The following is a 69,807-nucleotide window of genomic DNA, read 5'->3' on the forward strand; positions in this document are numbered from 1 at the left end:
AGCACGTGGCATTTCGGGAGGTGACGTAACTGTTTTTCCGAAGTGATTTAGTTAGGGGTGTAACAATATCCACACATATTTACTTCTCCACTAATTCCATACTATTTTTATCACTCAAAAGGCTAGATTTTGGAATTAATATTATTCTTGTCCTCTATAGAAGAATAAGAATTCCTGGCTGTAAAAAGCCAGTTTAGGTTTGAACGTGGAATCACATTTGTACCGAGTTTAGAACTAAGAAATGGACAGAAATTTTTCGAGTTCATTTTTGTTTCTTCTACTCTTGGGTTTTCGTAAGTCTTCGAAATCATGCATCCGTTTATATATATACACACATACACACAATTTTCTGTTAGCTTTAGTTTAATTTTACTTTTTGTGCAAATGCAGAAGAGATGGTGATGCAAGGTGAAGCAACATATTGCCACTCAAAAAGTAGCTTGTTTAAAGATTGCAATTGTGGAACACTTTGCAGGAGAGAAGGATTCTTAGAGGGAGAATGCAGATGGTTAAGGTGCATTTGCACCAAGATTTGCAATGCAGAAGGCGGCGGAGGTGGGATTTTCGGACAACCGCCAGTTCAAGGACCTCCCGATAGCGGCGGACCTCCTGAGGGATATTCTCCAGGTCAAGCTCCAGCAGGTGCACCAAATCGCGATGGACCTTCTGAAAGTGCAAGTCCTCCAACTCCAAGTGGTGATGGGATTTTCCGGTGGCGATGGACCTTCAACTATTAAACGTATCTCTCGAAAATTCTAGTTTCTTTCATTGTCACAACAGCAAAGGGAAAAGAAAAAAATATGGAAAGTAGAGAAAAAGAACAAATTTCAACTCTTAGGCAGGTGCTGCCTTGTATTTTCTCTTTTCACAGTTTCAAATACAATTTTCCTAATTTCTAAAGATGGTATTATAATATAAAGAATTGACCTCCTACCAATGAGATTATAATGCCCATCGCTGATGAAGATGTGCACCATCATGTCAACGGATGAGATAAAATAGTAAAAAAAGGAAGGGGGGGGGGGGGGGGGGGGAGGGGTCTAATAAGAGTGTAAAATATAATATTGTATCCTTTTAATTATGGCATTGGTGTGATTATTTGATATCAAAATGCACTCATTGTACTTATGCTTTGATTCAAGTTGTATTTCGGTAGAAAATGTGAAATTTAGAAGAAAAGAACGAAAAAGAATCAAAATACAGAAAAAGAGAAGGAAAAAAAAAAAAAAAAAGGGGGGGGGGGGGGGGGGGGGGGGAAAGGGAAAAAAAACCATTGATGTGGCAGCATCACCTATTGCCACATCAGCGGTGGACATTATATCTCATGCTCACTATGAACTGTAGATCTACTCTGTTCAAATATATTGTTTATGATTTCGAAGCAACCTTTTGCATTTTGATATCGCCATACAAAATGATTAGTGCTCTGGTTCTTGTTAATCAAATTAAGCATATATTTGATCCACGATCATTTGATTGGTGAGCTCATTGAAGCCTAAATTATATATGAACAATGACAATATTGAATTCTTCGCTGATACCCTTTATGTGAAATCCACTCTCAGATAAAATAGCAAGTCACTTTCAAATCCATGGCAAAATTGGGAAACGTGAATTGGAGTTCTCGGGGTGTGTCATGAAATTTATTAGGATTGCCTTTTAGCAAAATATGCAATAAAATTTTCCCAAATTAAAAATCTCAGAGCGTGCGAAATATTTGATTTTAATATGGATCAAATTGGCTCTAAATTCTTTGCAAAATCCAATTCTTTTAGATTGATTCTTCCCCCACCTCATGAAGAGATCTCAACGAAAATGTGTATAATTACCACTATTTTACATGACTCCGAGACTATCATCACTTTATATGTCGACAACAGGGTGCATTGCTGTCAAACCAACTTGTGAAAACAAGTTTTGACAGTCTAAAAACCATAATACTTGCACAAAACGACAACATTTTAACTTCTTTTCGTTCCTTCACTGTGTTCACTATTGTATGCTCAATCCTAAAACAAGCAAATTCATTCTTTACTCAAAATGTCTCAACAATCGCTTCTATAGAATGGTACGTATAATAGTCAACAACAAGAAATACGAATGAATAGTTCAAAATGATCTATAGTATTTTACATGTGATTGCTTCTTGTCCTGTTTTCTATTCTGAACTTCAAGAAATGATCGACTTATAGGCAACGACCAGCATTTGTTACACAACCCCAGCAATCCATTAATGCTTGTAGCTACTATCACTTGATTTTCCCTTTTGAATTATACCATTTTCAGTCAAGTAGTCAACAAATTCGTCGATAAGATATGGCCAAGCACGTTCAGGATCATAGTTTGATAATGTAGGATCAATATTCTGCATATACACAAAAGAAAACCTGTCATGAACTGCTATTTAAATAATCGTGTATAGTAGGTATACTATATTAAAATCATATTCTTGTGCAAGCTCAAGGGTCCCCAAGGGTGAGAAGGCTGGAATGCTGAAATGTTCACATTTCGATCAAACAAATTACAGAAATGCAAATAGAACAGAGATGCTAAAATTTTAGGTGTAAATTTAGAAAAACTGTGGGAAAAGGCAAGAGAAAGGAGGTTCCGTCCCAAACAAATCTCTTAAATCATTCATTTCAGGCATCGTAATTTACTCTTGCAAACTCCAGTAGCTGGGACCAGGTGTCCCGAGAGATTGCTTTGTTGTGGCGCTCCTGAATCCAAAAATCCAATAAGGAAAAAAAATGTCACAAGTGGAAACAGAAAAAAAACCTCTCTCCGGTTCTTCATAAATAATTCATGCTATGGGAATGATCAAGCATACGGAATTACAACAAACCACGTGTGAGAGATTAAGCTAAAAACACAATCCCACACCCTTACCAGGAAAAATAATAAGCGTGCTAAAAGACAACGTTGAAAAAAGGTAGCAAAATTTTAGTTTATTTATTTTTTGATAGTGGGGGAGCAAATTAACTACATTGACCGCAAATTCCCACGGTCAATAGTTTTAAAGAAAGCGTTGAATGATACAAGGTCCCTCAGAATCCTCTTGGTATACTTCTTCCATTCGTTATCCAATTTCCTGCCATAAACCAAGCAGTTGGACTTTTGCGAAATAATAAGACCATCCGCAATGGAGTTCTTGATTGGTATACAAGTACCTGAGACCTCAAATTACCTAAATAACACGCCAGTTGAATTAATGTTCCGTTACTTCTTACAGTTCAATTTTTTAACTGGACAGTAGCAGGTTGAGCGGTACAAAATTATGAGATGGAATTTTTGCATGGTAGAGACAAAATACAATGTGTGTATTGATTGGTTTTAAAGATGAAAATAAAAAAAAATAGGACAAAGGGCGAGGATCCAAATGCTGTTTGTTATACCTGTAAGAACTGGCACCAGTAATCAACTAATGGCCACTGCTTTTCTGCAAATAGCAACTGCCACATCCCAATTGCTGTATCTAATGCTAAAGACTTCTGACCCTGAAATCAAGATAGAAAATCAGCAACCTGAATTCCATACTAATATATCAGCTGGTAGAATGCAAGTTAAAAGACAATCTGATTCATCCACAAGATGAAATTTTTCAGACGCCTGGTTGAAGATAAAAGACGGAAAGAGAAGGCTTTAAGTGTTTAACTCTCCATTGTTTCTCCCATTTGGATAATGGACATCTTACTTAGACCCTGTTTGGTAGCCATTTTCTTCAAAATGCATTTCTCTCTCTCTCTTCTTTTCAATCACACATTATTTATTAAAATAATATTACACGTAAATCAAAAACTTTTCCTTATTTTTCAACCACACATTTCACATCAATTTACTATTCTAAAATATATTTTTACATAAAAATGCCTATTAAATACCCCCTTATTAGTGGCTGCTTATAAGGTACATGTAGCAACTATGGGTTTCTAATTCATATCAACAATTTTTAATACAAAGTTAATAAACAAGGCAGCATAAACTGAAGATTGGATAAAAAATATCTTTTGAAAGTTCAAAATTAAGTTATAAATATTTAGCCCCTATTTGTCTTCCATTTTTTCAAAACTTTATTTTTCTACACACTCATTTTCAATCACATTCACATGATAAAGTGCTTGTTTGGTTTGGATTAAAATAATATTTTCATCTAAGTTAAAATTAAACAATCAATATTAACCAAATCTTTCATGGGTCCCACAAATTTTCAACCACACACAATTCAAAAACTTCTATCACAATCTACCAAAAAATCTAATTTTAATCTCCACTAAACATCCTCAATATATTCTACACGTAATCCAAAATTTTTCCCACTTTTTAACCTCACATTCTCCAAAAATTCACTATTCAAAACAATGTTTTTCCAACAAATTGACCACCAAACAGGGCTTCAGTAAGAAACCTGCTCAAATGCAATTATTTAATACAGAAATGTATTCTATTACTTTCAGCCCCCGTTTGAACCCCATTAGTTGAAAATGAAAATGGGGGGAATAGAATTTTTTAGAAAAATGAGTGGTTGAAAAAGAAGGAAAAGTTTTCTATTTACGTGTAATGTTATTTTATGAAAGATTGTGTAGTTGAAAATAGGAGAGAGAAAAATGGAATGTAATGTAATTGAATTTAATGCGGATCAAACGGGGTCTTAGTTAATGACGCAATTTAATTAGTTTCTTGAGCTTCCATGCTTTCAAAAAGTACATTATCAATAAATTATTACTTGAAGGCAGCATTTTACTAGAAGGTAACTCCATACTATCATCGAGCCATAAATTCTGTTTTGTTGCTTTTCAGGGATATCAGTTTTAGAGGGCTTGATGCATTCCAAAGTTTTCCTACTCAGTTAAAAAATATTAAAAATAAAAAATTGCAAAATAATTTCAGAAAGAACATTTATGGTCCAATCCAAGCTGACGAATTTCAACTACAAAGGGGGAAGTTCAAATAATCAAACCAAAAACGTTACCTTCTCTTTTGCCCAGTCAAAAGCAAAGTCATAGATATCTCCGAACTTTTCTGGACAGAAAAAATCAAAGAGATAGTTTAATAATTGGAAAAAAAAGGGTCTTCTATAAATCTTCAGATGGTTAATGCCAACTAGGGCAACTAATATTATTCACAACCACAAATTTTGAAGCATGAAACGGATCTCCACTAAAACAACCCATTTTACCCATAATTTTGACTTCAAATAACAACAATGAGAAAGCCCAAGGCAATGGCAGTGATCATTAAGCATACGACATCATCAGTGCAAAAATGCAACATACAAAAAATAAATATAGCACTGCAATCGAGATAAGCGTAATTTCTTAGACCAAGAACAGAGAATTCCATATCATCACATACGTTTGTCTTTAAGTTCAGAACGCATAAATGGTATTCTTTCCCTGAACTTCTCCAGTGAAGCTATCCTGCCATTAAAGACATAAATGCCAATAAAATAATGGACAAAACCTGCAATTCAGGATCACCCAACAAAAGAAACATGATAGACTTGATTCATATTACCTGAGAGACAGTAATCCACCAACGAATTCCTGCCTTGAGAATTCACACATGGTAGCAGCCTCCATATGCCATGAGACTACCAACTGCAGATTAAACAAATCAAATCTCAACTAAGATCACATAACAACAATTAACATATTCATAAATGTAAAAACTTTAATTGATTGCCTCATGAATATACATATAAATATTCATATATTAAAACTTGTATTGATTGCCTCATGAATAGACTAATAATATTCAGTACCGTATTTTAATGGAATAACGTAGTTTACTAAATTTTTCTCTACTTTTTAACCACACATTCTCTAAAAAATAACTATTGGAAAACACATATTCCCCAAAAAAGGGATTCAACCAGAAGCTTAATTTCACCATAACCCCATAAGAGACCCGAACCCAGATTTTAATTCTAATTATGATATCATTGGCCAAAATTCCTAAACTTATTTTCAATTTTGATAAATAAAGGTTACTTATTTTAAAACTTATTTTGTAACGTTTAACACTTCATTAATGGTGGAGGACTCATTCAAAACCATCTTAAAACTTGTATCATTTTTTTCATTGTGACGTTCCAACACCATTGATAGAGCAGTAAATGGTCTAATTTATCAAAAATCTATACTCCAAATGGATCAAAGAATTATATTTCGGTGAGGCCATGACAGTCCTAATCCCTAAACGATATGCTATGTGAATTCATCTTCTTTTTTTTCGACCATTTGCAAGTAATCACGTAGTGTCATGAACTTCCAAAGGTGTGTAGGAGGAATATTCACGATGTTTGGCAACAGAAAATTAGAGAAATGATGGAACTGCCATGTGGCATAATCAACATGTGTCAAAGGCATGTTGGCCACGTTTCGATGCTCCATAGTGTTGTAAACTTCAAAAAATTGCCTCACAATCAGCATCTTAAAGTATTTTGCAAGCCTTAATCTGAGGCGAACCTTAAGATGAGTTTCAATTGGCTTCGTTAAACCATGGGAATAAGGAATATGAGTATTGTACTTTATTTATGTAGTTGGAAATAGACATCTCAGTCTCTTAATTCATCATTTGAAAGCGAGAAGTTTCGCATAGAGGAATATAGGCATTACGATAGCTCTTACACATATTAAAAAATATTCTATGCAAAGGATAGGTAACAAATTATATTAAAAAATATTCTATGCAAAGGATAGGTAACAAATTGAGAAAAGATTCTGGTAGTTGAAAGAGCTAGGGTGCATTGACAAATTCTCGGGAGAATGTGCATAAACTATCCTCACGAATAGACCAATAACATTCAGTACCGTAATTTAATGGAATATCGTAGTTCCTTCAGGATACTTGTTGCTCAAAATTGGGTTTTGCATCTTGTGATACAAAAAGGACAAAATATGAAACAGTTTATCATTGGCAAACACATCAAAATAAAAAAGAGCTATACAAGAAATCGAACTAGATTTGAATTTCTCGATTTCGAGATATTTTACCCCTTGATGACACAATTCCATCAATTCCTGCATAATCAAGAAATTTAGGTGTACTACTAAATTTGAGTGCACAATTTAAATGCCATACCATGACTATATCCTGAGGGTCCACCTGCCAAGAAACAAAGGTATTATGTTATTCAAACAATGGTATTCAGTTAGAGACGTTAATTTTTTTCCTCTCAGGCAAGATGAAAGAGTTTCACCCCTCCCCCAAAGGAGGCTCGAACCCAGGCCATCGGCTCGGTCAAGCTTCGCACTAGCCACTTGAGCTAGGCCATAGCCTTTCAGTTAGGGATATGGTTAAGAGACTACAAGCATTATTTGAATAACTGTGTTCGTGTCTCATGGGGAACATATGATAACAGATACCCCATGAGACACTTCAAAGTTATTCGATTAATGCTTGTGTGATATTCTTAAAATATGAATTAGCGATACAATGAATGATAAAGTATTTATCAAATCTACCCGTAGATCATTGCACAGGTAACTGATCCCATCAGCCAAAATCATATCAATGTGTGAATCTGTAATTCATGAATGCCTATGTAAGATTTAATAATTAAAATAGAATCTGTGTTTCACCAATATGATAAAAGAGGCTGAAATTCTAGGGAATGAGCAGTTGATGAAGAGAATATAGAGGATTACTAGCACAGACTATATTTGATAGGTAGTCAATGCATGTACTAATCATCATTCAACATCAAGAATAGTTTGAAAATGAGAAACAAATGAACATGGTAGGCAGATAGACAAACTATCTGCAAGCATAAATGAGTTGCATGTATATCAAGACAAAGTAAATTGCCTTTGTATTGATGGTACAGTTCATCCAAACGCTTTATGTTAGCCAGAGCTTCGATACGCGGCTGTCTGTGCAATACATTAAATGCTCCTTCAAGATGCCAATCAGTGGCCTTCAAAGCCTGAATAGCGAATTTTTCACTGCATCCAAAATAAAGAATAAGTAAACCTATGTAGTAAGTCATCATCCACCACTCCACTCCAGGCTACACAAATTTGGTACTTGAACAATCAATAAGATTATGAAACTCACCAAAAAAAAAAAAAATGAAGAAGGAGGACAAAATAGGCTGACATACTCAAAGGAAATATTTTTTGAAAAAAATTAACCCAACTGTTTAATTAATCGTATGGATATGCAAATGCACCAAAAGTGCATGCAAAACTACTACTTGTTACACCAGCATGCAGCCAAAAGCATCACAGATATATAGTTGAAACTAAAAAGTTCTACAACTTGGTCCAAGTAATTATATTTTAAAATATAAATAGGAAACTGTTAGGAATATAACTCAAATAAGAGTCTTTTGAAGAGGCGTATTCGACTTGGACTAGGAGAATATTAACCTAGGGCTTAAGGAAACTAAGTTGAATAAGGAAACAAAATTCTGTTGAAATTGGGTCTCCTAACTGTAATATATTTACTTACCTTTTAGGACTCTTTTAGGGTTGGCCTATAAATACGAGGCTCCTCTAGTCAGTTCGTAGAGAGTAACATAAAAGCAGTATTGCTAGTCTGTCTTGTATTTACCATACTCTTGAATTAATAAACATCGTTTCTCCGCGTTTACCCTTTATGTTCTTTTTTTACAAATTTAATCTTGTGTTTTCGTGGTGTGATCTAGTATACTTCAATATTATCATTAAATCTCGTTCTTTATAATTTGGTTTGGAATCAACGTGTGTTATTAGAGTTTTCGCGCCCAACAAATGGTATCAGAGTGAGGTTGTTCATTTTTTGTGGATTGGTTGAGATTTTTTCGAGATGGCTGAGTTGAAGTATAATGTTCCGCTATTAGATCGCAATACAAGGTTCTCGTTGAGGCAAATAAAGATGAGTGCTATTTTAGCGCAGTTGTATTTTGATGATGCGTTGCTGGGTATTGAGAGGATGCCAGCTGTAGCTGATTGGACAATGGAAGGATCGACAGGCTGTTTCTTTGATTCATCTTCATCTGTCCAACAATATTCTGCAGAATGTCTTGAAGGAGAAAACGACGGCTGCTTTGTGGTTGAAGTTGGAGCAGTTATGTATGACTAAGAGTCTTAGAAGTAAACTAACTCTCAAGCAGAAGCTATATTCACATCGCATGACGGAAGGAGAGTCGTTGGAAGACCATGTTGCCGTGTTTAAGGAAATAGTTGCGGATCTGGAGACGTTGGATATTAAGTACGATGAAGAGGATCTTGCCTTGATCCTGTTGTGTTCGCTGCCTGGATCTTATTCGTCGTTTTGGGACCCTATCTTGTATAGTCAAGATATTTTGACTATAGAAGATGTTTATGATACTTTGCACTCAAAAGAGAAAATGAAGTATTTGGTTGGAGCTACATCAAGGGATGGGGAAGCTCTTATATCTCAAGGTGGTCAACGAAGAGGCAGATCGAGAGTTAGATTTAGCAATGTGACCTGTTACTACTACAAAAGGAAGGGACATATTCGGAAGGATTACGATATGTCACAGGCTAAAGGTGATTTAGCTGTAAATCGTGGGGTGCAACCTTTAAATTTAGACAAAACCAATGTAGTTGAGAATTGTTCAAATGGCGAAGAGGTGATGTTGACCGTAGTATCTGATGTGGAATCTAGGCCTGAAGAAAAGTGAATTCTTGATTCAGCATGTTCGCACCATATATATTCCAATAGGAATTTATTTCAAACATATGAGGCTGTTCAGCAATATGGAGTTGTAATGGGAAACAACCAATCTTGCCGTATTGCTGGGATTGATCGAGTCAGAATGAGGCTGGGGAATGGAACATTTAGAACAATTGGTCAGGTTCGACATGTTTCTAACCTGAAAAGGAATCTCATTTCTCTAAGTACCCTGGATGCAAAAGGTATAAATTCTTTGGAAGAGGTGGAGTCTTGAAGATCTGAAAGGAAGTCCGAGTTGTACTGGAGGGACGGAAAATATTCCAGTTGTACATTTTGTAGGGAGTGCAGAACTAGTTAAGAGGAGACATTTGAACAAGTTTAGTACCATGGTAGAAGTTCAGTTTGGTACAGTATCTCTTGCATTGGACTCTGAGTCGATTCAGAACACTGCTAGGGAGAGCGTTGGTGATTCCGCTTTGCCACCAATTTCAGCGAGTACACTGTGTTCAGTTGCTGGGGTAGGACTCATCAAGCATAGGTACTGTGGTATCAGCAATGTTTGGGACTATGATGCTCGGACTCGGGTGTGGGTATCGGATACAGGTACATATCTAGGAGTCGGATTCTTCTCATTTTAAAAATTTAGATATGGGGATAAGGTTAAAAAAGATCTGAACTTTGGATACTGGTACAGGGATACTTCTTATAATTTTTTTCCTAAAAAAATGATTCAATTAAAGCAAATAACAAATCATGCCACTTACAATAAATAATAAAACCTTTAGATATAACCCCTAATTTATGACAGTACGAATATTGACTTTTAAACCACTTAATTCTTTCATTTCTTTCTTTCTTCTTCTTCTTCTTCTTATTTTTTTATCGGAAAAATACACTTACTAAAGGGCAGCCCAACTAGTTACGGAAATTCCCTCGTATCATTAACTTCTTTTTTGGGCTCTACCCTTTCTGCAACATTTTGCAAATGTTGCTGCAATCCTCCATAAATTTCTACATATTTCTATCAAAAGACTCAAAACAAATGGTTGTTGCCACTACAAACGCAAGCCAGAAGCAATACTTAACCGTTCATTGTTTTCTCCCTTTTCTAGCCAGGTCCGAGTTCAAAATCGAGAATCCGACACATATCCCATGTCGGTATCCATGTCATGTCGTGTCGACACGGGTACTCCGCCATTTTTTAAAAGTCCGAGCATCATTGGTCTGAGATGTTTCTAGGGACGTTGAAAGCGACAGTTCCAGCAAGAGACCTTCTGATCAAGTATCTGATTTGATTCTTGCTACAAGGTGTGCTTCGGCCCTGCGTGATCCACATTAATTCCTTAGTGGAATTGGGAATTCTAGGGATTGGGTTCGGGTGTCGGTTGTGGACGTCGGGCAGAGGACAAGTGTTTGGTTTATATGGAATGGTTACTGTGTTGAGGAGATTCCGCCAATGAATTTCGATGTAGATAAATATGAAATCTAGGAGTTTCGTTCGTAACACCGAAATTTGAGTCAAGGTGGAGATTGTTAGAAGTATGACTCAAATAGAAGTCTTTTGAAGAGGCGTATTCGACTTGAACTAGGAGAACATTAACCTAGGGTTTAAGGAAACTAAGTTGAATAAGGAAACAAAATCTTGTTAAAATTGGATTTTCTAATTATTATATATTTTCTTGACTTTTAGGACTCTTCTAGGGTTGGCCTATAAATACGAGACTCCTCTGGTCAGTTTGTAGAGAATAACATAGAAGCAGCATTGCTAGTCTGTCTTGTATTCTCCATACTGTTGAATTAATAAACATCGTTCCTCTGCGCCTACCCTTTGTCTTCTTTTTTTACAAATTCAATCTTGTGTTTTCGTTGTGAGATCTAGTATACTTCAATATTGTTATTAAATCTCGTTCTTTATAATCCGATTTGGAATCAACGTGTGTTATTGGAGCTTCCGCACCCAACGGAAACAGCCTCATGAACATCAGCCGAGAAATTTTATCAAAATTTCAGATGTTCTGACAACTGAGAACAACAGCATACATGTTAGGTTTATCATGCCATGACACTTCCAATAGTTGAGGTTCCACAGCATAAATGTAAGATTTAAGATATGTATAAACAAAGACTCTTGAACTGGCATCAGAGGCAAACAAACATGATAAAATGGGAAGGAAAAGGTAGAATTCTCAAAACACTTAGGCTGCGGTCGGTTTAGTTTTCCATTTTCCATTTTCGGTTTCGAAACGACTTTTAGCCCCCATTTGGCCCCCATTTTTTGAAAATAAAAATGGGAGGAATAGTATTTTTTTGAAAAATGAGTGGTTGAAAAAGAATAAAAAAATTTTGATTTATTATGGAAGATTGTGTGGTTAAAAATAGGAGAGAGAAAAATGGAATGTAATTGAATTTAATAGGGGCCAAACGGGGGCTTAGTTTTCCCCGAAAACGACGCGTTTTGGGAGTTTTCCGTTTTTTGAGAATTTATAACTGAAAACGCTCAAAATGATAAAAAGTCGTTTTACATTTTCAGTTATAAATTTTAACTCGTTTTCGAAAGACGAACCAAACACGTTTTCCGCGTTTTCGAAAACGAAAAACGAAAAATGGCCCGAAAACGCCAAACCAATTGCAGCCTTCTTTGTCTGATTGAACGAGCCCAAAAGGATGAAGTGGAGACCACATATTTACTTAATATAAATACTTCTTCACAAATGTTTTTCTATAAGCAGGTGAATTATGTGAGCCAATGATAAGAAAAAGAGTACTCCCAAGGATCTGTAGGATAGCTAACGAAGTGAGCATCAAAAACACTTACAAATACTTCTTGTATATAGTAGGCCAGCACTTACAAGAAGGCAAGCAATTTCTTTGCAGAAGATGTATACAATTGTATTCACCTCAAAAGCGCACAAAATATTTCAACCCAATGCAATTTTACAGCATACACAAGAATAGAACATTAAAAGCCACGTAACAAGTTCACAGACCAAACCCTGATGTAAAAGGAATTACCGGCTAAAAATGATGTCTCTATTTGAAAACAGTCAGTATAAAAATTAAGCATCAAATACAATTTCAATCATTAGTATACCCTGCCCCCGTAACCGTCATGAATTGCTGCACTTTGTCACGACGACCTCTACCCAAATTGTTCTGTCGAACAAAGAACAACTCATCATAATCGATTAATTACCGTAAAAATTACATAATATCTGCTATTCTTTCAGCTAATTTTTTGCCAAGAAACATCCAATAATAGTATAACTTAGTTTCTTAGAGGATTTTTTGGAACTTTATATAAGTTCTTTAATCAATTAAAAACATAAAGAAAATAAAAAATCGCGATGCGACGGTAGCGAAAAATACTTGTACTTACCATTTTGAGAAGCGACAAGAAACGCTAATAACCAAGATTTTGATCGGATTGTTGAAAGGAAGTCCAGAGAGAGAAAATTAGAGTGGAGAATCGTTGCAATTTCTCTCTCTCTCTCTCTAGCACGTCGTTGGATTATTATAATTTTTTCACTTCAATGGTTGCGCAACCACTGCACACTCTCCCCCGACTTCTCAAATTTAAGGCGAGTTTGAGAAAATTACAGATGAGTACCCATATTATATACCAAAAAGAGCATTTGGGTCCCCCCAGCGTTTTGAGAGAAGGACCATTCAAGTAAAAGTTTAATCAGACTTGGGTTTTGGGCTAGTTACGGCCCACCCAGGCCCAATATACAGTCCTATCTACAGGCCCAATTACAATACTTGAAGATAAGCAGTTCCGTCCCAAATTGCATTTCCAGCTTTCCGCATGAACATTGAACGTTAAATCTAACGCTAAATCAAAGTAGTAAAGTAGCGTTAAATTAAATTTCCATTAATTTTCCGAATAATTTGTTGTAAACCCAGAAAAAATCTAGCAGGATGGTCCTTGGTAGCCGCCTCTTGATGTCAAGGACTCTTTCTCTTGCTTCAGCGCCGGCCACCACCACAACCACTACCCTTCACGAAATAGCTTCGAACCACCCTAAAGGTAATATTTCATAGCTTGTGCGTGTGTGTGACAGTTAAATATGTTATTTTTGTTTGGTTATTTGGGAATTTAGTACTTGAATTTGTTCAAGCATAGTAAATCCAGATTTACAGCACTCGGTTTCTTTCTATTTCCTATCTGGGCACAGTCTTTATTGTGTCTGGTATCTATTGTCTTATTTAGTGCAAGACTTGAACGAGCTTATTAATTAAGGTGTTTAAAAGGGGACACATTTATTCATTTACATTTAAATAATAATCATTCATACTAGCAGTTGATGAAATTGATTTGTAGGCATTGCCAAGGTTGTACTGAAGAAGGGAAAAACTCAACTTTTTAGGGATGGAAGTCCAATGGTGTACAGTGGTGCGGTTGATAGGATAATTGGTAAACCGCCCCCCAAAACGGGAGATATTGTCCTGGTAGCGGATGGGACTGAAAAGCCAATTGGTTGGGGCTTGTATAATTCAGTTTCTATGTTTTGCGTTCGGCTCATGCAGTTGGAGGACGAAGCGGCCCGGTATCTATCCCAATAAATCCTTCGTAGAGCATGTTTGGCTATACTTAAAACTTACTTCTAAATTATTTACTACGCCAACTTTTTGGGCAAGTAACTTTTAAACACAGCCAAACATGCTCTAGTAGTTAACTTGTTAAATACACTCGCCTAATTATATCAATTGTCAAAATGGTACAGAGATCCTTCTTGCACACTGAATGTTGACAAACTGATAGAAACAAGAATAGATGCTGCTGTTACATTACGAGAGCGGTTAGGCCTTCCTTCAGCAAATACAAATGCTTATCGTCTTGTTAATAGTGAAGGAGATCGGTATAAACCCTTAATACTTCTGCTGCTTAAAGGCTCTCTTAGACTAATCTTGCAACATAAATTTTCTCCTTTATGCATCATACGTTAGAAATTTTCTTTTGTACTTGCATTTGCTCAGTCTTCCCAAAATGTTTTTATATACCAAGTTTTGCAAGCGCTAAACCACCCGATATTTTATAAAATTATGAATATGGTTTACTGTCATAATGAGCTGGATATGAGGGCAAATGGCTTAGAATTTTTGGCTGACCAACTATCTCAGCAAAGTTTTTAAATGTGTTTAAACTTTGGTGCTTTATTTATTTTTATTACTCTAGCCGTGTCAAACAATTGTCCAAATAAATGAATAATTTACAAAGCCTCCTCTGCATGGATGCGGTTAATATCTCACATTCACCATTAATTTTATCTCGGCCATATCACGGTGGTGTTATGGTTAGAAATGCTACTTCTGTTGCTATGCTGGATGCAACTTCGTGCTTGCACCTATTGATGCAGATTGCATTCTTTGATCTGCAGTTTCATTACATACCAAAACTAAGCCTGGTTGGCATATCCTTTTTATCGAAATCTATTGATTATTTCCATGCTTTGCCGTTCTTATGTTTTTTTATTTTCTGCTGCAGGTTGTCAGGTCTTATTGTTGATATTTTTGGAGATGAAGCTGTGGTAGCTTCATCTGCTGCTTGGGTTGAAAAGTACAAGCAAAAAATAAAAGATTGCATCGGCAGAATAAACAATATCAACAATGTAACCTGGAGACCCTCCACTGAAATCTTGAAGGAGGAAGGTTTAGACTTCTCTGATTCTGCATTTGTAGAATCATCAAATTCTTCCAGAATGGTTAAGGTAAAATTCCAGGTTTACTTAGACCGTACAAGCTTACACTGCTTGAGGGTAAAATCTGTTGAGATGGAAACTGATTGTTTATGGTTTATAATGGATAATATTTACCATGTCATCATATCACATACGGAATACACGGGTATCTATATAATTTTGGCTGATATTGGAAGTTTAATGTTCTTATAGATTATTCTCTCTTCAAATTTTGCTGTATCATTTCGTTATCTACTATGTTTCATTGAAGTAGGAATTTGATTTTTATCGCGTATCAAGTGTGCAAGAATCATCACACATATTTCTCACATATACTTCTGTTCTAAATTTTATATTTAGAGTCGTATGTGTCAATATTTATTTTTTCCCTTGAACAGGTTGTGGAGAATGGCATTTCCTATTTGATCTCTTTGGAAGGGCAGAAAACTGGTTTCTACGCAGATCAGCGGGAGAACCGTAAGTTGATATCTTCAATTTCAGAGGGCCAGAAAACACTTGATATTTTCTGCTATACTGGAGGTTTCGCGCTGAATGCAGCATGTGGCGGTGCTCTGAGCGCAACTGGTAAAATATATATGTTAAAATTTTGTCATTTTTTACTGACGTCCTTTAAATGAAGCAAATGATCTAAGTATCAGCAAAACTTCATCTATGGTTTTATTGAAGTTCTCTATTGATGAAAGTATTAAGTTTTTGAGTAGAGATAGTCATCGTACTTTATTTTCTTGAAGAAAATATATTATATATTTCTGTGTTCATCTGAAAATATAGCTGCAAGAACTAGAGCTACCGGAGTGATCAAAATGACTTATTATCATATTTAAACATTTATCTAGACTTCTCACTAGCATTAATTTAGGGAATATGATTTTCTCCTCTCTTTTTTTAACACGTAATGATTAATGAAGGCAGGGTATGTGGTATGGTATGAGGATGTTCACGATCGCTGTCTTTCTTGTCGTTTTAGATTATTTTGAAATTTCCCTAAATTCGAATGTTGGAGCTACCTGAATCTTTCTAAATGACAAAGAGAGAGCTCCTTGAATTGAATTGGACAGTGTGTTAAAAATAGAAAGAAAGAAGGTTTATATAGTTGCGTTCAAATTCATTTGGAATAGGCTTAGCTTCTTATTGTCGTCATAATTATTTTCTTGAAGGTGTTGATTCGTCTTTGCCTGCATTGGAAGTTGCCAACGAGAACATTGTTCTCAATGGCCTTGATCCGGGAAGAATATCATTTCTTAGACAGGATGCTACTGAATTTATGAAGAATGCTATTACTAAAGGTGAATCATGGGATATAGTCATCTTGGATCCACCAAAACTAGCTCCACGTAGAAAGGTACTCTATGTGCCTATTTTTCGTGCCTTTCTGCGCTTTTTTATTCTTAGTAGTACAAATGACTTTGTCGTTTGTCGTCTTTCCATGACTGTGTCGTTTCTCTTTTTGTCTTTTGGAAAGAGGACGAGGATGTACTTACTAGAATTCAAACTGATTTTCTTGGGACACCGCGACATTTTCAGGTGTTACAAAGCGCATCTGGCATGTACAGAAATTTGAATTCTTTGGCGATGCAAATAACAAGACGGGGTGGATTGCTAATGACCTGCTCTTGTTCTGGTGCTATGACCCAAAGTGGAACATTTTTACGAGTTCTCCAGGCACGTTATCTCCCTTTTTTTCTCGATTAGATGTAAAATTATTTGAGATAATATGAACATTTGCTTAATTATTTGAAACTTCAGTGACCATTGGATTTATCCTTCATTTTCACAACACCTACAACCTTTTCTGGACATTTCTATTTATACAGGGTGCTGCACAGATGGCTGAGAAAAAAATTACAGTTATACGTCAAGCTGGAGCAGCCTGTGATCATCCTATTGATCCTTCGTACCCAGAAGGAGCCTACCTCTCAAACATTTTGCTTAGGGTGCTGTAAACAAAATTTTAACTCATTTTTCTTCATTAGTAGCATGCTACTCAATCTTCCCCCACCATAATTGTTAATAATACTAAGAAAAGAAATTCATCAGTTGAACTAGAATGGAAGAAAGGGCATTGCGCAATCAATTCATAAATAAAATTTAAATGAGGAATTCAGGTCAATAACAACAAAAACCAGTGCAACAAGGGTTATAGCATTCGAATATTTGAAAAGATAAGAGAGCAAGATAATATCAACCGTTATGTAGTGCCTAAAAATGCATTCACCAGAATGTCAGTCAACAGCTTGTTTAGTGACCTGGATTCCGATTCCATGACAAATATGATGGATCTCCAAGTTGCCTGGGACAGAATAATCAGTGAGATCACATATCAACAGCATATAAGAGCACCAAATGTGACTGGACTAACCAATGAACCATAGGGAGAGGAACGGATGCTTCAACACAATTAATACAGCAGGGGTAGACAGAATTATAGTATTATACCTTGGCTTTACTAGATAAATAATAACGAACACCATGGCAAGGAAGAAGCACAATCCACCCACAGTGAGATACGCTTTACCAAGAAAGTCATTCTTCCCTCCAAGCCAACTGGTGGTAGAAAGAACAAGTTTCTTCTTGCCATCGAAACTATATGTGTTATAATTGTTTTTGAGCGTCACATTGATCAAATCACCAGCCTGAAGATCCGTCTCTATTTTCCCATACAATTTCCTGAAAGTTGGAAGAGCTGCAGTTCGCATCCAAACGATAAGGTCTTCCTGCTCACTTAACTGTAACGCAAAAAATATTCGTTCATGACTTGTGGAAATTAGTTTCATCAAATAAAAGTTTTTGAAGTGAATGAATGGGTTTCTAACTCTCAGTTCTCACTCGTGGTCATAAGTGTAAGCATGGTCTTGCAACGTGTTAGATGTTAATGACAAGAGTGTTGTTTTAGACAATTAGTTTCAAATAGAATTCCCAAATTCATCTTTGTTCTTTGTATAGAACAAGCTAGCACATATGATAGTTGCACGTGGGTTATTCCACAGTGCTGAGTATAAGGCCCCATTCGATTTTTATTTTTCTCAAAATGCATTTTTCTCTCTTCTTTTCAACCGCACATTCTTCATTTAAATAATATTACACGTAAATAAAAAAATTTTCATCCATACATTCTTCATCAATCCACTATTCTAAAATTCATTTTTCTTTAAAAATGGGTATCAAACACTCTCTAAATCATTCATTCTTCCAATGCTCCTTCACGGCTCCCATAGAGAACATTATGATTCGGGTTTACAAAATTAATGGACGTCCCCAACCTTGGGATCATGAACTGCATTGGGTGGTGAATACCATAATAGAAATCATAATTTTGATCAGATGCATACCCACCACCAAACAACAGTGTTTCTTTCATCCCACAAAGTTTCTTCCAACTTTAATAACATTTTAGCTTCATATATTCAATTAAATTACAAGTCGTCATGCAGAGAAGTAGTATCTCAACAAATTGTGAGCAACTAAATGCAAGGAAGTGTTGGTATTTAAGTGTTCATACTTTAAACATCTAGTCAGTAAACATGGCTAGAGGCTTACCGGTTTCAATGGGTCAAGATGCGCACCGCCAATACGAGTGCTGTTCTGAAAGTTCTTAGGGTAGACATCTTTGCCAAATTTATGATCCCTATCACTCTTCCATGAGATACCTCTCTTGTTTATGGCCAACAACTGGTTGTTGCGGGTGAAGTCATAAGTATCGTTAAACAGACTCCAGGCAACTAGACCACAAGGAACAATTGTCATCCCATTATTATCTTCAGGTTTACACGCACTTGTATCATTCTCGCTTCCTGGGCTTCTTAACTGCTGATCACTTCGGCTCTTCACATACCTGAAAGCACCAAATGTCGGTCACAGAATTTCAAAATGAAAAGAATGAAGTATAACCAACTAATGATGCTCAAGATAATCCTCAAGTACTCACGAAAGATATTAAATAGGCAACAACTATGAGAAAATAATAATAATAATAATAATAATAATAATAATAATAATAATAATAATAGATAAATAAAATAAAATAAGATAAATTTAGTGCACAGGATGGTAGAGTACATTATAAGTACCTGCGATGATTCTGGTAGAAATTGTCAAGCTGATAATATATATAAATCGGTTTCTTCATATATTTCGGAACCTGGCATTAACACAAGGTTCAGCCCCAATTATTAAATTTTGTTCTTCATTGATATCAGTAATTACTAATGGCTAACTCACCGTCAGCGTTCTGTTGCAGGTTTTAACTCGAGGGCTTTGTATAAATCCAACTTTGTCGTTTCTTGCATCAGCAGGAATGCAATCAGTATCATACCTATGAACAATTTCAACCACCTGATAACGAAAAAGAGACTTCTCAGTCAGAAAGATGCTAAAACGGTAGATACACAATAGTTGAATCTGATCGTACATCCCGGGAAGCATAGAGGGAGACAACTCCAATGGGAATAAAGACAATGCTAACAAGCAAGAATGCTGAAATCACCTGCACCAAATAAAATGCATTACAGGCAAGTTATGCCATCTGTAGAATAAATTCAGCAACATTGATAAATGACCAGAAGAGACATCAGCGGTCTGCAGGAACTTCTTAAAGTCTCACCCATTTAGGCGTAAGAATAGGCTTGCATGCAGGAAGTTCCTGTTGCGTGAACCTTGAGTCTGAAGGACATGATTGGAAAAAAAATTGTTAGATGATTCACGATCACATTGATCAAGTAAATAGGAACTTTTCCAGCATTAAGATAATGACAGAACAAACACTCCATATTCTGAAGACTAACAAAGCATTGACTTGACATATTTAATATTCTAGAAGAAAACAATCATAAAACAACATCGTTTGACACCACAAAACATATATTTCCATCAGCTTACATTGTGTTTCACATTTTCTATTATACCTAGAATATTCAAAACAGTCTGGTAGAAAACTAGCAGTGAGTTCTCACGGAAATTAGTATTCAAGTAATTCAGATAAACCTGAATTTGTTCAGTAAGCAAATTTCTCTGCAGGAGAACTATTAGCTTTCATGATCTTTATCTTCAAAATTGCCTGATCCTTCAACGAACGATCAATTTACTCCATGACGCATTAATAGACCAAAATGCTTGATATTTTTAAGAACTTTAATTTTTTACCGCGCAAGAGGATATCCACACCTAAAAACTTCGTACTTATAAATTCATGACAGAACTAGTTCGGTAGATCAGCAAAATGTGAACTAAGGTGGTCAAATTCTTCTTCAAAATTTGAATTAAATATCAAACTTTGAGCAGACAACACATATAGGCAAGCCCTCACAATCCCAGAAAAATTTCTACAAGATAACAAAAAAAAAGTGTATATATATATTTTAACAAAAAGCATAAAGAGAAAAATACATTTAGGTCGCTTCGAATTCCTTCTGGCCCCAGTTGTATCCGCCGATCCAATTCCTCCGGCACTCGATGACGGAGTATTCGAGTCCATCACTTCACTAAAATACTTCTTTTCCCCCTTTTTCCTCTCAAAATAAGAAAAAATCGTGCGAAAAACCCCGGAAAAAAAAAAAAAAAAAACCTCAAAAACAAAAGGAAGGATCAAACAGAAACGGAGATGAAAAAAATTATAAATAATAGGCGATCAAAATCTGGAATTTACGAAATGAAATGAGAGGGAGAGATACGTAAGATTTACGAGGAATTCTGTAAATGATTCTATGTTCTGGCTCTAACTCTTTAACTTTTTCTTCTTTGACTTCGAAATTTCTTCACCTATTTCTTTTAAACATCAGCACAAAAATCACAAAAAAAACAACGAAAAATGAACAAACTTTCTTCGTGTTTATCCCTCTAATATAACATTTCAAGGAAGGGTTTCATCTTTTCTCTCTCTAAAGGGGTGGCAACAGTCTGTCCACCCCGATTCTTGTCTCACTAGATTCTAGAACAGCGGAGGAGTTGGGAAGGTAGAGTTTATACAGAGAGCGAGAAAGGGACAACAGAAATAGTCAAATCGATACTCCTGAGGAAAATTTGCAGTTATGTCCCCAAACTATGTAGCTTCTTGGATTTGATGAAAACTGTCAAAAGTTAATCTCCCAGTCGCCATTACTAAATATTCATAGTTTCAAATTGAAATCCAACCTGATATGAACAAGTCTAAACCATTCATGTAGCCAACATGTCTCAATATATTTTTTTCAAAAATAAATCAATAAATGAAAATCGAGAGTTTTTACTTTGAGAGACAATACACATCAACATAATATATTTACATGTAAAAATTACACGCTTAGCACCATTGCTGCTGCTTTCTCCTTGAAGGAAGGATGTTTGTATAGCTTTATAATGTAGTTAAATTTTGGGGTCGAGACTTCTTGCTCGAGCAACGATCATCAAGTGTAAAGCCTGAGGCGATTGGTTATGCGCTGTCGACATATGGGACAATCCGACAATCTCGAGCTACAGTCTCTGCAAGTCTGCATTCAATAATATATCGGTAACAAGTTTTTGCTTCCAATTTAACTGAAGAAATACAAAATATGTTGTACTAGAGTATCTCACCATGTGTCCGCAGTTGAAGGCTAAGTCTTTAGCGTTGGTTAGACAAACAGGGCAGACCTTCATTCAAGTGAAAGACGAAAGAAGGAAAATGAATCAATTCAAAGTTAAGAATTTGGAAATTTGATCACAACATGCAGGAATTTCCAGTAACTTTCACTTTTTTTAAGCTTAGCCAAACATGATATTAGCAGTTTATGGTCCTCTACCTGATTTCGGTCATCTTGCACAGCCATCGAAGTATTACTGGGTTCTTGGGATGGAAATGATACACGTCTAGTGTCGGGAACTGGTGGAGGCCTAGGAACGATTTTCTTTGCCTTACCCGTTACCCCTCTTTTGTCCAACACGAGAAAAAGAGAGAGAATTATCAGGAGACGAGCAAATTTTTATAAACATAGTGCATGCTTGATAATTATATTTTTGTTAATATTTTCTAGAACTTGGAAATGATAGAAAAGCTTATCAACTGGTTAAAAATATTTTTATGAAATGTCAGGAATTTGAAATTCATACTCGTTAGCAAAACAGAAGGGAAAAGGTCCAAGTGCTTTATGGAAAGAAAAAGTTAATTTTTTGTTCTTAAGAGACTCCAGTTTTTCAATTAAAAGCCTTCACACATAACTCAAAGTGTTCATACCCGAGTAGACGAAGTTCTTTAGCTGCTTGGTATTGGATAGGGATCTCCATAAGAGCAGCAAGAGCGAAGGCAGTTTCTTTTTCAGACGGTGTTGCTTGTTTGGACATAACAGCAGTGAAATTAACAAACTGCAACACGGAAAATTACCTTTTGAGACGTCCCAGGTATGTTAAAATTTCACCAATTTTCAGTAAATGCAGTACCTGAAAATTATCAAATTCACGAGCAGGGATCTTGTCATCAAAGTTTCTCATATCTTCCCAGGGTCCATCACCGACGCCAACAAGAATAATTGAGAGAGGATACAAACTGATAAAAGAAATGACCGACTCAAATGTACTGAGACGATTTCCAAGTTACATGTTGCATCATGCTTTTGCGAACGTGATACAAGAAAAAGTCCGATTGAATAACTCTCGAAGATAATTCTACGAAGAAAAATTATAACTGGTTTTGCTGAAATAACTCATTCAAAAAGCCAGAAAGATCTCACTTCAGCACTTAAGTCTTCCTTAGTGTTAAATCATATGTTGCACATGAAGAATTACATGGAGACTGACCTATTTTGGCTGGTATGACATAAGAATACCGACTCTGAATCTTCAATAATAACTGAGAAGAGGGAAATTCTATTTCTAAGCCAACCCTATGATAATTATAAAACTATAATTTCAAAACATACTAGAAAAATCAATGCCAATATCAAGTTACTAGCTGTGAAAGTTGACATCTGGAGAGTTTCTACAGCCGAGCTTCTGATAGCTACAATGACATTAAAATTTTGCATCGTTGCTAATTCAAAAATAAATATTACTGCATGGGCTTGATGAAGTGGCATGAAACTCACACCAAAATCAACCAGATAGTTTGTATTTTTCACTGTACCTTGCATTGACAATAGAGTTTATAGTTTCCGATTCTTGTGGGCTGAGTTCCTTATTTCTCGTACTTTTTGTTACCTTCATAACAAAACGTAATTATGTTAAAGTGAGCGACTGGGTGTAGCAATGTCTACTTGTCAGAGAGAGAGAGAGACCTGGCCATCTGCTATGATTACCAAAGCATGGTATTGTCCACCACTTCTCTCGACTATGTCTACTGCAGCATCCACAACTGGCCCATAAGATGTTGGCCCTTAAACAGACAAATGCATAAATATTTATCAATCTGCTTTGTGAATGAAAATTTTATGTTACATGCATATGGAGGTAGTCCATGGTCTTAAGAAAACATATTCATAAATGGAAGATTAATAAAGTAGGATAGAAGCCTACCAGACAATCGCAAATTTGGAACTATTCTTTTGTAGCGGGCTAAAACTTCTTCAAAACCATGAGAAGGAGTATGATCACTGTGAAAGCTAAATACTTCCCGATCGCATGTAGTCGCTACAGATAGAGGGAGAAATGACCTAAGTTCGTCAGATACTGAACTAGCCACCGGAAAGGAAAAATAATACCACAAATGAAATGAACTAACCATCTCCAAATCCAAAACAAGGAATCAAGTTGTCTTCATCAAAAGGGGCCAAAGTTTTTCCGATAATGGATATAGCTTTTTCATATGGATTAGGTATATCACCAACCGCATGCAGGCTTCTATTGTTGAATGACACTTTACCTTTAATAACAAGATTGATGCATTAGCGTTAAGATATAAAAATTCCAGCCAAAAATACCCATGACAATTCAGTGGTGATGAATATGTGATTGTTTATCCAACAAAAATGGTAACAAATGAAAGATATGGAACCCTTCTTCCATAATTATTTCTTCCCAATGAAAATTTTCAAAATTGATCTTCAACCGTACAAAACAGTTTGGTATGTTGCCGTTCACATGCGTAACGATCTGACAAACATCTGATAGTGACAACAGATACACCGATGTTGAACATGCTGCAAAAATATTCTTTTGGGGTATCTATGGGATAAGCAAGCTATTCTACAAAATCTATGTCAAGAACATCAAAGATAATAATAAAAGTAAAATAATGCACGAAAATATGAGGTGAAGGAGGGATCAAACAATTGTTCAGCTGCCAATTAATGTAATTCCAAAAATCCAATATTCTAGGTAATTAGGAATTCCCTAGTAAGTTCATTCCAAAAAATTAGAAATAAATGCAGCTTTTTATCGGACAATTTAGTTTGCACTTTCACTAACCTGTCCATTCATTACTTTTTGTGAAATCAATTCCCAGAATCAGATTTGATGACTCAAGACCAGATTCCCTCAAGGCAACTGTGACCTGCAACAGTCAATCAACGTTACGAGCTTAAATAATTTATGTTGAGATATGAATCCCACTAAATTTACCGAGGTAACATACTGTAATCAAGAACTTGCAGCAATTTTCTAGTAATTGATATTAGTCCACGGTGACAATCTTGAGCAGCCATTCCAGTTTACAGGATATTTGATACTCACACTGACACACATACACACAGAAACAGAGTGGAAGACAAAAACATCTAGATCATTAGTAACTGTATATCCCCTTGAGCGGACATGTGCTTTCATTCTGTAAATATGCCAAATTTAAATGAAATTCCATAGAACTGCTATTAGACTAGCCATACTATACAGTATTGAGCATTAAAGTATAAAACGATAACAATGAGAGATAAGTTAAAATATACCTAAAGAATTATGAAACCCCAATAAAACTGAATAGAAAAGGGAAAGACGACCCAAATTAACACAAGTTCTTGTAAAATGTTTGATTTTTTGATTTTTTTTGATTTTTTAAAAAATTATTTAATTTTTTTTTTCGGATATATATAATCTAAAAAGTTGTTCGTATAACCAATCCCAAAATTTATTTAAAACTTGTGGTGGTGTCTTGTCGTATGACTCAGTGGGAATATAATCACAATACATAATGGAGAAAAAACTTGTTACGAATGAAGGGACCTTTCCTGCTTAATCCTTTTCTGTTGTTATCAACAGCATTTATGGTGCTTTCGTTCTCATCAACCTTGTCACCATGCAACGCTGATCTTCATCTTTATCCCTTTTCTTGATTAATTCCAAAGAGAAAAAGAGAACTACCATTGCCAGTCGTGTGTGTGCAGTAGTGTGAATAAATGACTAGAGCAAGCTTGGCTCAGCTTAAAACGTTTCCATACAGTTAAACAAGCAAGTTCCAAAATAAGTAAAGTAGCATGTTCAAGGAAAGATATAGTAACTTTATACTTTTTTTAAGCTTGGCCAAACAGGTTCTGTTGTAGATACCTTTCAGTTTATTTCTCTCCTCTCAGAGTGGCGGGTAGTAGTTACTTTAGCTTTTGCAATTTGCAACCACTGATAAGATGTTTAGTTACATCATTCATGCCTTACAAGATTAAATAATACGGCAGGAACAGGAAGATAAAGATGATTTGTACTACATTCTATGGATAAAGGCTGATGACCTCAACTTGGGGAATTAAACCCAAAAGAAACACACATGGAGACACCAGCATCGGATTCACCAAACTTAGCCCCAGTTTGACCCCCATTACCTAAAAATGAAAATAGGGGGAATAGTATTTTTTAGAAAAATGAGTGGTTGAAAAAGAAGGAAAATTTTTCGATTTACGTGTGGCAACTCAACAAAAAAATGAAAAGAATGTGAAAATTATTAAAAATTAATTGATGTGACCTGTCTAAAATGTTAAGAGGGGAGTCACTTGTATTCATCTGAATCTTGTCATAAACACAGCTCTAATTTCCATTTTTCTCAGCTAGATAACTTTACTATAAGTTACTAATTGCTCATTGAACTTTGTTATAAGTTACTGCTTGCTCATCGAAATTTAAAAAGTTACTCGTTGAACTTTGCTATAGGTAACACTTATGAAAGTGTATGAGTAATTGATGAGTAACTTTATTCAAATTTGAATTTGCAATGAGTAACCTTTTAATATTGGTGAAGAAGCAGTAAACCTATAATAGAGTTTAGTAAGCAAATAGTAACTTTTTAAATTTTGATAAACAAGTAATAGTTTATAGCAAAGTTTAGTGACCATTGATTAAATTAACTCTTTTCCCCGCCGTAACAAGTACAGAAGTTTTGCGGATTAGCATATTAACTATCTAATCTAATCAGGATTGCATGTATTCATTTGAATAGCGCCTTAATCACACGTCCTAAAAGACTAACTAGCAGTAAAATTGTGAGGAAAGTAGCAAGGAAGAAGGAATAACCTGGTCGATGGATGTAAAATTATCAGGTATGTATTCATACTTTTTCTTCTTGTCCATCACCCTGCTAGAAGCTCTGCCGCTTGTACCCTTCAAATTTACAATGGAAGTAGAAGAAGAGGTCGAACCACTTCTTGCTAAATTTCTGCCCTTGTGCTTGCGAAATCCAAACATATTGCACATACTCATCTTCTCCACTTTCTTCTTGAATAATGAATATATATATATATATCTCGATTGTGAAATATACAAAACCAGTGGTTTAAGCAAAGTGCAGTAACAAGGAAATTGCGAGAGGAATCGTGCAAGTGTCATAAATTTGCCCAAAATTATATATGAAATCGAATATAGTGAAGGAAAATCAGGAAAAGGGGGATTCTTGCTTGTAGAATTGAGTTTAGTATCGTATTCTTTCTTTTGCTAGTGCTGAGCATGAAAAACAATTCACGCGGTGAAGTATCTGCAAGAGCTGGCCATTGGTGGTTCATTTTTTTCTGTAACTCAGAGCACTTTATTGTTCATATACAAGAAACAACATAAAATCACTGTTCTAAATGCATGAAAAAACCTTCTTGAGGCGTTTTCAAAGAGTCTCCTTTACAGGGGAATAACTTCCAGGGACCATACGGATGCTGGTGCTGTTTTTTTTTTTAGCTGATTGTCAATAAAAGAAAGTCATCTGCTCCCTGTAAATAGCCTGACAATTGTCCTCTATCCACATGAAGCAGCACTCGTTTTCAAAAGGTTCCTTGAGACATTTTCAAGAAAGAAGCGGTTAACTACTCTTTAACTACTCTTTTTGATCGTTTAATGCTCACTTAGGTGAACATTAAGTCAGGCTAGGCTTTATATATATATATATATATATATATATATATATTTAGTCATTTCTTGAACCTAATGATTAACATGGACCAAAACACTAAATTAATGTGACCTATTCTTGGAACTATTTACCTTAAAAAGGTTCTTGTGCTCGTCTAATTTCTGAAAAATTGAAAATTGTTTAATCACAAGAATTCTTAAGTAATTGGAGTATTTATGATTTTAATTGTTTAGTAAATACTATTTTATTTTATTTATTGTCATAAATTAAATGTAATAATAATCAAGTAAATACTTTTCACGTCTAGGCTAGATTTGTAAGCTTTGAAGCTTAGATGTCATCGTCTTGTCATGTCTTGCGCCTCCTAGAAGGCTGTAGAAGGCTAATAGTAATATGAAATAGGACACCTTTGCATAAAATCTTTCGAAGTACAACTGTGCGGACTAGATCTTCGGATAATCGAAGAAAAACTGCAAGTTCAAATACAACATGCAAACTTATTTATTATAAGCTAGACATCCGAGCATCAAATCTTCTTAAGAGAAGCTTCCAAATGTGGTTGAAGATCATTCAGATTGGTAGCCATTTCGACCACATAAGATAATTCTTCATTACCCACTTTGAAAACTCGCGTTATCTGCTTTACCTGTCCACCAGAAAGAGTTTAAACATCACATCATGCTGTCATTTAAGCACCTCAAGTTTCATGTTCAATAAACTATGAAGCAACGCGAAGCATCATGAAGCAAAACGATTCTTGAAGAGGAAATGGAATTTACATGAGAGTGTGCTCAAGGAGTACAAGTGCCATAGCAAAAAATGTGCAGAAACAAAGATAGATTAGCCCCTGTTTGATTTAGCTAGAAAAGTTGATTAAAATTGGAGTTAAAATCAACAATTAATTTTAACCACAAATATTATGGGACCACAGCTTTTCAACCACACATTCCATCAACTATGATCAAAATCTACTACTGATTTTTATCTAAACCAAAGAGGAGCTAGATGATTGGAAACTGTGCTATCTATCATAGGGTAACAGAAGCTTAGATAGAAGCAGCAGAAGAACAGGAGGATGAGAGAACTTAGGAGGAAATTCAATGCAATCGTCTCTCCATAATATAAATTCTCCTGCTGCTTATCACTGAAAGGGCTAATAAATTAGGCAGCAAGAATCAGAAAGTTGACAAAAAGAGAACTGGGAATGACGAGTACCCAAATCATTTTCAAGTCCGAAAATAGACCAGAATCTCCACTGAAGCATAATAATGTGAAGAATGCAGGATCAAATTCACTGCTATTGCATTAAAGGAATATAAATGTGTTGAAAGATCAAGTTGTGGTTAGATTTTATCACTTAGGGGTTATATGCATTACAATCTCTCTTTTATTTATTTACCTTTGAAGCATTCCCGACAAGTGCACTCTTTAGCTTCACAATTCTCTGTTCTGCATCAAATGTTCCTTTCTGCGAAGCACAGTAGTGAAGCAATATAAGAGGAGAAATTCAGTCAGAAACTACAAAAATTGTCTCTTCAGAAGCCTGTCTACCTCTATAATATAAGAGGTCTGTTCTGCTTCAAATTATTTTGCTACCACAACTTCTTATGACTAAGTCAGAAATGTTTTTACAATATGTTGGTTAGAGACAAATATTAAATGAGACAATTGACAAATTTGCTTTTATACTTCTGAATGTTCTTTAGTCAGAACACTGTTCAGCATATAGCTTTTACTTCAAGTGCAATGCTTGGGGCAGAAAATCAGCCCGCTTCACCAAAAATGAGTAGGATCCCACTCAAATTTTGCTGCAGACAGAGGTCCAAAAAGCACTATCCAATACACAAAGGAACAAAGGAGGATCATTAAAGTGTCACGCCATGTTAAGAGCTGAACCTGGAATAATGTCTTGAATATCTCATCTTAATTATACATCCAATTTGTGTACCAAATAGGATTTGAGGTTGTAACTTAAAAATAAAAATTTAGAAATTCAAACTTGCTTTCCTTAGTTAGCCTAGTTCATCCAAGTTAAAACTACAGCCCATCCATGAGCATGAGATAATCATGAAAACTAAACCAAGGACAAATTCCAAATATAATCACATTTTGCATCCATACCTACAAAAACATGAAGCCCCTAATGCCAAGAAAAGTGATCTAGCAGAGTGCGTACCTTTTACAGCTCACTCAATAAATGTGCCCAACATAAGCAGTAGATTGTTCATTAATTCATATTCTTAATCATCCAAGAACAGACCATTCAAGCATTAACAAAAATGACTTAACACCACATTAAACATGGAAATTTAGATTAGTTACTTCATCTTCTTTAGTCAATTTTGAACATTAAAATTGTTGGGTTTTTTGATATCCAATAAATCCCGGACTATGATGTTAACATGGATAATATATTTCATACACATAGGCCGATGAATGAAATAAGTCCGACAACCAAATCCATGAACTCCACCAGGTCCAATTGCATTCCCTCTTGGATGGTTTAAATCTTAGCTCGTTTACTTTCTTTTTGGTCCAATTAAAAGCCTAACCCTAGACTATTTATAAGACTACAACCCTAACTATTTTCTAGTATGAATTGTGAGAAAAAAGAGAGGAAATTTGGAAGCCCCTTTGAAGTGCCAAAATTGGGTGATTACTTTATGTAATTTGTGGTTCCTTCGTAACCTACCTTTGTTGTATTTTCTCCTTACATTTGTGGCTACAAATCATCACCGATTCTTGTCCTTTGTGGGTAAAATTGAATAGCAACCGAGGTAAATTACATTGGTCGTGGATCGGAGCTGGTTGGTTTGATTGTTTGGTAAAGAAAGGTACATTAGATTGAGCCTGGAAAACACCGATTTAAAGATCCTTGGAGCGAGCTTCCGCGACAAAAATGCTCTTTCACGAGCTGATTTTCTTTCAAATCTTACAAGTTCTCTTAGAAGTGCATCATTGGGCATTTAAGCAAATTGCAAATTTTCTTAAATATAAGTTTTTACATAGCCTTTTTTAATCATAAAATACGGACACGCATGAATATCAGTTAAGTAAAAGAACAAACATGAACAAATGAAATTCATTTGCAACTCAGCTTGTTAAAACAAACCTTAACTAATATAAAAGAGTAGCATTATAACTTCTAATTTCACAAGGCCACATTCAAGAGAACCAGATTATCGTATTCCTTTTAACATCATACTTTAATGGAAAAAAATCATGAAGTCTTAGTGATATTCTCTATCTAATGAATGAGGAGCGTGCTTTAAATTCGTCTGCTCTGCATCCGCCACGACTACATGCTTCAACCGGATACAATTCAATGACTTTGGCACTGGAAGTTCCTAAAATGGATAATATCAGGTCAGGTGAATTTAATAATCGACGCATTCCAACCTTGTCCTTTCATGGCCTATCAAAAAGAAATTTCTTACTTCTCTTATTTTGAAGAAAAATCAGAAACTTTTCCATAAGGATATACGAAAATTTTGATTAAGCTTCGCTTTCCCTCCTTTGTGGTGGGTTTCATCAAACAATTAACATATTAGCGAGCATCAGCTACATATTATCTTAAAAGTAACTTAGAGTTCGAATTAATGTTAAAATAGTTATTTTATTGAATTTATGAAATAAAATTACAATTCTATATACAATATTTCCACGGGTTCGTGTCAAAAATAGATTTTCTAAGAGTACCTGGACTTCAGCTAGACCAGTGCTCTGGGCAATTACAACTTCAATGGTCCCATCAATTTGGGGTCTCCAGTATCCACTTTCAGCGTGCATAGGCTGATTGGTGTTCAATTTCCAAGTCTTTGAAGAATAAGCTATAACGGGCTTCTCATTCATAACCAAAACAAAATTAAAAATGGAAACAAAATCACTTATGGAACACTGCAATTTCAATTGCTGCGTAATTTTTCAACGCGAGACAGAACTACAGAATACCTTGTTAGGCGAGTGAGAAAAGTTGAGCTCTTCAGAATAAGCGAAAGGGGAGATAGTGGGGAACCTGCCCTCGCCTTGGCCTCTCCAAGTACCAAGCAAGAAGGCTAGTGGTTGAACCGCCTGATGCACCGTGGCCGGCGGCGGCATGAAATTTGCAGCCATTTCTGCTTTTCTTGTTGCTCTTGGATTTGACAATGGCGTGTCTCTCCTTCTCCGTCGCCTTGGCAAGACAGCTTAGCTTAAAAGCTATACTTTTAGTACTTAGGGAAAATTAGGAATAGACCCATTACATTTCAGACGGCGTCATTTTAGGTCCCTATCTGTCAGAAGTGAATTTCTGAGATCCAATTAATTTAAGTCTATGTTTGGTAGTGATTAAAATCAATTTTTTAATAAATTTTGATAAATTTGATGAAATGTGTGATTAAAAAGTTGTGCCATAAAATATTTGTTGAAAATTAATTGTTTAATTAACATAAATTAATACCTAAATTAAAATCTTTACCAAACAGTGCGTAAATACGTGAGTTTGAAAACTCTATACTTAGATGTAAAATTCTTGTGCGAAAATTACATTTCAAAAATTAAGTTGGACGATCGAATGAGTTGGTTGAAAAAACTACATTGTAAAGTACTAGAAAGAGGTCCAATCTTATATAAACTTTACCACTTATGGTTTACCACTTTAGCTAAAGTAATTCAAGTATGTTGTCTTCCATCTTCATAGATAATATAAGGACGGGTATGATCGACAAGAATTCAAGCAAATAGTATATTGATATTGTCCAGTGCTGTCTAAACCCTCGTACCAAACTTTCCATAAGAGATCTTAACCTGTTTCAAATCCCGTGAACTAAAATAAAACTGGGATCTAATTACATTCTTTTTATACTCTCCATATGAATGATCCAGTTGTCAAATCCATGTTCAGCATTTGCCTCTTTCGCCCAGTGAAGATCCTTCTTCAGGCAATCCTGCCAAACTCTCATAGGAGGTATGGCAGCTTTCAGTTGAACAAACAGTGTGTTCGGGCATTGAATTCCCAATTCACAAGCAGATGACGATATGTATGTTCCATGTGGATTGTGGGAAGCACTAGGGATTGACTCCATTCCTTTCAGTTGATAATACTCTCCATCATTTACAACTACAGATCCAATAATTTGATCGACAAGCATCTTGCAGGCTTGCTCCAACATAGCCACATACCTTCTCTCAGCATCCTGAAGAATCTGCAAATGTTTTTCAGCCTGTGTCACCATGGTAAGGATAGATTTAGCTCAATGTACTGTTACGGACTAACATTAAGCAAATCGAAAATTGGAAACATGCACGAAAAACACAGAATTATAGTAATTCACTCTTAATAAGGCACTAACGTCTACTTGCAGCTGCAGGATTTCACTATTACAATGGTGAATCTCGTGCACCTAAGATTGTCAGACTGAAAAGGCTGCCTAAGTAACCAATTATTAAGCTCCAGACAGTCCAATATGAACTATAGTCTGGTATTGTAAAATAACTTCAAAGGTCGACTTTCTTGAGCTATTGAAAGGTGGATGAGAGGGGCTTACTTCAACTTGCAAGTGCAGTTTGTTTTGAACTTCCATTTGTATGTGCGATGCCTCCTTAACTTGATAAGCCCTAGACATACGATCTAAACCTTATACAAGATTATAAAGTTTCAACATTTGCAACAAGTCGAAGCATATGCACGTGTACATTAATAACTAATTTGGACAATTGATCAATTTCAATATGTGTTGTGTACCACATATTTATAACTGAAGAATTCCTAACATACTAGGAGAATTAATATATTAAGGGTGCGTTTGATTGCAAGCATGAACTTTGCATAAAAATTGTCAATTAAATATGTTTGACTGATTTAATTTTTAATCTAAAAAACATTATACTTGCCCTTTTTTAAAAGAATGGATAGACGAGAGAGAGAAAGAGATAGTGAATTCTCTAAAAAATGAAATCCAATTTTCCCTAAAGAAGATATTTTCCTTGATTTTGAGGAAAACATGGCCACATCACCAAAAGTAGGAAAATGTTTTTCCATGAAAAATAATGTCAATTAAACAACAAAAAAGTAAGAATTTAAGTGGAAAAAATACATTTTTCATGAAAAATATTGACAATCAAACACACTCTAAGAGTTTAATATAAGGCGAACTCTCAATACAATGGATAAAACTAATAATGAAGATTTTGTGATTAAAAAGAAGTCAAATTCACTTGGGATTCCTTCAAGACATCTTCACGTCTACTACTAACTTCAAATACTACTTCAACAATATTTCCAATCAAAATACTCATTAGAATTCGAGTTACAACTTAATTCTAACAAAATCAAATAAATAATTTTTAATAAAAGGAAAGCAAACCTGGAGGTGACTCTTTAAATGAAATAGAGTCCGTCCCTTAACACCCACCAATTTCCCTATTTATACATTTGGAGCTGACACCCTGAATAATACCCCCTACAAGAGAGGGGGGCTCACAATTATTTTATTCTAATGTGCTACAAATACACCATTTTTAACAACTTTCTCGATAGCCCTTTCACATGTAGGAGTGGGCCTATGAATAAAATAATCACGGACCCTATCATTTGCGAGAGAGCTGTAAATGTATACAGCACTTGGTATTGTACATATATCATTTTCCTATTTTATTAGAACCCTTCTTCACATACAAGAAAGGGAAATACAGAAAAGATATAGAATACATACATGCACGGGGTGGATGGTTTATTTTATTTTTTTCAATATAAAATTCACATGGGACCCACCGGGGTGTCAACATCGGATATACAAATAGCAAAGTTCAACACCCATTGTTCGCAATAAAGCCTTTGGGATAGCTTCTGTAAATGTACAAGTCAAACAATTGAAGAAATTCCTGTTCAAAACACATGAGATTTCAAATTCGAACTCCCAAAAAATAAAGTTTGCCTTAGGAAAAAAAATGTAATGATCAATGTCAACTTAAAGCACAATTATCGATGTCATGGATGCAAAGACAGTGCGATCACAGGCTGCACAAACTGTTCGAAAGATTTATAATTGAAGAACTACTGATTGAAAATATAATTACGGTGGTTGCTTAATAACGAAAGTCAAGCCTGGAATAACATTAGCACTGTTACGCCCCTATCTGATCCGCCTCGAAACACGTACCACCATAGATTCTGACCTGATAAAGACCCGTTCGAAATGTTTCCGAAGTGATATCAGCAATGTCTTCAACCTAGTAGCACGCTGCGAAGTACAGGCGATCCCTACTACTAACCTGACCGAAGCACCTCGCCCTTGAGGCCGATGCCAAGTGGACCCCGGTTAGAAGATCTATCGCCAATTTCAGAAAGAGATTTGTGCTAAGATCCTTTCTGCACCTAAGGTTTAGATTGATTTGACGTCTCCATGAGGCTAGTTAATGTGACTTATCAACTTTATGTCAATTCAACTCAGGAGAAATAAGTTGTCCACCCACTCTACAGACGCGGCTGATTAACGCCTATGAGCGGACGCCTCATACCGTCAGATGTATACATGTGTCCCACATCCAACGGCTCATCCCACCTATAAATACCCAAGGTTTGACAAGAGGCAAAGGTAATGAAACTCCTACTACATAGCACTCCATAGCAAGCTTATATATTTCTCCTCTCCCTTATCATTATTTTGCACAACCCCTGGGTACTGTTCCGACCACCTAAATCTGACTTGACTGTCGAAGTGTATATGGCTGCCACCAGCCCCGCTGGTCTCGACCGTGTACGTGTGCGTCTGACCCTTTCGCTGATTGTGCGCAGGGAGGAATAAGTGGAGTAGCTCTCAGTTGGCCATGTGGAAGGACCAATTTTCGAGGTCAACAGATTGGCGCCGTCTGTGGAAAGAACTTCCCATTCAAAGTTTTGCATTCTCCATTGGAGAAGTTACCGGAAAATTAGCGACTAACTCTGAAAAGGGGACGTTCTTAAAAAAGAACAAAGTCAAGTTATAATCCAAGTTCTCATCACCCTTGAAAAAGGAGGTAGCAGCTATAGCCATGAAGACGACAACACCATGAGAGAGGCCTCTGAAGAAGAGGTACTCCATAACAATGTTACTCATCAGAGACCACATCACCGGCGTCACCGAGGTGGAAGAACAGCCATATTCACTGAAAGAATGGCTCAGATAGCTGCGGGTATGAGAGACATCGCAGCTCAGAATATGGCAATGCATGAACTCCTCATGCAAGCCCAGGGTCATCAGGGCTATCAAATGCCCCAAGGATCTTACCCGGTGCGGGAAGCTCCTGTATCTCACTCCCAAGGCCACATGAGCCGGCACACAGAACATCCCCTCGAAAGGGAGATGAATGCCGAAGTCACATCTTATTTGTAAGGGAGCCAGCCATCAGAACCATACTTGGGGGATAATTTTCCTCAAGAACATGAGGACCAGAGGTCGGTAAGCGTCTTCGACCGGATAGGGAAGGGTCCGCCCAGTAAGAGGATCAGTTCGTCTAGATCACGAACAAGAACATGCTCTCCCTCCTCCTAGAAATAGGAAAAATAGGAGGAACCTAGTCAACTGAGGAAATCGAGGAGAAGCACCTCCACCTCCCTAGAACATTCAGGATGATGAAGGGTCAGATGGGCCCTGTCGATCTTATGAGATCGACGACGATGATGATAATCTCCCTTTCTCAAGGGAGACCCGAAGCTTCCCAATGCCAGCAAATTTCATGCCCCCTAAGATCCCCAAGTATGAAGGAAAAGAGGCCTGGAGAAGCACCTCACCAAGTACATGACACATATGAGCCTTAGGGGAGTCTCGCCTGCTTTGAAATGCAAAGCCTTCCATTTAACGCTAGGTGGGGCTGTCGAAGTATGGTATAGCAGGCTTCCTCCCCTAAGCATCAGAAGTTGGCCGAATTTGAAGAAAGTATTTTTGAACCAGTACCTCTCACGCAGGGAAGGAGAGGCACCAGTGCAACGCCTGCAAGATATGAGGCAGGCCCCTGAGGAGACGCTGAAGAGCTATCTTGCCAGGTTTACAAACGAAATCACCTACTGTGAACAAGTCACTAACAGAGAGGCCCTTTCAGCCCTGAAAGGTGGGCTCAACATGAACACTTTGTTCTAGAGGGACGTGCGTAGCAAAAATTCCTCCACATATGACGAGATGGTGAAAATGATGAGAGTGAAAATTGTTAGTAAAGAAATGATTGATCATCGCAATTGTGCCGCGTAGGGACTCCCTTCACCTTAGAGGCAGGTAGGTCGAGGACCCGTAGCATACCTTGTTACTCTGCAGTGGACCGAAGCAGGTCATACAATAGCTCCCACATCCGGACAGGCCCTGGCTTCCGCCACATTAAATGCAGTACCGGTGTTGGCATATGAGAATACCCCTGCCAAAGCGGGACCATCTAGAAGAGCTGATAACAAGAAGAAAAAGAAAAGGTCAAACGGACCCTTGGAAGGGACAAGGTTTTGTACGTTCCATCAACTCTATGGACATGACACTAGTGAGTGCTGAGACGCCAATCGACGCCTTGATCGAAGCAACCCACACCCTTCCAGCAGGAACGAATATCCTTACAGATCCGCCTCCCCGAGGAAGGGGGATAGAGAGCATAGGGAACAATCACCTCGAAGAAGAGAATCAAGGGACCGGGGTCAATCAAGACAGGGAAACCAAGCCCAATTTTCTAGGAGCCAGGTCATCAGGGAGATCAACACTATCATTGGGAGACCCCACATCGGTGGCAACACCAGGAATGCCCAGAGAAATTATACAAGGGAAGCAAAGGACCCACCAATGATCACTTACATTGTCAACGAGTCGCATGCAGCAGATAGGGTGGCCCCAATCACCTTTTCCCAGGAAGACTCAAATGGGGTTCACCACCCCCATTGTGATGCATTGGTTGTAAGAGCCGTAGTGGCTAGAAACGAGTTAAAATGCATGCTCGTTGACAATGGCAGTTTCGTGAACATATTGTTCGACTCCACTTTTGACAAAATGCAAATTGAACATGGGTTGATCCCCATGACCGATCCACTATTCGGATTCATCGAGGACAGCATCATCCCACGACGATGGATTACTTTGCCTGTCGAGATGGGTTCGGCACCCCTAGTGGCCCAGCACTTCATGAAATTTTTGGTGGTAGATCACAGATCGGCTTATCATGGAGTATTGGGCAGACCCGCTTTGAAAGATCTTTGGGCTGTCACGTCCATCCACTACTTGTGCATGAAATTTTCAACTGAACATGGGATTGCTACGGTCCGAGACGATCAAATGGGCTCCAGGGCATGCTACTTAAACTCGTTGCAAAAGTTCGAGCCCCGAACTGTTAATGTAATCCTAACTGAGGTACCCGCTGAAGTCAGTACGGACGTGGAAATGCTCGACGCCCCTAAACAAGGGCATACCTCTAAACAAGAGGGAGACGTCGACATGGAAGAGGTCCCTAAACAAGGACACCCTCTTGATGAGTTAGATCTCCAAATAATTGACTCTGAACCAAATGCGACCCCAATGGAAGAATGGGAGACTTTCCCCGCCAACCTAGAAGATCCCAGTTTGGTCTTGCGTATAGGAAAGTCATTGTCCCCTTAAGCAAAAGCAGAGATGATAAGCTTCTTGAAAGGGAACTTGGATGTCTTCGCATGGAAACATAAAGATATGGTAGGAATAGATCTTAGGATCAGTTGCCATCACCTTAACATCAACCCCTCCTATGCTCCCCATAGACAGAAGAGGCGTGCCCTCAATCCGAAAAGGTACGAGGCACTGAAAGACGAAGTAAAAAAACTTAGCCGCAATGGTTTCATAAGAGAAGCCATCTACCCAAGGTGGATATCCAACCCGGTCCCGGTGAAAATGCCCAACGAAAAGTGGAAGGTATGCGTGGACTTCACAAACTTAAATAAGGCGTGCCCCAAAGACAGCTTCCCACTTCCAAGAATAGATCAACTTGTAGATTCTATTGCTGGACATGAACTACTGAGTTTCATGGATGCATACTCAGGGTATAACCAGATACCCATGTTCCGACCTGATGAGGAAACTACATCGTTCATTACGGACAGGGGTCTATATTGTTACAAAATCATGCCCTTCGACCTGAAGAATGCCGGAGCTACATATCAGAGGTTGGTCAACATGATGTTTACCGAACTCATTGGCAAAACCATGGAGGTCTATGTTGACGACATGCTGGTCAAAAGCCTCCAGGCAGCCGAATACGTGAGTCACCTCGACCAAACTTTTTCGATACTTAGAAAGTATAATATGAAATTGAATCCCCTCAAGTGCACCTTTGGAGTGGCATCAAGCCAGTTCTTGGGGTATATTGTCAATTAAAGAGGAATTGAGGCGAATCTTGCTAGAGATGAGGTTACCTTAGAAACCGAAGGAGGTCCAAAGTCTCAACGGTCGGATAGCCGCACTCAGTCGCTTCATCTCCAGAGACATAGATAAAAGCTTGCCTTTCTTCAATGTGCTGAAACAAGAAAAGAAATTCCAATAGACTTCGGAGTGTGAAGAAGGCTTCGAGGCTCTGAAAAAGCACCTTGGGGAGGCGCCTCTCTTGTAGAAACCTCAACCGAATGAGTCTCTACTGCTGTACTTAGCGGTTTCGGACGTGGCAATCAGCGCCGTCCTAGTCAGAGAAGAAAGTGAGCGCTAATTGCCAGTGTACTACATCAGCAAAGCACTTCTCCCAGCTGAAACATGCTATCCAGACATGGAGAAATTGGCACTCGCCCTTATCACAGCCTTAAGAAAACTGAGGTCATACTTCCAGGCCCACTCAATACAAGTTCTCACCAACTTCCCATTAAAATAGGTAATGCAGAAAATAGACGCATCAGGACGCCTGTTAAAATGGGCAATCGAGCTCAGTGAGTTCGATCTAACGTTCCGACCTCGACACGCCATCAAGGGCCAGGCCCTTGTTGATTTTATGGTTGAGTTTGCCAAAGCCCTAGAAATGGAGGTGATAATAGAACCAGCCGAGCCCCCCATATGGAAACTATTCGTGGATGGGTCCTCGGGAGAGACTGGCGTAGGGGCAGGAATCGTGTTGGAAAGCCCGGAAGGCCACAAGCTAAATTGTGCAGTGAGGTTCGACTTCAAAGCCTCGAACAATGCTGCTGAATACGAGGCCCTTCTGGTAGGTCTTAGACTTGCTAAGGAGATGCGGGTCAGAAGGCTCCTGACGAGCAGTGATTCTCAACTTATAGTAAATCAGGTCAATGGGAACTTCGCAGCCAAAGATGGTAGCATGATTGCGTACTTGAAGTTGGTTCTGGACATAGTTCCTCATTTTGAAAGGTTCGAACTGACTCAAGTCCCTCATCTAGAGAATGCACATGCAGACGTCCTTTCAAAATTGGCCAGCAGCATGGATTCAGAACTACTAAAGGTCATCCCTATTGAGCACTTATCAAAGCCCTCCACCTCCAGAGGTGAAGAGATACTATGGATAGAAGGCACGCCATTTTGGATGCAGCCTATCATCGCCTACCTGAAGGATCAAACACTGTCTACTTCTAGAAGCGAGGTTAAGAAGAAGGGCAGCACACTTTGTCCTACAAGAAGATACCCTTTACAAAATAGGTTTCGCCTCGCCACTTCTTCGATGCATAGGAGGCGAAGAGGCCACATACATATTCATGGAAATCCATGAGGGAATCTGTGGAAATCACTCCGGAGGAACGGCTCTGGCACATAAGGTTCTCCGTCAAGGCTACTTCTGGCCGACCCTGAAAAGGGATGCTTGCCAGTTTGTCCAGAAATGTGATAAGTGCTAGCGCTTCTCGAACCTACAAAGACAACCTGCTCAGAGCCTCTCCGTAGTAACCAGCCCTTGGCCGTTCGCCAAGTGGGGCATTGACTTCATTGGTCCACTCCCAAAAGGAAGAGGAAGTGCAACTTTCGCCATTGTCGCCATTGACTACTTCACTAAGTGGGTTGAGGCAGAAACCTTGCCAGGATTACCGAGGTGAATACTACCAAATTCGTCTGGAAGAACATCATTTGTAGATTCGGCATTCCCCACTCCTTAGTATCTGATAATAGAAGGCAATTCGACAACAGGGAGATGCGAGACTTATGCGACGAACTGGGCATAAAGAAGGACTTCTCGACACCTCATCACCCCCAAGCAAATGGATAAGTTGAAGCAGTGAACAAAGTCATCAAGCATACCCTGAAAAGGAAGCTTGATACCTCAAAGGGGGCCTGGGTTGATGAACTTTCCCACATCCTCTGGGCTATCAGAACTTCTTGCCGGACTGCAATAGGTGAAACACCATTTTTCATGACCTACGGAGCCGAGGCCATGAGTCCGATCGAAGTCGGGGTCGTATCACATCGACGGATACACTTCAATAAGATCAGCAATGACGAGGCTCGAATAAGCTAACTACACCTCCTTGAGGAAAGGAGGGATGCCTCTCAAGTGAACTTGGCAAAGTATCATCGAAAGATGCCTGCTATTAGAACTCTAAAGTCAGAAACAGAACTCTTCGCCTAGGCAACCTTGTCCTCAGAAGAGATTTCCAATCCTCCAAACCAACCAGGTCAGGAGTGTTTGGCCCTAACTGGGAAGGCCCTTACCGCATCCGCCGGGAATCCCGACCTAGTACTTTCGAAATTGAAGACATGGCAGGAAAGGCACTGCATCATCATTGGAACATCGAACAGTTGAGGAAGTACTATCAATGATAAGCCTTTGTTCTGATCCGTCTTAATATGGTATAATGAATCGATTGTTTTGATCTGATCTCAATTGTAAATTCCCTAACTAAGTGCTGGGATCGCCTTGGTAAAGGGTGATGTAATTTATCTCAAGTAATGAAACTTCGGTTCTGAGCCACATCAGTTAGTAAATAGATTCCTCAGTCCTTCAATAGGTTCACTTAAGCGATCCGATCTTCAATTATTAAGGGGCTCTTCATGTTTGCTTAAGTGTTCCGCTTCATATTAACTTAAATGGTCCGATCTCAAATTGTTAACAGGTTAGTATTAAGAGTCACTTTATATTCGCTTCAGTGATTCAACTTAATTAACTTAAGTGGTTCGATCCACAATTATTAACTGGTTACTGTTACGAGGCAATTAGTCTGACGCTTGTCATTCATACAAGTATGAACAGATCGGAAAGATAAAAAAAAAAAAGCAGAAGCACAAATACTTGGCAAAAATTTCATTTCATTGAATAAATTTAAGTACAAGGAGGCCAAAGCCATTACAAAAGATAGCCCTATTCTGCTGGAGGGACTTCTACATCGGCCTCCTCCGGAGCTTCCTCAACAAACCTATCAGGCCGACCTCCAGTTGGCCCCCCGAAATCTGCCTTCAATGAGGAGATGTCCAAAGTGGGGTGCACCTCCTTCAGCCAACCCAATAAGCTTTGGGCACTCCATGAGGCCCAAAAATTGGCAAACTCGTCATACAGGGGATGGTCTTCAAAGTGGTCGATGAAGTTCTGAACTGCCACATCTCCTGCAGACTTCAACTCCTCCTTCAAAGAGGCAATCTCCTCTGACTGAGCCTCTACTTTCTATCTCAGCTCGGCCTTCTCTTTGTTGGAGGCCTCCAGAGCCTTGATGGCGAGCTTGTGGTGCTCATTGGCGTGATCAAGCCTCCGAGTCACAGCAGCCACTTGGCACTCCACCTCGTACAACTCCTTCTTCAGCCACTCCACTTCTGCTTTGGCGGCAGTTAACTGGGCCTCAGCTTCCTTCTTCCCCTCCTCCGCCTGCGTGGCCTTGGCCTAGGCCGCTCGCACGGCATCCCCGTAGTGCATCGCCTCCTCGAGGCACTTAGCGAGGTCCTCCCTCTTGGAGTTCAAATCCTTCACCAAGCCCTCAAGTTGGATGCTTGTACTCAAGGCCCGAGCCACGAAGGCACTATTTGCAGCCACCAAATCCTCAGCTGTGCAGGAGGCGATGTGGTCCCTCCACTCTTCAGTCCAGTATTTGCTATGGACCACCGCCACCGCAGCTGTTTCTGGAGGAAGAGCCTCCAACACTTCCCTTATGGGCTCCTCCGGGTTTGTGCCCGGAAAGTCGACCTCCTTAGAAGGACGGGGTCTCTTCCTCTTCTGCTGCCCCGACACTTGATCAATTAGCACGGTAGCGAGGGGTGTTGTGGCCAGGGCAGTGGCAGTCTCAGGTGGGGCGGGCCTCTTCTCCGAAATGGCCACCCCGGTGGGAATTGTGGTTTGTTTCAGAGCGGGGGGTGGCCTCGCCACAGTTGGGCGTTTTGGAGGGGTGGCACTCTTCTTGCCCTTCCTCCGATGATTAGCCTCCGAGTCCTCAGGTACCTCTACCTCTGTAGGAGGCTGAAGCCTCTTACTAGCTTCCACCAAATCCTCCATTTGCTTTTCGTAGGGGGAGGAGGAAGCCTTCAATGCCCGTGCCTCTGCCATCATCTTTTGGATGGTCTTAAAGTCGGGGAGCACCGACATCTTCTTATTAAGTTGTCTGCAAAGAGCGAATGATGAATTAGTACAAGTGTTGAGAGTTCAGAATAAAGGGTAAAGACTTCGGTCCGGTTACCTTGGGATGCCATCAGATCGTGAGCAATGAAGTGGATGTTCTTTCGGATCAGCCTATGGTGAGACCTCTTCTTTTGAGGTAGCTGATAAATGATGCAAATGGTTTCAAAGTCCTCGGATGATAGCTCGCACCGAGGAAGAGCACCTACAAAGGAAATGTAAATGTTAGGCATAATTCAAACCGAAGAGAAATATAAGGAAAAACAACTACTATTCTCACTAAGTGTTGAGTACTTCGTCGGGACCGTAAGAGGCACCAGGGAGTCCCCCTCCATCTTGTCCTATCGCCTTGCGGCCTAGCACCACGAGCTCTTCCATTCTTTGATGGAGCTCGACAGATTGAGCACGAATGGAGTGTGGGAACCCCATGAAGTAAGGTAATACCATCTGTTCGCGAAATGTTTCTTCAATTTTAAAACCCACCGCAAGTGTACGGTTCATTAACAAGTAGTAAAATGGACTATGAGTCCAAGTATCGTTCCCACGAGGATTGAATTAGCTCTAATTAGACTAATGTGACCTTAGCCGAATCTAATTGAATGAAAATTTGGTTTAAATGTGAAAACCCCTAATTGTGGGAGAAATCCCCAATTTGAAACCCTAATTTTTAAAGAAAACCCTAATTTCGAAATTGGAAACCCTAATTTCGAAATTCACTAATTGAATGACTCAAGAACTCAATTAAAATGTAAATACGCAATTTTTGGAAGTTAATGTATAGAAATAAATTGAAATGCAATCATTAGGATCTCGAATCCCCAATTGACTATTAAAAACCCTAATTTCACAAATTCAACGAATCGATGGAAAAATGCCAATTCAATGTTCCTAAACCTATCCAATATACTCTCTCGATATATATATTGAATCTACTCTTGCACACCACCAACCTATATTTCTATGGATGATACAAATATACAAGAATGCATGAATTTTTATGAACACCTTATGAATTGCACAAAGTATAGGGGTATATTTCTATCCCCTATCGAACCCTATATTAATTTATATTATATCGAATCTATTCCAATTCTTTCGAATGCAAAGAATAAATCATCTAAACTCACATAACATATGGCCAATAATTATGGAAGCAATCAAATCATATAAATCAAACAATTGTCCAGCCGAAACTTTATATTGAATTTATGAAATAAAGGAGATTAAATAATCAAAGGTTCATCGATTTCCTAATGAATAAAAACCCTAGCCTATGATCATAATTACAGAATCAAGAATTAAAACGAAATTAAAAGATATAAAGAATACACCCGTATGATAATCCTTCAATTTTGTGTGTAATCTTCAATTCCTTCTTGAATCCTTATGAAATCAAGCTCAAGATTGTGTTTCTTGCCTTCAAATTGAGTGTATTTCTTCTCCCTGGTCGCTCCTGCCCTCAATTTTTTGATTTTGGGTATTTATATCCCGTGAAAATCAAGTAGGAAAAGAGTTTCAACGAAAACAAAAAACTGCAATGGAGGCCCCCGAATTATCACTATGCGACCGCATAGAAGGATTCTATGCGGTCGCATAGACCAATAAATTTTCCCCCCAACATTTCCTGCAACCATCTATGCGACCGCATAGATGGTTACACTATGCGGTCTCATAGATATAACTAACTATGTAGTCCTTACATTTTGGTCCCTGAACTTCCTTATTGCTTCTCTTGACTTCTTTCTTCGATTTCTTCATCTTTTCAACAAATTTTATCTTCCAATTGATGATTGATACCATCAAATCTCATGCCACTCATTCGGCACATCTTTTGAGTATTTGCACCTTTAGTCCTCCATCTTTCAATTGTCTTCAATTCAGTCCATTTTCACTTCTTTCTTCTTCCAATTATTTTGCTTTGTCATTGAGCTCATACTTGGCATGTTGTTACTCTCGTTTTGCATTTAGCTCAACTTCTCGATATTTGCACATTTGGTCCTCGAACTATCCCTTTGTTGAGTTTTGGTCCTTCTTCGGCTCTTTTCTCCTGAATTCCACAATTTCCATTGAAATACCTACATTGCATGAATTTAATAAGATTAAGCCACAATTCAACCATTTTATCCATGTTTAAGTCATGTTTGTGAATCAAATAAGTGTGTAAAAACATACTTGTCACCATCCCCCGGGTCTTATTCCCCCTAGCAGTTACCTTAGGTATATAAAGGGTCTGGAAGACGGAGAGGGGCATCTCCACCCCTAATGATGCCTCTTTCCACAACATCCAGGAGCCCATCATTTGACTCCAAGAGTTCGGATTGAGTTGCGTCGAGGCTCGCCCATAGGATCTAAGCACCATCCTAAAGAATGGGTGAATTGGCAGCCTAAGTTCAGCTCTAAGGATCACCTCGCTAATGGCCACACAACCCGGCCTAGGGTAGCAGGCTCTCTCTTTTGGCCCGGGGAGGATCAAATCTATGCTATCAGGGATCCTATACTCTGTCCTAAGTCTTCCCAGGTCAGCCTCTCTTAATTTGGATGGGTAGTCCGATGCCCCCCAATGCATAGAAGTATCTGCTGGGCTATCCGGTTACTTCCATATATTTTCCCCCTATTATTGCCTCGATTATTTCTGAGGAGGTCGCCACAATGGGCTCGTCCATCCTCATTAGTTCTAACCCCCTCCCCGAACCAGAACTTCCCTCCGAGGCCCTTTTTTCAATATTTAAAAGCCCTAAAAGGTACTGAAACTTACAAGTTTGAAGGTTTTCCTAGCCAAAAATGGTGTAAGGTCGTCGGAAGTTCAATTTTCTCGTCGGAATTGCTTAGAAAACGCCGAAAATCGCCAATGACTTGAGAGCAAAATATATTGTCTGTTTCGCAAGGGCAAAAAGCCTAAGAAAATCTCAGAGTCCTCCTTTTATAGAAAGATAAATTCGATCCCCACCGTCAAATTCAAATGCGATCAATCTAAGCAGTTTATCGCATCTTCAATCTAGGCCGTTGAAATGAAACGCCAGATTTGATCTACGCCCAAGATGCTGTTGTGACATTCACGCTTGCTTAAAACGCGTCACCTCAGTTACAACCAACCGTCAATAATAATAAGTAGCCGCAGCAGCCTTTTAAGAGAATGGGCATGGCACCCAACTGTCACCTTGGAAACACGCAACAGTTGTAAAATCATTTGACGTTTGGATCGCCTCAGATCGAGCTCCTCACTCAACTTTACAAAGCTTGGATGCACCTAACGCGAAGTCCCCTGTGGGTCATTGCCTCGGACGCTGCGTTCCCTCCCATGCTTTACAAAGTTTTAGCCATCTCCCAATGCGTCGGCCCTGTGGGTCAGCGCACCGGTGGCAGATGAGCTCCTCCTCAACTTTACAAAGTTTAGACGCACATGAGGCGAAGTCCCCTGTGGGTCATCGCCTCGGACGCTACGTTCCCTTCCATGCTTTACAAAGTCTTAGTCATCTCCCAACGCGTCAGCCCTGTGGGTCAGCGCACCAGTGGCAGATGAGTTCCTTGCTCACCTTCGCATAGCCTACACACACCTAGCGCGAGCCCCCTCTGGGACATCACCTCGGTCGTCATGTTAACCTCTTTTCCTACTAATCGTCCCGTCTTGCAGCGCTTCGACCTCACATCGGTTATTTTTTCCCTTACACAGTAACGAAACTTTGGCACATCTGCCTAGGATCATGACCTCGATTACTGCAAAAGATCAATCCCCAAACTCCCACGAGTCGAGGTCCCCACTATCGAGACATATACATTTGATCAGGAAAGCAAGTCCATCTATGATATAAATATTTATACCTAGACTTGGGGGACCACTGTTATGCCCCTATCTAATCCGTCTCGGAACACGCACCACCATATATTCCGACCTGATAAAGACCCGTCCGAAGTGTTTTCGAAGTGATATCAGCAATGTCTGCAACCTAGTAGAACGCTGCGAAGTACAGGCAATCCCTACTACTGACCTGACCGAAGCACCTTGCCCCTAAGGCCGAGGCTAAGTGGACCCCGGTTAGAAGATCCGCCGCCAATTTCAGAAAGAGATTTGTGCCAAGATCCTTCCTGCACCTAAGGTTTAGATTGATCTGACGTCTCCATGAGGCTAGTTAATGTGACTTCTCAACTTTATGTCAATTCAATTCAGGAGAAAAAAGCTATCCGCCCACTCTACAGATGCGGCTGATTGACGCCTATGAGCGGACACCTGATACCGTCAGATGTATACACGTGTCCCACATCCAACGGCTCATCCCACCTATAAATACCTAAGGTTTGGTAAGAGGCAAAGGTAATGAAACTCCTACTACATAGCACTTCATAACAAGCTTATATATTTCTCCTCCCCCTTATCATTATTTTGCACAACCCCTGGGTACTGTTCCGATCACCTAAACCTGACTTGACCGTCAAAGTGTATATGGCCGCCACCACCCCCGTTGATCCCGACCGTGTGCGTCTGACCGTTCGCTGATTGTTCGCAGGGAGGAATACGTGGAGTAGCTCTCAGTTGACCACGTGAAAGGACCAATTTTCGAGGTCAACAGGCATCGTCCTACATGTTAAATGTCTTATGACCAAAATCTAGTTGAGTTGCCAGCAAAGGTTCGAAATCACTTGTTAAACCATATTTCCAGATATAGATATCCTATGAATTGGTAGTTCCAATATTTCAGGCACAAAAAAAAAAGAACATATTCTAAAATAGAAGGTAACAATAAAGAATAACCTCCTTGGATTTGTTACTTAATACAGATGCATCATAAATGCATACTGCATCGAGATTTTCGAGTTTGGCCGATGAAGCAAGGATGTCTAAAACTAGCTAGCAATATCCTAGCAGCGTGGTCACGTACAAAAGCAGCAACAATTTAAAATTTTTAGCGCACATTGGTGAGCAATCAAAGACAGTACAACAGACGATCAAAATTTTATCTTCTTTTCTTATTTATTAATACTACCATCTTAAATTACATTACCAAACAAATTCATTAGGGTGTAAATCAATTTGCAAGTGTTTAGGAAGTGTTTATAAACAGAGGAATTGATGTCGGGTAGGATAGTGATTATCCTATTGGCTTGTTGTAGCAGATGATTCACAAGAAAGAAAAGAAAGAAAATGCCCGAAACAAGAGAAAATACTCTGAAATCAACTCGATATTATTAATAATACAGAATGACGAAAATTAACCCATAAGCCAGGTTAAATAGTTGCAAAATACGAAATTATAGGAAAATTACCTAAAATGGCAAAATCCCGAAATTACACCAGAATAAAATATTAAGTAAAAGAAGTAGGTTGTCAAAAATTTGGCTCAATTCAAGTTTTCTAACATATGGAAAAAGAGAAATGAAATATTACCATAAATAGCAAAAAATAACTAAAAATTAAATTTTGGAAAGGAAAACAGTGGATTTAGGGCTCGAAATTGACGTGTGCGCCAATGAGTGCTTTCTGAATTAGGGTCATAATAGCGATTCTGATAACCGTAACCAAAGTTATGGCCAAATTACGAAAAAGTGTCAAATTTCCCCAATCAAGAAAATAATTGCGATTCACTTCCTATTTTTGCGCCAATCCGCCATCTCATGGTATCTCAGCGCCATCATCGTGCTATCTGACAAATCAGCATCACTCGACTCGGATCCTTCATCAGAAATTATAGATAGATAAAATTGAGTGGGTACAAGTTTGTAGTAATTTTTGTGGGCTAAAATTGATTTGATTGTTGATAATTATGAGCCAAAACATTTGTTTCCTCTTGGACATAATGCAATTTAGCCATTGTTTTGCATACACTTGTAATTTACTTGGAATCCATCAAATAAATTCTAGGGAAAATTGCAGCAGAGGCTCCCAAACCTTTGAAACATTAGCAGATTTTCCTCAAACCTTTAATTTGTTGCAATCGTCACCCCAAACCTTTCGAAACGTTGCGAGGGAGGCCTTTTTGGACGATTTTCATCCAAATGTCAGTTGGTTGACCAAAAAATTTGACTTTGACCATATTTTTAATATTTTTGAAAGGGTAAAATAGTAACTTTCCGTTTATTACATTAAAATAAATTAGAAATTAAATTAGAAAAAATAAGAAATAAGAAATAAAAAAAAATCAATTGTCTTCTTCCTCTCACCCCACCCCTACCCCTACCCCCACCTCAAACCCAAAATCAGATACCGACCATCGTCTTCGTCGCCGCCTCCTCCAACTCCAGCCATTGTACCTGATAGAAAACATGCCAAGTTTCGCGAAATCTATTAAAAAATAATTCAAAATAATTTTCTCATCTTAAAGATACCATTTGTTTTCCATTCAAAATTAAGCCTCTGAAACTGTGCTGTGCAAATTGAGATTTTCAAAATAGAAACTGTGCAGTGCAAATTCAGATTTTCAAATGAGAACTATAGAAAAGGAAATTTTTCGGGATCCAATTTTGAATTCTTCATTGAATGTTTCCAGAATTTTGGTTACAACTAAGGGTGTGTCTAAGATGTGAAGTCGGTGCGGTGGCCACATATAGTTCGTAGGTTGAATCGTTGACGTGATATGGCTGAGAGGAGTGCGTTAGCTTGGCTCACCACTGGTGCCATGGGGCTAAAAGGAGCTGCAATGGTGAGGTGGGGTGAGAGGAAGAAGACAAGTGGGTTTTTTTTTTTTTTTTTTTATTTTTTTTTTTTTTTAATTTCTTATTTCTTATTTTTTCTAATTTAATTTCTAACTTATTTTAATGTAATAAATGGAAAGTTTCTATTTTACTCTTTCAAAAATATTAAAATATGGTCAAAGTCAATTTTTTTAGTCAACTAATTGACGCTTGGATGAAAATCGTTCAAAAGGGTCTCCGCTGCGATGTTTCGAAAGATTTGGGGTGACGGTTATAACAAATTAAATGTTTGAAAAAAGTTTGTTAATATTTTAAAAATTTGGGGCTTTTGCTGCAATTTTCCCTAAATTCTATTCATATATTTCTTGAAATTATTATCCATGTATTCATCTTTCATGTCTATTTACGATTTATGTCGATTAGAAATAACTCCAAACACGTTTTAATCCCTCTTTTTATTGCAAAATGCAATGGCTTTTCTTAGTTTCATCACACACCCGCCTTTTACTCAAAGGCGAGCCAAGACGTTCGTGCTAATCCTATAGCGTAATTTTAGCTCTCTGTTCACACGCAGTGTTCACCTTTTATTACTCAAAAATTTAACGCTGCTTGAATTGTTATAAATTAATAGCGTAAAGAGAGCACAATTGGTACATCTCCATCCGGACACTCGTAAGAGTCAAAGTCTTAAAATCAATCCCTACACTTAAGGGTAGACATTTTAATGTGAACAGAACTTTCCGAATCAGAATTCGACTCCGAAAAATTCGTAAATTCAAATTATTCTATTTAAAAATACTCGAAGTTTAATAAATGGTTCCAATATTTGAAACCTCTGAACTTACACCACCCTTACCTGAATAATTCTATTCATAGTCGTTCATTATCGATAATTGTCCTACGAAGAGTTTTTTATTTGATGATTAACTTATTATTTAAGGCAATAAAATTATAAAAAAATAATGTCTCAAATAACAAATTACCTTGTAAAACGACTATCAATAGTAAACGACTATGAATATCTTTGTTGCTTGAGTCGACTTTCACCAAATAAATAAAGAGCGAAAGTGGTACTTTCACCAAATAAATAAACAAAATTAATGCTCCATATCAAATAACATCTTGAGTAGAAGCTTGATTAAGAATTAATTAGAGAAACTATTGATTACTCAAAACAAAACATCTTAATTAATTATATTGATAGAGTTGAGATACTGCAAAACAGATTTTCAGAAGTTCCACCAAATTTTGATTCTTCTGAGACAATGGCGATTGGCCCGAAAAACTAGCCTCACAAGCCCGAATTGAAGATTCAGCATCAATCGCTGCCTTATCCAATCCATAGAAAGTCTCTGAATCCAAATTGTTCATAACTTCGGATAAGGCCCGAATCGCGTCCTCGTAAAAACCCTGGCATTTCTGCATACCGGATAATACCCTCGGATTTCCATCTGACTTCATGGCTTTCAGTGATAAGCCAATGTAATTAGTTGTACTAGTAGCGTTTTTGTAGGCTTGGCCGAACACTATGTAGGAGAGGACATAGCGGTCGGCAGCGGAGGCCAGAGGATTGGAGAAAATCGTAGCCAGGCAGAAGGAGACATTGGGGGTGTTTTCGCAGATTTGGGTGGCGAGTTGAGAAGAATTTAGGTCAGGAGAAGATGAGGTGAAACTGGAAGTTGAAAAGCAAATGAAGAAGGTGAAGATGAAGATGAAGAAGGGAAGAGAACCAGAAATCGCCATTGTTGGTTCAGATGATAAGCAGTCTGTGAAGTTTTGTTTTTAATGCAATGTGTCTGCATAGGACAAACCAACAAATAAATCCCGTGAATTAATTAAGAGAGAATTGCAGCCACGGTTTCAAAATAAATTTTTTTCCGCAAACTTTACTCAAATCTTTTATTTACATCATCCACACTTCCAGATCTTTCATTTCATTGCAGCAGAGACATAAATAGATGGATTCCATTTATTTGATCAATAATTGACCAAAAAAATTGACTCGCACCAAATATAAAAAGGACAAAATGATAATTTTACAAATTTAATGTGAAATAATTTTGAAAATTAAATTAAAAAAAGAAAAGAAACAGAAGGACTGAGGCACGTTACACTCCAACTACAGCAAATCAAATTAATCCACCACCACAGCCCCCTAGAGCCGGTCCTGTTATTTTCGGGGCCTGAGGCGAACTTTGTAAATTAGGCCCCCAAAGTCAACGTAAATACAAAATTTAATGGTATATTATGCAACTAATCGTTAACTTAAAACTAAACAATAAAACAACAAACAAAATACTGATTAAAATCCAAGCACGTTAAAAACCCATTTAAAATGGCAAGAACTATTCAATCCGTTCATCCTACTAGCAATTTTTTTTCTGTTTGCACTCTCTGTCTAGTTAAAATAAGCAATTAAGCATAAAAAATAAGTAGAAACTCCCATAAGTTCCTCTTAAAAACTATAATTTCCATTAAGTCCAAAATGGCAAAATCTGGAAACCCAAAACTTACAGTTTTCCTCTTTTACCGCTAAAACAGATCAGAATATGATTCCTGTAATCTTCACTTTCTCATGGATAGAAAAATTATTTCCGAATAAAGAAAAACTGTATTTACCATAAAAGACTCTGATCACCAATCCACCCCACCCACCCTATCCATTTAAAGAACAAGGGATAGAGGCAAAGCTAATTTGTGAATATCCAGTTCTATAAAGAAAAACGGGTAAGAATAAAAAAATAAAAAAAAGGGCCACCTAAAGCATCAACTTTACCAATATTTCACAAAAATATAAAGAAAAGAACTTTCAGAAAGCTCTTTTTTGTGTGCACATTAATCTTTACAGGAAATATATAATAGCATGTGTAATTATCTGCTTGATTAAAGCAATAAGAAATATAAATACACACAAACGCATGCATCAAGATAAAAAAAAAAAAAAAAAAAAAAAAAAAAAAAAAAAAAAAAAACACGATTTTGATTTCATAAACGACAAAAGATCAAGAGACAGGAAAATCCAATATGAAAATCCAATATTATAAACGAAAGGGGGCGAAACAAGAAATCATTGCAGTTGAATCAAGAAAGAGGAGAAGTTTAGCGAATTAAAATTGCTGTGGAATTTTCAGGAATGAGTTTTTGTTCAATAAAAGCCAAATATGAGTTCTTAAACAGAAATCTCCAGCAATCCAAGGTAATTGAAGCATTAAAGTGTAAACAAGTTGATTTAGGCCAAATATCGTTAAACAAAAAGAGGCCCATCACCAAACAAAAGGGCCAAAAATTTCGTTCTGATTTCAGTCGTCTTCCCCGCCTCTTCCTCTTCCATCTCTGCAAACTGCAACTGTAATTCTAGAACTCTCGGCTGCTACTAAACATTCACTATCCTCCCTCCCAACCTCTAAATTATGGCTCCGCCACAGTATGTCAGCGACCGTGGGGAGAGGAAAATGATTTCTCCTTCCAATTTTTTCATTGAATTGCTATGAAAAAAAAAAAGAGGGCGAAGTGAGGCCCCCTTCCAGTTTTGGCCTGAGGTGCAGGCCTCATACGCCTCGCCTCAGGACCGGCTCTGTAGTCCCCTTCCCGATTGTCCCTATTTGCCACAACTCCTCTATCATTGCAAAATTGGGATGTGTTAACTGCTTCTATAATGCTATTAGTTCATTTGTTCTGCATTTATGTAAATTTATTTATGAATCACCCAATTTTTCTTCTTCTTTCTTTTTTGCCTTTTCTTTTTCTTCTTTCGGGTATTGAGAATATGGCAAGGGGCTCTACTATTGAATCGTTTCCTCTGTAACTTGTATTCATGCAAGTCTCGAATTCAACATTTTCCTCATTCTAAAATTATGGGCAAATCTTGGTATACATAATTTATGTACATGGGAGCGTCTACACTCCTCACATGAGGGTGGGGCCCACCTCGCTCGCACCCCATATGAGGGATGTGAACACCTCTATGTATATAAATTATGTACACCAAGCACAATCCTTAATCCTGCCCAATTTCGACAACAATAATGATAAGTGTGTTTTTGCACATTTATTTAGGTCACAAACATGACTTAATAACGAGCAAAATGATTGAATTGTGACTTAATCTCACACATTTGTGAATTGTAGGGAACAACGAAGAACATGGTGAAATTCAGGAGAAAAATACGAAAAAGGACGAAAATGACGCAAAGTGAAAGTTCAGGGACCAAAGTGCAAATATCCAAAAGTTGATTAGATGATCAAATCGAGAAATTGAATAAGCCAATTGACGATATCGTAGGATGATGAAATGAAAAGAATGAAGAGAAGATGCCAAGAAGTGAAGGATGCAAGTGGGAGGACCAAAACGCACATATGCCATAGTTGGTAGTACTATGTGACCACATAGTGATACCATCTATGTGGTCGCATAATAGCATACCGAAAATAAAGAGGCAGCAAAACTTTACTCTATGCGACCGCATAGAGTAGCTCTATGCGGTCGCATAGAGCAATTCTCGAGGGAAAATTCAATTTTCTTTTTCTTTTGAAACTTTTATGGAAACAATATTTTTTATGATCCTATAAATACAAAAACTCGACCAGAACATAGGGGATGCTGTTTTTACATGTTTTTGAGAGGTTTTGAAGGAGAAACGAAGGTTAGAACAAGAGAACAACATCGCGCCAAGTGAAGATTGGATTGAAGATTGATTCGGGTGATGACGTTTCTTCAAATATTTTTATGTTTTATTCTTTTTAGCATGTTATGCTAGATTTATCATTGTTAGGAGATCGATGAACCTTGTAATACTACGTTTAATTGTTGCTTTGGATTTTTGACGTATTTGAACACAAGTTCCGGATTTGATTGATTTATTACGTTTTTATTTTCATATGATTATTGTGCACATAATTATATGATTGTGGTGGCCTATTTTATGCATTCGAAAGAAGAAAAATAGGTTTGACATAGTATAAATCATCATAGAGTCCGATAGGGGATAAAACTATACCTCTATGCCTTGTGTGAATCATTGAATATTCGTGAATTTATAATGCATGTCGGTATGTTAGTATTCGTCATAAAAATATAGTCAAATCATATATTGGGATAGGTTTGGCATTGTTCGAGAGAGATTGCCAAATTAAAATAGGAATATTGATTCATCTTTTATGGAACTGTGTGTCAAAGTTGCATAATTGACAATTGAACGGGTATTGCTTGGGGATTCGTGATCCTAGTGCAATGCTTGGACTCATAGATTAATTTGAACTAATTCAATCCTTGTGGGATCGATACTTGGACTCATAGTCCATTTTACTACTTTTTAACGAATCGTACACTTGCGGTGGATTTTAAATCGAAACAAACAAATCAAGGAAGTGAATGAGCTAACTACCAATTTGGTGATATTATGATATGATGGAAATAAAAGAAATATGCAAAAGGATCAAAATGAATCAAACTGAAAGTTCGGGGGACCAAGTTGCAAATGATCTATAGATGAGACGGGAAATGGAATGAAGATTCAAGAGTGTTAGAGGTCAATCGGGTGAGGAAAGGAGTTAAAGAGGTGAAATATGATCGAAGTATTATTAAGTATCAACTTTCAGGCGAAAAAGCTATGCTTGTAATTTTTAGCTTCTATTTGAGATCCATTTTTGGCATAGTAAACATCAGAATTTGAAAAAGCCTATTTCTATCAAAAGTGTAGATCTTTGAGTTTTCTATCCAATGAACTTTGAATCACTTGAATCGGAGATCAATAGAAAAGGTTATGATCAAAATACTAAAAACTATCCGGCGGAAAGAATCGCATAACTATGCGGTCGCATAGTATAAACTCTATGCAGTCGCATAGAAGCCTCCCGAGAATTTTTTCTCAAAATTTTTTACTCTATGCGACAGCATAGAAATGTACTAGGTGGTCGCATAGGTATATTCTGGGGGCCGATTCTGCAATTTCCTTATACGATCTAAACTCTTTTGGTAACCTAATTTTCACGCGATATAAACACCAAAAGACGTCCAGAAAGGGGCAGAACATATTAGAGGTAGAAGAACATTTCTTGGAGAGGATTTTTTGAGCGCAAGAACGAAGATTTACACGAAGAGCTTCAAGATTTCTCAAGATTTGATAACCCAGTGATTTTTTTTATCCAAAATCTGATGTATTCTTTTATTTTAATCACGTTAGGCTAGATTTTCATATACTAGGATTTGCGATGAACCTTATATTATGAACTCTTAATCTTGAATTTTATTTATTTGACGTTAAAACATGTTTTTAATTATTGAATGATTGGCATGGATTTTATTTTCTCTACAATTATGTGCACAATAGTTGTATGAGATTTGTGGCTTGTTTTACCCTTGAGAGATGGAAAATAAGGTAGACATTATGTTAATTGTCGTAAAGTTCGATAGGGGATAGAAATATACTACTATGCTTTACGTGATCTTTAAGTATTCATAAATCCTAAATGCATTTTTATATGTTCGCATCGGTCATAGAAATATAGTCGGATCGCATGTGAAAATAGGTTTAATTCTACTCGAGAGAGATTGTTAAACAAATTAGGAAATTGGTCTTCATAATTGAATCGTTTTGTCAATTTTATAAAATTCGGATTAAAGGGGATTGATATAAGGGAATTCGGAATCCTAGTATGCATTTCGTTATCATATTTTATAAAACTTGCACTTGGGATTTTACAGTTTTACCTACTTGCAGATACCCTCGATTTGTACAATATCGAAAAATGAAAAGGATTCTAGTCGGGAGGGGTTCTAGGTTTTGAAAGGGGGAGAAAATCAAGGCTAGAGTTACAATCGATTTGCATCTCAAATTCTTTGGCGATCTATGAAGGGTAGATTTTGTGCATGGTGGAATTTGAGCTTCATAATAGTTGAAAGATGATGAGTACAGGAATTGTGACAAAATTCTAGGACTATTTTAAGAAACCAGAGTACTCAAATGATTCTATGTGGGAGGATGCAAATGATAGAGTGTGAAAGAAACCTATAAAGGCTGAGGCAAGCGACGACGAGGAAAGGTGGTGGTGGGGTTGGAGGAAGATGAACAATCCTTCTATTTATTTATTTATTTATTATTAATTTAACTTGTTGAATTATTTTACGTGAAAAATGTAATGTTATCATTTTGTCCTTTTTTATATTTGGTTAAAATCAATTTTTTTGGTCAATTGACGGTCAAATGAATGGAATTCATCCATCTATCCTTCTACTACAACGAAACGAAAGTTTGAGACCGTTGGGAGCACAAATGAAAATTTTGGATAAATTCTACAAAAAAAAAAAAAATAAATAAAGATCAAAGATCGCAGCTGTAATTTTCCCTTTAATTAATTAATCAGTTAGAAAATATATTTTAGCTTTTTTTCCCCCTTTAATACTTGGCCGAGCTTAAAATTTTTACTTATAAGTAAATAAAATAAGTAGGTTCCAAATGAATTAATTAAGTCAGATATTTTAACTGTAGAATAAAAATTTACTTTTCAAACAAATAATAATTTTACTTGAGGTAAAAAGGAAATATTTGAACGGAAATAACTACAAGTGTACTAATTTCAAAAGATTTCCTTATTCAAAGAGGTTACCATTGTATTGTTTTGTTTTAAAACTTTCCTTAACTCAAATCCTTCTCTAAATCGGATTCTACCAACTTGATTCAGAAGAAAGCCTATAAATGTAGCAGTCTATCTTCTTCCAACCATCAAAAGTACAGTACTCATAAACAATCAGCTCTCTCTCTTTTTGGGAAGAGAATTTTTCTCTTTCTACTCAATTAATCCACAACAATGGTGCGTCCGATTAAAGTCCGACAGGTTTGGCAATATAATTTGAAGTACGAATTCAGCTTGATATCTCAAGTTCTCCGTCGTTTCCCATACGCATCTATGGATACCGAATTCCCAGGAGTAATCTACCATCATCCCGTACTCCATTATTCTGCTCTTTCGGCCTCTCAAACCTACTCCATCATGAAGAAAAATGTGGACGATATGAAACTTATCCAATTCGGCCTCACATTGTCCGATGCAGAGGGCAATCTCCCCGATTTTGGGACTCCATATTGCTATGTATGGGAGTTTAACTTCTGCGAATTTGATGTTGACAAAGATCTCCAAAACCCAGATTCTATCGCGTTGCTCAAGCGCCAAGGCATTGATTTCTCAAAGAACAAGAAAATAGGAATACATGCCTTTCACTTTGCCACGCTGTTTATGGCATCTGGACTTTCAGTGGCTCCGACATGGGTAAATCAGAATAGGACATGGGTAACTTTTCATAGCACATATGATTTCGGATTCTTGGTAAAAATTTTGTCCCAACAAAAATTGCCGAATGACCTGTCACGTTTCTTGCAATTGGTGCGGTTGTATTTTGGTACAAAGGTGTTTGACATGAAGCAGATAATGGGACTTCATCAGGTTCACGGCGGTCTTGAGAGGGTGGCGAAAAGTTTGAACGTTGAAAGAATGGCGGGAAAAAGCCACCAGGCAGGTTCCGATAGCTTGCTTATGATGCAGACTTTTATCCAGCTGAAGAAGATTTATTTCAATGGTCCGAGAAAAGAGTTGCTGAGTGGGTTTAGTTGCAAGTTACATGGACTAGCCACAAATTAAAAGTTAGTTAGTTGTTTGCGTCTAAGTTTACTTCACAGTTGTTACTCTTTTGGAAAATAATAAAAATTATACTTTCTTCTTGCGCGTTTGCTAATCCTAAATAATATAAAATCCCAAAGTACTTCAACTAAATTGACGAAAACTCGAGTTAAAGGCCTGTGTGTTGAATTCTTTTTCTAAATGAGTAACATGTAAATACAGCCAAACACAGGTCTTTCAACAATGAGGAAGATGAACATGGCTTCCAACATGTACTCAAAGCCACAAACGCCCATTGACACAATTTAAAGAAGTTAAACACGTGCAAAACTACGTGTAAAATAGAAATAATTGGGTTACAACTTAAGAGAAGCATCGCGTGGTTGAAGATCTAACATAATCGTGAGTTACTTTGTGATGTGAAGATTGATAATAGATTCAAGATTCTAAAACTAGTATAGAACATATGTACCAAAATTGCTCGTTTTAGAGTGTATGAACCTGTGAACTAAGGGCCACGGCAATCCCGAAGAATGTCCATGCATGAGAAATTGTAGGCCCGTTTATGGATTGATGTTGCACTCTCCCAAATAAAGGTGATTGTAGTCAACATATTTTGCTCAATAGAAGGCACATTTGGATTATAACTGTTGACCTCGCGAATTGGACATTCCATGTGGCCAACGGATAACCACTCCATGTAATCCTTCCTGCGCACAACAATGCACGGTCAGAAGCATACGGCTAGAACCAGCGGGGGTGGTGGCAGCTGCATACACTCCGACGGTCAAGTCAGTGTTTGGTGATCGGAACAGTGCTCAAGTTATGCAAGAGAGTGGGGAGGAGAATATATATTTCTTAGTATGGAGGGCTAAGTTGTGAGAGTTTCATTACCCTTGTCTCTTACCAAACCTTGGGTATTTATAGACGTAGAGCACCGTTGGATGTGTGACATGTGTATGCATCTGACGGTGTGAAACGTTCGCTCATAGACATTCGCGTCTAGAGTGGGTGGGCAATTAGTTCTTTTGAGTTGAGTTGACATAAAGTTGATACGTCACATCAACCAGACCTATGGAGACGTCACATCAATTGATCCTTGGAGGTAGAGGGGATCCTGACAGATATCTTTCTGACAGTGGCGACGAAGGGATCTGTTGAAGACTTTTCGGCATGAGGGCACTCCGACTAATTCAGTGGATCTATGCTGCGCCTCGCAACGTGTCAAAATGGGGGTCGCCGGATCACTTTGGAACCACTTCGGATGAGGACGTGGTGCTTTGGGAAATGGTGTGCCTGATGATTCGAAGTGGTTTAGTTAGGGGCATAACAGTAGTCCTCCCAAGTTAGGGCATGAATATTCATATCATGGGTGGACTTGTTTTCTCGATTGTGTATGCCGAGCTTAGAGTAGGGACTGTGGATTGTGATGAAGTCCTGATGTGAAAGGGCGATCAAGCAAATGTTACGAACAACTGCTGACTAAGGCTAGTATAACCGAGGCGTTGTAGGTCATGGTTCAGATTTCGGGGCGCTGACCCATGGGAAAACACGTGTTGGGAGATGGCTAAGGCTTTAAAAAGCTGAGGGAAAACGAAGGTCGAGGCGATGACCCATGGGGGGCTCCGTATCAAGCGCGCCAAAGCTTCGTAAAGCTGGGTGAAGAGCTCATCTACCACCGATGCGCTGACCCACAGAGGATGACGCGTTAGGAGATGGCTAAAGTTTTGTAAAGTTTAGGAGGGAACGTAGCGTCCGAGACAATGACCCATAAGGATCTCCGCGTCAGGTGCGTCGAAACTTTGTAAAGATGGATGAAGAGCTCATCTGCCATCGATGCGCTGACCTACAGGGGACGACGCATTGGGAAATGGCTAAAGCTTTGTAAAGCTTAGGAGGGAACACAGCGTCCGAAGCGATGACCCACAGGGATCTCCGCGTCAGGTACGTCGAAACTTTGAAAAGCTGGGTGAAGAGCTCATATGCCACCGATGCGCTGACCCACAAGGGACGACGCGTTGGGAGATGGCTAAAGCTTTGTGAAGTTTAAGAGAGAACGCAACGTCCAAGGCAATGACCCACAGAGATCTCCGCGTCAGGTGCGTCAAAGCTTTGTAAAGCTGGGTGAAGAGCTTTATTCGAGACGAATTGGGACGATTTGTCCCTAGTCTGACTCGTCTTATTATAACGTTAATCGATGTGACAGCTTTCGCGTATTTTCAAGGTGACAGTTGGACGTGTTGCCTGTTCCCAGAAAAAGGGCTGTTGCGGCTACTTATTGTTGACAGCTGGTGCTGTTCGACGTGACGCGTTTTATGCGTGCGTGAGGGGCACAGCTATATCTTAGCCGTAGACCAGATCTGACGTTTCATTTTAATGGCCTGGATTTGTACTGCGATGGATGGCCTAGATTGATAGTGTTTGAATTCAACGGTGGAGATTATCTAGAGTGTTCTATAAAAAGGGGGGACTTGAGCATTTTGAGAGGTTTTCACTTTTGCGAAATCAAACTCTCTTTGTTCTTAAAATTCTTTGCGTTTTTCGGCGATTTCCAAGTAATTTTCGACAACACTTTCAGTTTCTGGCGAGTTTCAGAGGGCCATTTCTTCTTTTTCGAATGTAGAAAACCCCAATTCGTTCATTTCAGTAAGTATTTCTCTAGTTTTTCACTTTTTTTTTGAATTCTGAAGATGGCTTTTGAGAGTAGTGACGCTTCAGGGAGGGAACTGGGCGTAGTTCGGGTGGATGAGCCTATATTGGTGACGTCCAGTGAGGTGGCCGAGGCTACATTAGGGAGAAAACATCTGGCGGAGGCTTGATAGCCCGGTAGACACGTCAGAACATTGCGGGGGCTTCTGACTATCCATCGAAGTTAAGAGAGGCCGACTTGGATAGACTTAGGGCAGAATATAGATCTCTGATAGCGTAGACCTTATATTGCCGGAGCTTGATGAACGAGCCTGTTACCCTAGGCCGGGGTGTGTAGCTATGAGCGAGGCACTCTTAAGGGCTGGACTTAGGTTGCCTATCCATCATTTCTTTCGGTATGTCTTTAGGTCATACGAGCTAGCTCCGCCCCAATTAAACCTGAACTCCTGGAGTTAGATGGTGGGCTCCTGGATGTTGTGGAAGGAGGCGTATCTTGGGGTAGAGATGCCCTTTTCAGTCTTTCAAACCCTGTACATCCCTAAAGTGGCGGCCGGGGGATAAGACTAAGGGGTGGTATTACTTAACCTCCTAGGGGGCCCATACTCCATTCATGCTAGACCCGCCGAGCTCAATAAAGGACTGGAAGACGTCATGGTGCTGGGCATTCGGAAGGAGGGACACAATGGAGGGGGACCCCCTGGCGCCCCTCACAGTCCCAACTACTTATTTATCGCTCAGTGAGTGCTGATGCCCTGTGTTTAAATTTCTTTTGAGCTTCTGTTTGGTTCCTGGCCTATGTTTGTTGTTTGCAGGCACTCTTCCTCGGTATGAGATATCCACTGAAGAATTTGACATAATTTGCATTTTTTTATCAGTTCCCACTGAAGAGGAGATCTTATCACGAGCTGATCAAGAAGAATAGACACTTTGTTATGCACGACCTAATGGCCTCTCAAGGTGAGTTTCTAAAGGGGCTTTATTGTCGTAGGTTTCCAAACTCCATATACTTGTACTAATTTTCTCGATTCCCTGCAGATAATTTCAACAAGAAGAGGCCCCTGAGGCCTAATTTTAAGAAAAAATGATGGCCAAGGCAAGGGCCTTGAAGACCTTCTCCTCTGCCTATAAGAAGCAGATCGATGAGCTGGTGACTGCAAGCAAACGGCTTCAGCCAATTGGCGGAGGAAGAGGAAGCAGAAGAGCCAAAAGCAAACTTGCTAAGGAAGGGTAAGAAGGCTGCTGGCTCCTCGAAGGGGTCAACCGTGGCAAGGCCCCCTCGGTTCTAAAGCAGACCACGATACCCACCGGGGTGGCCATCCGGGAGAAGACAATTTGCCCTTCCGAGGCTTCCCAAGTTGCTGCTGCTTCAGCTGAAGCTTCGCTCCCTGCAGTGCCACTTTCCCAAGTGCCAGGGCAGCAGAAGAGGAAGAGGGCTCATCCTGCAAAGGAGGCAAATTTTCTGAGCGTCAACATTGACGAGCTCGTGAATGAGGTACTGGAAGCCTTGCCTCCGGAGACCGCTGCAGTGGCAGTGGTCCACCACAAATATTGGACCAAAAAGTGGAGGGACCACACCGCTTCCTGCATTGCAGAGGACCTCGTTGCGGCCAACAGTGCATGCATTGCCCGGGCCCTTAGCACAAGCGTCCAACTCGAGGAGGGAGGATCTGGCCAAGCGTTTAGAGGAGATGATGCACTATAGGGACGCAGTGTGGGCTGCCCAAGAAAAGGCCTCTGAGATGGAGAAGGTGAGGCAAGAGGCAAAGGGCCGGTTGGTGAGGGCCAATGAGGAGGAGGAGAGGCTGAAGAATGAGCTCTATAAAGTGAAGTACCAGGTGGCTGCTACGACGAGAAGGGTTGATCAAGCCAATGAGCACCACCGGCTCACCACTAAAGCTCTGGAGGCCTCCAATAAAGAGAAGGCCGAGCTGAGGCAACAGCCAGAGGCCCAGGCTGAGGAGATCAAATTCTGAGGGCCGAGGTAAAGGTAGCGGGGGAGTCAGTAGTGCAGAACTTCATTGATCACTTCGAAGATCATTGATCGCCTAAGGGAGGTCTACCCAACTCTGAATTTAACTTCATTGGAAGTGGAGTTCGATGGGTCTACAGGAGGTTGACCTGACAGGGCTACCGATGAAGCTATCGAAGCCGTCCCAGAGGTCGAGCCGGAGACTGGGGCTGACGATGCCTCTAGAGTATAATAGGAACATCTTGTAACGGCTTCGGCCCATAATTTGTAATTTTTTTTATATTAATGAAATTAAAAATTTTCCAAGTGTTCTTGCTTCTCCCTTTTACTTTTATGTTGAACTGTTTGTATGAGTAAATGATAAGTAAATATTAGGCACCACTTACCAATAATAACCAGTCGATGACAGAAGAACTGACCCATATAAAGCACTGAAGAATTGAGGCACCAATTGATTAACCCACGTAACATAATGGAGAACTGTGGTATTATAACTTAAGAAACTTACATTTTCTTTTACTAAGGCAGTTTCAGCACATAATAAGATAGGAATGTTACTATACTGGACAAAATGTAGATCGGATCAGAACATACACATCACTGATCGTACTTCCTCAAGTGTTCAATGTTCCACTGATGAGGCAGTACCTTTCCTGCCATGTCTTCCATTTCATAAGTGCCGGGTCGGGATTCTTTGCGGATGCAATAAGGACCTTCCTAGTTCGGTCCAAACACTCCGGACCCACTTGGCTTCGATGATTGAACAAAACCTTCTAAGGATGAGGTCCCCCAGACGAAGAGTTCGCTTTCTGATTTTGGAGTAGTAATAACGGGCCATCTTTCTTTGATACTTGGCCAATTTTATTTGGAAGGAATCTCTCATTTCTTCAAGGAGGTGAAGTTCGTATACTCGAGCTTCATCGTTGTCGATCTCATTGAAATGCATCCGATGATGAGAGGGGACTCCCACCTCGACAGGACTCATAGCTTCGGATCTGTAGGTCATAGAGAATGGGGTTTCACCTATTGCGGTTCGGCTAGTTGTTCGACTGGCCCAGAGGACGTGGGGAAGTTCATCGACCCATGCCCTTTTCGAGGCGTCAAGCTTCCTTTTCAGGGCATGCTTAATAGTTTTGTTCACTACCTCAACCTACCCATTTGCTTGAGGGGAGGCAGTCTACTATACCACATTTCGACAGTTCCTACGAGGGTTAGATGGAAGGCCCTGCATTTCAATGCGGGTGAGGCTCATCTGTGTCATGTACTTGGTGAGGTGATTTTTCGGGTCCCCCTTTCCCTCATACGTCGGGATTTTATGGGCCACAAAATTTTAAGGCATTAGGAAGCTTCAGATTTTCTTTGAGAAAGGAAGGTTGTCATCATCATCATCAATTTTATAAGATCGACATAGCCCCTCGGAGCCTTCATCATCTTGCTCGTTCTGTGGAGGTGCTCCTCCTCGGCTGGCCCAATCGACTAAGTTCCTTCTCTCCCGTCTATTTCTAGGTGGAGGAGGTGCTTGTTCTTTCTGTTCTTGCCTAGTCGATCTTTGCACGGAATGAACCCTATCGCTAAGGTTCCGCCCTATTCGGTCGAAGACATTGACCGACCTTTGTGGTTCAAATTCTGGTGGGAAGTTCTCTCCTAGCTGTGGTTCTGCTGGTTGGCTCCCATGCGCATAAGATGTGGCATCTACACCCATTTCTCTTTCGAGGGGGTGTTTCCTCCGCTAGCTCGAACGGCCTTGACCATGAGATGCCGAAATTTCTTGCGTTGGGTAAGACCCTTAGGGCATCTAGAAGCCTTGATGACTTCGGGCTTGCATGAAGAATTCACGCATCGCCATATTCTGAGCTGCAATATCTCTCATGCCTGCAGTTATTTGAGCCATTCCTTCAGTGAGCATGGCTGTTCTTTCACCTCGATGACGCCGGTGATGGGGTCTCTGGTGAGTGACATTGTTTCGGAGCACATCTTCTTCAGATGCATCTCTAAACCCAGGATTTGCACCTTCATTACTAAAACTCATCTTGTCCGCCCCTTTCTCAAGGGTGTTAAGAACTTGGATTGTAGGTTTGTTCTTTTTCAAGAACGTGCCCTTTTCAGGGTAAGTCGACGGTTTCCCGATGGAAAATGTGGAACTTTTGGACGGGAAAGTTTCCCACAGACGGTGCTAATTTGTTGACCTCATGAATTGGACCTTTCACGTGGCCAACGGATAGCCACTCCACGTAATCCTCCCTGTGCACAACAATGCACGATCAGAAGCACACGATCGGAACCAGCGAGGGTGGTGGCGACCGCATACACTACGACGGTCAAGTCAGTGTTAGGTAATACGAACAGTGCTCAAGTTATACAAGAGGGTGGGGAGGAGAATATATATTTCTTAGTATGAAGGGCTAAGTTGTGAGAGTTTCATTACCCTTGTCTCTTGCCAAACCTTGGGGTATTTGTAGATATAGAGCACCGTTGGATGTGTGACACGTGTATGCATTTGACGGTGTGAGGCGTTCGCTCATAGGCTTCAATTAATTACGTCTAGAGTGGGCGGACAATTAGTTCTTTTAAGTTGAGTTGACATAAAGTTGATACGTCACATCAACTAGACCTATGGAGACGTCACATCAATTGATCCTTGGAGGCAGAGGAGATCTTGACATATATCTTTCTGACAGTGGCGGTGAAGGGATCTGTTGAAGACTCTTCAGCATGAGGGCACTCCGGCTGATTCAGTGGATCTACACTGTGCCTTGCAGCGTGTCAAGATGGGGGTCGTCGGATCACTTCGGATGGGGACTTGGCGCTTCGGGGAGTGGTGTGCCTGATGATTCGAAGTGGTTCAATTAGGGCCGTAATAATAACCAAGACCCAATAAGTGCCAAGATTTATCGACAGCAAAAGTCTTGTTGTGATTCTGAAGAATAAAATAGTGCTTGAAAAATGAAATCACCATTGTAGTGTTCGTATACGAAACAAATATATTTCTCTTACCAAATTTTGCCATCTGTGGTACACGTCCATTATATTCTACTTCCTCCATTTTCTTCAGGTCGAAGATATTCATTCCAAAAGCCCAACCACAAGTACGAGGATCAAAATTTTCCGAATTCGAAAAGTTAAGGTAACGATCAAAGCGATGAAAGCTTTCTCTACATGTCTCCACCACACCAATCACCTTACCCTTTAGATCAAGTGACTAAAGAGCCGAAAGATCCTTTTAGATCACTAAACCTTGTAGAGCTTGGGGAAGATCTCTGGGAGGTAAAAGTGGAGATGATTCACGATAGAGAGGTACATTTTCAAGTAATAATCAATCACGGACGAATAACCCAACTGCTTAAGAATCGGACTGTAACTCGAATTCAACAATGTAAATTCCTCAACATTCTTAAACTGTATTGTAGCTTTGCCTGGTGGATTTGCCAAAAACCACATCTTCATTTCAGCGTAATTGAGCCTGTCAGTGACAATGTGGAAAACGTGGTTTGAAAGATCCTACTCGGGATCACACAAGAATTTAACATTAAAATTTTGAAACATTAAATTTGAAGTAAAACAGAATGAACAAAAGATCTCTGTGTTTCTTCAACCTTCAAATGAAAACCAAAGAGTGAAATTTTCATAAGAAATTAATCCTTTTAACTTTGCATGAGTTGTGGTTGAATTCCCTACAACTACTGCTGCCAATATGTTATCTGTATAGCTTGGAATCTACTAATTTTTCTTGGTTCAAAAAATGCCACTAAGAAGAATTCCACATGAAAAACTATGTTGATAGGCATAAAGGAAGACTACGAAGTCTTTTAGGAAGTGTTTTGGCAGTTATATGCATAAAAAATAAGGCCTGCTTTTTGTGAGCTCGGAGTTGCTCTTCTGTCAAATGAAGCATTGCACGTAGCTTCCTAACACAGCAGCACAGTCATCTTGTATTTGCTTGCCTTTCACCAAAGTTTGCTCCATTGTTTTTAGCTTCTCGTAGGTACTGAAATTAGAACACAACAAGTGAAGTATACAATAACAAAAGAATGTTGAAAAAATGAAAAAGAACAATGAAAACCTCCAAGCCATTTGATCAAAAGCTTGAGAGCCTATAAACATTGAAAAGTAAGGATATCCAACAAAAAGGCTTATTTTTTCTATCTCGGAATCCTTTGTGGCATCCCCAGTTGCTCGTAGGACTTCCTTTATATGTAATCAGAGCTCTCTCATGAAATGGGGATTGTTTCAAGTCGCAGAGAAGGAAAGATAAACCTTTGCTGTTACGAGTTGATCCTTAAGATGACAAACACGTGCATCGAGCAAAATTGTTGGTTCATTCTCTTTCTCAGTCGTAGTCTTCCCTTGCTCTCTACTACCGTGTTTTGTAGATTTCCAAATTACTCGTGTTTTGTTTCATAACAGGAACCCTATAAAAGAAAGAGAACCGAAAGTTTAGACTACAGGAAGCAAGGCTATAACAAAAACTACTTTTGTATACCAACCATTGTTTCAATGGTTAGATGCATTGCAAAATACATACGTAAGAATTAAGAACTCTACCTTTTTAAATGTTCCCTCTTCTATTTTTCTCCCCCTTTCTACACAATACATAATTGAAAATTTATTCATTCCCTTAAAGCATATTTTTGAAGCCTGACCAGCAAGGCCAGCCCCGAGAATTTAGAGGCCCCATGCGACTAATTAATATGAGGCCCTTTAACATAATATTTTATTTTACAAGTGTAATAATATTAATAATTAAATAATTAACACTTTTACATTAAAAATAAGACTATAAAATTCAAAATATAGAGTAGTAAAATAAAACTTTACTCACAACCCTAGAGAGTAGGCTGGCATAAAATTTAACCTTATTACATTTTGAGATGTAAAATTAGTAATCAAACTACTAAAATCAACTTTTTTCCAAACCTCTCCAAAAATAAAGGATTCGGCAATAACAAATGGCCTGCAAATATATAGTTATAGAGAATAAGCAAAAGTCTACCTTGAGCAAATAACTAAAAGGATAAAAAAAAGTCTATTACAACACCCTATTGGACAGTTTAAATTTCAAACAATTTTTCTATCCAATTGACACTTGACAACAATGCAAGTGTCAAACAACGTGTCAAAAATCAGTGTACAAGTAGCAAAGTTCAATCGATAAGAACATTGCTACATGTACACTATGGTGTACACTTTAGTTTACAATTTGTCACGTGACATTATCCCATTGGACAGTTTAAATTTCAAATAATTTTCCCGTTCAATTGACACTTGACAACAATGCAAGTGTCAAACAACGTGTCAAAAATCAGTGTACAAATAGCTAAATTCAATCGGTAAGAACCTTGCTAAATTTACATTATGGTGTATACACTTTGCCATGTGACATTACCCTGTTGGACAGTTTAAATTTCAAACAGTTTTCCCATCCAATTGACACTCGACAACAATGCAAGTATCAAACAACGTGTCAAAAATCAGTGTACAACTAACAAAGTTCAATCGGTAAGGACCTTACTACATGTACACTATGGTGTATACTTTAATTTACACTTTGCCACGTAACATTACCCCGTTGAAGAGTTTAAATTTCAAACAGTTTTTCCATCCAGTTGACACTCGACAACAATACAAGTGTCAAACAACTGGTCAAAAATCAGTGTACAAATAGCAAAGTTCATTTAGTAAGAACCTTGCGACATGTACACTATGATGAACACTTTAGTTTACACTTTGCCACGTGACATTACCCCGTTGGACAGTATAAATTTCAAACAATTTTCTCATCCAATTGACACTTGACAACAATGCTACATGTACACTATAGTGTACACTTTGCCACGTGACATTACCCAATTGGATAGTTTGAATTTCAAACAGTTTTAACATCCAATTGACACTTGACAACAATGCAAGTGTCAAACAACGTGTCAAAAATTAATTTACAAATAGTAAAGTTCAATCGGTAAGAACCTTACCACATGTACACTATGCTGTACACTTTAATTTACACTTTTCCACGTGATATTACCATGTTGGACAGTTTAAATTTTGAACACTTTTCCCATCCAATTGACACTTAAGAGGGTTTTTTCTTGAAGCTCCAATATTAAAACCATCAGGAAAAATTACAGGAGAACAAACACACAGGCGCAGATTAATTTATTGCTAATTAAAATTTAAAATGCAAAAGTGAAATTCTCAAAAATTAACACTAAAGTCGCATCTGCTCCTGTACAAAATGCCCTCCCTCATCCTTATTGAGTTAAACGCCTATCTTTAGTCCCATCATAATTCACACACAGTCAAAATCTGCGAAGACATGGTTAAACTCCTTTCTTCATTTCTTTAATAAATAAAATAATCAATAGTTATTTGTTGAATTGGGTTCAATGAATATAATATTAATAAATTCATTCTCTTTCTTACTGGGTTGGATTTTAATTGAATTTTGTTGATTACGGTAGTTCAAATAGATTAATGGAATGCCCCTATTATGATTATTGCTTCTCTCCATCGCTAATGGCATATCAAATTATAAAATCTTGATGCAATGAACTCACAAATTTTGAAACAAATATAAATGAATTTATGTCAGTAGTAACAAAGAAATTCATAATTTGAGAGTGATGGTTTAACCAATAAATAATTTTACATGGTTCCATTGTTTATCTCCTCATATTCCATTGTTTATCTCAAACTTTGTGACCGAGTCCACCGTCTGTGTATTGGATTTACAGAAGAAGAGAATATCCATGGCTATATTTCAGGTGAGGTTTTTGCAAAGGGAATTCAAATCACAAAAAGAAATTGACGAAAACGTGAAGAGAAGACAACTACCAACAGGTACTTCAGAAAATCAGATTTGTAGATTGAAAATTTCATGGAACAGAGAGATTTTTTGGTGGAGAATGAAGATGCTTGCTGGTTGGAGTCTTGGAGAAAAAAGACGGTGATGGTTTGTTTCTCATTGC

The 69,807-nt window shown here is 38.4% G+C and overlaps 7 protein-coding genes, 1 long non-coding RNA gene and 1 pseudogene across 26 annotated transcripts in view; 2 read left to right on the top strand and 7 right to left on the bottom strand.

Annotated features, from left to right (window-relative positions):
• Positions 1 to 2,010: 2,010 nt before the first annotated feature.
• On the bottom strand, positions 2,011 to 13,213 carry LOC111402388 (DCN1-like protein 1). 2 transcript variants are annotated; one of them, XM_023030646.1, is made up of 11 exons: positions 12,998 to 13,212; positions 12,713 to 12,774; positions 7,807 to 7,943; positions 7,464 to 7,522; positions 7,081 to 7,104; positions 5,512 to 5,594; positions 5,350 to 5,414; positions 4,967 to 5,016; positions 3,393 to 3,494; positions 2,658 to 2,717; positions 2,011 to 2,365 (listed from the first exon to the last, which is right to left on the bottom strand). In XM_023030646.1, exons 1-11 carry the CDS (start codon positions 12,998 to 13,000, stop codon positions 2,231 to 2,233), a joined length of 780 nt encoding a protein of 259 aa, XP_022886414.1. In that variant the 5' UTR covers positions 13,001 to 13,212; the 3' UTR covers positions 2,011 to 2,230. The 2 variants fall into 2 exon arrangements, with proteins under 2 accessions (XP_022886414.1, XP_022886416.1); XM_023030648.1 differs by lacking the exon at positions 2,658 to 2,717 and having other exon boundaries at positions 12,998 to 13,213.
• A 185-nt stretch (positions 13,214 to 13,398) lies between these two features.
• On the top strand, positions 13,399 to 17,373 carry LOC111402390 (ribosomal RNA large subunit methyltransferase I). 2 transcript variants are annotated; one of them, XM_023030652.1, is made up of 8 exons: positions 13,399 to 13,648; positions 13,943 to 14,168; positions 14,346 to 14,420; positions 15,107 to 15,329; positions 15,698 to 15,884; positions 16,478 to 16,662; positions 16,845 to 16,982; positions 17,135 to 17,373. In XM_023030652.1, exons 1-8 carry the CDS (start codon positions 13,540 to 13,542, stop codon positions 17,261 to 17,263), a joined length of 1,272 nt encoding a protein of 423 aa, XP_022886420.1. In that variant the 5' UTR covers positions 13,399 to 13,539; the 3' UTR covers positions 17,264 to 17,373. The 2 variants fall into 2 exon arrangements, with proteins under 2 accessions (XP_022886420.1, XP_022886419.1); XM_023030651.1 differs by having other exon boundaries at positions 13,400 to 13,648; positions 14,346 to 14,480.
• LOC111402391 (ALA-interacting subunit 3-like) lies at positions 17,369 to 21,259 on the bottom strand. The gene is made up of 9 exons (XM_023030653.1): positions 20,998 to 21,259; positions 20,703 to 20,817; positions 19,921 to 19,979; positions 19,729 to 19,803; positions 19,539 to 19,652; positions 19,388 to 19,458; positions 18,858 to 19,152; positions 17,757 to 18,046; positions 17,369 to 17,610 (listed from the first exon to the last, which is right to left on the bottom strand). Exons 2-9 carry the CDS (start codon positions 20,788 to 20,790, stop codon positions 17,559 to 17,561), a joined length of 1,044 nt encoding a protein of 347 aa, XP_022886421.1. The 5' UTR covers positions 20,791 to 20,817; positions 20,998 to 21,259; the 3' UTR covers positions 17,369 to 17,558.
• Positions 21,260 to 21,447: 188 nt separating this feature from the next.
• On the bottom strand, positions 21,448 to 27,323 carry LOC111402389 (E3 ubiquitin-protein ligase RGLG4-like). Of its 2 annotated transcripts, XM_023030649.1 has the most exons (12): positions 26,694 to 27,323; positions 25,919 to 26,008; positions 24,669 to 24,753; positions 23,983 to 24,123; positions 23,778 to 23,891; positions 23,540 to 23,637; positions 23,389 to 23,462; positions 22,707 to 22,812; positions 22,504 to 22,631; positions 22,073 to 22,199; positions 21,867 to 21,923; positions 21,448 to 21,781 (listed from the first exon to the last, which is right to left on the bottom strand). In XM_023030649.1, the coding sequence occupies exons 1-12, from the start codon at positions 27,003 to 27,005 to the stop codon at positions 21,698 to 21,700; spliced, it is 1,416 nt and encodes a 471-aa protein (XP_022886417.1). In that variant the 5' UTR covers positions 27,006 to 27,323; the 3' UTR covers positions 21,448 to 21,697. The 2 variants fall into 2 exon arrangements, with proteins under 2 accessions (XP_022886417.1, XP_022886418.1); XM_023030650.1 differs by lacking the exon at positions 25,919 to 26,008 and having other exon boundaries at positions 26,694 to 27,316.
• Positions 27,324 to 27,905: 582 nt separating this feature from the next.
• On the bottom strand, positions 27,906 to 31,712 carry LOC111402392 (UPF0678 fatty acid-binding protein-like protein At1g79260). 3 transcript variants are annotated; one of them, XM_023030654.1, is made up of 4 exons: positions 31,468 to 31,712; positions 31,216 to 31,356; positions 28,916 to 28,984; positions 27,906 to 28,162 (listed from the first exon to the last, which is right to left on the bottom strand). In XM_023030654.1, the coding sequence occupies exons 1-4, from the start codon at positions 31,627 to 31,629 to the stop codon at positions 28,043 to 28,045; spliced, it is 492 nt and encodes a 163-aa protein (XP_022886422.1). In that variant the 5' UTR covers positions 31,630 to 31,712; the 3' UTR covers positions 27,906 to 28,042. The 3 variants fall into 3 exon arrangements, with proteins under 3 accessions (XP_022886422.1, XP_022886423.1, XP_022886424.1); XM_023030655.1 differs by having other exon boundaries at positions 31,216 to 31,332; positions 31,468 to 31,711; XM_023030656.1 differs by lacking the exons at positions 27,906 to 28,162; positions 28,916 to 28,984 and adding an exon at positions 30,585 to 30,863.
• A 19,021-nt stretch (positions 31,713 to 50,733) lies between these two features.
• Positions 50,734 to 51,397, bottom strand: LOC111402793. Its single transcript, XM_023031125.1, has one exon. It carries the CDS (start codon positions 51,352 to 51,354, stop codon positions 50,800 to 50,802), a length of 555 nt encoding a protein of 184 aa, XP_022886893.1. The 5' UTR covers positions 51,355 to 51,397; the 3' UTR covers positions 50,734 to 50,799.
• Positions 51,398 to 57,417: 6,020 nt separating this feature from the next.
• On the top strand, positions 57,418 to 58,245 carry LOC111400707 (probable CCR4-associated factor 1 homolog 11). Its single transcript, XM_023028099.1, has one exon. The coding sequence runs from the start codon at positions 57,418 to 57,420 to the stop codon at positions 58,243 to 58,245; it is 828 nt and encodes a 275-aa protein (XP_022883867.1).
• Positions 58,246 to 65,634: 7,389 nt separating this feature from the next.
• On the bottom strand, positions 65,635 to 66,340 carry LOC111400708 (annotated as a pseudogene).
• Positions 66,341 to 66,361: 21 nt separating this feature from the next.
• The window catches only part of LOC111402394, a 5,172-nt gene continuing 1,726 nt past the window's right edge, over positions 66,362 to 69,807 (bottom strand). For 12 of the 14 annotated variants that reach the window (XR_002704249.1, XR_002704248.1, XR_002704242.1 and 9 more), the window contains one exon: positions 66,407 to 67,251. This is a non-coding gene — a long non-coding RNA (uncharacterized LOC111402394). Of the gene's footprint in view, positions 67,252 to 69,807 lie in introns of all 14 variants that reach the window. The other 2 variants (XR_002704246.1, XR_002704244.1) reach the window with 2 other exon arrangements.

Source organism: Olea europaea, chromosome 10 (assembly GCF_002742605.1).
Source record: "Olea europaea var. sylvestris chromosome 10, O_europaea_v1, whole genome shotgun sequence".
NCBI lineage: Eukaryota > Viridiplantae > Streptophyta > Magnoliopsida > Lamiales > Oleaceae > Olea > Olea europaea.

Bases quoted from the DNA above. Each gene is read 5' to 3' on its own strand.
- LOC111402388 (XM_023030646.1), bottom strand. The intron at 5,595-7,080 runs GTATGGCATTTA...TTTAATCTGCAG, and splicing joins ACCCTCAGGATATAGTCATG to TTGGTAGTCTCATGGCATAT. The intron at 5,415-5,511 runs GTAATATGAATC...CTTTAATGGCAG, and splicing joins GGTGGATTACTGTCTCTCAG to GATAGCTTCACTGGAGAAGT.
- LOC111402390 (XM_023030651.1), top strand. From the start codon at position 13,540: ATGGTCCTTGGTAGCCGCCTCTTGATGTCAAGGACTCTTTCTCTTGCT. The intron at 13,649-13,942 runs GTAATATTTCAT...ATTGATTTGTAG, and splicing joins AGCTTCGAACCACCCTAAAG to GCATTGCCAAGGTTGTACTG. The intron at 15,330-15,697 runs GTAAAATTCCAG...TCCCTTGAACAG, and splicing joins ATTCTTCCAGAATGGTTAAG to GTTGTGGAGAATGGCATTTC.
- LOC111402391 (XM_023030653.1), bottom strand. From the start codon at position 20,790: ATGGACTCGAATACTCCGTCATCGAGTGCCGGAGGAATTGGATCGGCG. The intron at 19,980-20,702 runs GTATTTTTCTCT...CATGTCCTTCAG, and splicing joins GAATTCGAAGCGACCTAAAT to ACTCAAGGTTCACGCAACAG. The intron at 17,611-17,756 runs GTATAATACTAT...ATTCTGTCCCAG, and splicing joins ATTTATCTAGTAAAGCCAAG to GCAACTTGGAGATCCATCAT.
- LOC111402389 (XM_023030649.1), bottom strand. From the start codon at position 27,005: ATGACACTTGCACGATTCCTCTCGCAATTTCCTTGTTACTGCACTTTG. The intron at 24,754-25,918 runs GTCATCAGCCTT...TGACTGTTGCAG, and splicing joins GTTTAATTCCCCAAGTTGAG to GTCACAGTTGCCTTGAGGGA. The intron at 21,782-21,866 runs GTGAGATACTCT...TATTGAATGCAG, and splicing joins CCTTCAACTGCGGACACATG to ACTTGCAGAGACTGTAGCTC.
- LOC111402392 (XM_023030654.1), bottom strand. From the start codon at position 31,629: ATGGCTGCAAATTTCATGCCGCCGCCGGCCACGGTGCATCAGGCGGTT. The intron at 31,357-31,467 runs GTATTCTGTAGT...ATGAATGAGAAG, and splicing joins TTTCTCACTCGCCTAACAAG to CCCGTTATAGCTTATTCTTC. The intron at 28,985-31,215 runs GTACTCTTAGAA...TGTGCTTCGCAG, and splicing joins CTGGTCTAGCTGAAGTCCAG to AAAGGAACATTTGATGCAGA.
- LOC111402793 (XM_023031125.1), bottom strand. From the start codon at position 51,354: ATGGCGATTTCTGGTTCTCTTCCCTTCTTCATCTTCATCTTCACCTTC.
- LOC111400707 (XM_023028099.1), top strand. From the start codon at position 57,418: ATGGTGCGTCCGATTAAAGTCCGACAGGTTTGGCAATATAATTTGAAG.